This window comes from Vicia villosa, unplaced genomic scaffold, assembly GCF_029867415.1.
Source record: "Vicia villosa cultivar HV-30 ecotype Madison, WI unplaced genomic scaffold, Vvil1.0 ctg.003053F_1_1, whole genome shotgun sequence".
NCBI classification, from domain to species: Eukaryota; Viridiplantae; Streptophyta; class Magnoliopsida; order Fabales; family Fabaceae; genus Vicia; species Vicia villosa.
In genome coordinates this window covers 26,338-98,426 of record NW_026706100.1, presented here as the reverse complement: position 1 = coordinate 98,426, position 72,089 = coordinate 26,338, and the positions used below count along the sequence as shown (strand labels likewise).

The window sequence follows — 72,089 nt, the reverse complement described above, 5'->3', positions numbered from 1 at the left end:
ATGATAGTAATTTGGGAAATATGATTATCGGTGAAGGCAGTGTAAATTTTTTTGTAGTGGTTTAGTTTCAAATGAATATACTCTTTATGATGGAGTATGATAGCTCTTTTAGAACTATGATTGTCGATGAAGACAATGTAAAATCTTTAAGAGTGGTGGAGTTTCAAATGAATATGCTTTTATGGTAGAGTATTGAAATTCGGGTATACAGATCTCAGATGTCCTAAGAGATGTTTAGACATTAATCTATGAGTAACATACAGTGGCAAGTAATTGAACACACAAAACTGTTAATCCAGTTTGGTGTACAACAACACCTACTCTGGGGGCTACCGAGCTATGAAGGAAATCCACTATTAGTAGTATCAATTAGAAGCTAAACAACCTCCAGTTTACAACTTCTCACTTAATCTCTACCCAGTGCAACTTCTACCCAAGAACTTCCTAGATAAGAGAAACCCCTCTCACTTCCAATCACCGCAGTTATGTCTCACAATAAAAATCCCAGTTACTAATATTGACGGCCCTTTACCAAAATCTTCAATTACTAGTGATACTAGATTAAAAACCTCTTAATCAACAAGAGTACTTGATCTTACTTAAAAGCTTCGATCAAGAACAATAACTTGAGACATAAGCAACACACACTTAGATTCCTATATCAATGATACCTAAGTGAAAAACATACATTCAATACTTAGAAGCTTATGAATGCATGAAAAAACTTACAACTCAAAAACAATCCTACTCTTCCATCACAAATGATATTAGAGAGGCTCACATTAAGCACACAAACCCTAACCTATTCTCCGTAAGTTCTACTCTTCAAATAGGGTTGTAGTCTTCTATTTAAAGCACACATCTAGTTTGGATTTGGGCTTCAAAACGAAACAAGGAGACTGCTAAAAATCTGCATAAGATTCTCCATAAAAATAGGTCTCCAATCATTAGTTTCCTAAATATTCTCCATATTTAGAAACTATGAGTACATCTTTAAAACAAATAAAATATTTTATCCTTAAATTAAGTGCCACATTGAATTGCATAATATTCTTCAAAATATTCTACATTTGTAACAACTTAAATAGATTCCAAAAGCCCAGTTTTGCACATAGCCACTATGTCGGATGATCTTTGCACACGACATCTTTCCCAACCTATTTAACATGTTGTTGTCTAATTTGTTTTACTAAAATAAATGACAATCATACAATCTGAGAAATAACAATATCCCCCTTTGACAAATTTTGGCTAAAACAAATTTACATATTATAATCAGATTTCAGCAACAACAATTAACGAAACTTAGATGTCTAGCAAGGGGTGTAATAGCAATTGGACATGAACTAGTCATAAGAAGAGAGCATTAATGGGCTCTAAATGTGGGGTGTCCATAGCGTTTTCAGTCAGGCCCAGGTACCATTTAAATCCATCAACATAATTTGGTTTCTATTTTTCTGAATAAAAAACAAAATGCACAAAAAATATGTAACACAACATCAATTGGTCATGCCCCATTTTAAGTGACTAAAAGACAAAATAAAAGCCAACCAACCATGCGCTGCCAACTCATCATCTTCTTCATGCAAACTAAAAAAATACAGCAACACATGCATGGAATCGTGAGGAAAAAAAACTTAGCCTCAAACAATTTCATCAAACTTCCAACATTAATAACTTTCTCATTTCTTCATGAAATCGAACAAAATTAAAACCAAAATTGAAGATCTAAATGAGAGGAACAACATAGAGCCAATTATTTTCACAAATGAAGCATGCATTATAGATAAATACGAACAGTAAGTCATGGGTTCAACCTTATTTGCAAAATTTCAGAAATCGTGAAACACAAATCAAACATCAAATGCAACCAAAATCCATCTTATTCATGTTATACGGCTCAGATAAAGATGCATGAACATATTTCTAAAATTCAAAAACTCATATGAGAATGGTTGAAAATTAATGAAACTTACTTGAAGTGGAAAATAAATCCACAGGTTCTTCAAGTTCCAGTGCCAAGTAAACCCAGAGATCCTCCTTGTGCGGGATGGGGCGATCCACGGTGAGGCTTTAATGGTGGTAGCGCGGTTGTGACTCGCATGCGTGTTGAAGGTGTGGGTTGCTCGTCGGATCTTCACGGCGGAGGTCGGTTGAGTGGGATCGGAAGGAAGAGATACCGAGTAACAGTTTCACAACAGCAGCCACATGTGAAACCGAACCAACGTCGTATGCTTTGGAACCTACAAAATTAAAACAACAACACCAACCAAACAAAGAAAAATTGCAATTTACATAATGAAAAATAATGGTGGATGCATATTAGTGAGGAAACATTGAAGGAGAAAATAAATTTGCGTGATGGTTGAAGTAAATTGTTGTAACACTGTGAAGTTGTAATGAGGTGCAGAGGATTGATTTGTTGTTTTTTTTTGTGTGTGTAGATTTGCTGTATAAAACTTGGTAAGAAACTTGGAATAGAGTGATAAGACTTGTGGCAGAAAAATGTTATGTGTAAGGTATTTTGATGAGAGAAAAAAAACTGTACAAGGGTTAGTTGTGAAAATATGTACGTGAGGTATGAGAGGTTGAAAACAAAGGTTAGAAAATTTGTACGAGAAAGAGATGTTTGTGAGTTATTAGTGTTGGAGACTTTTTCTGTACGTTGAAGAAGGTTTTTTTTTTGTAAAAAGTCTGTGTACGTACAAGGTTAAAACAAAGAGGTGTGCTATTCCTACACTGCATTTGCCATACACCGTATCTACACCGTACCTCATAATAAAGCAATGTGATGATGGCTCAAATACCAAAGTTAAATAAATTAATAAAAAAATAAAATTAGTATAAATTAACTATACTTATACGGTGTATATGTAACAAAAAGTGTAACCATAGCTTTTCTCTAAAACAAATATAGGGTTTGACTAAAAAAGAAGGCTTTTTTGTGGAAAGTTAATTGTTTGTACGTGAATGAAATTGTTGTTGTTGTACGCGTGAGGTGAAGAGAATGGATGTTAGAAAAATAAGGGTTTCTGGTTGAATGGTTGAGTATTGTTGATTTAGAAAATTAGGATTAGAAAAGTGTTGATGAAAAAGAGAGAGTGTGGAGTGCTCTATTTATAGAGTGAAATTAGGTCAAGACCAATTCTAGATACGTCCATGTGCAAAAAAAAGACAAAAAATAGTTAAAAAACATGAAAATGCAAAAGTGTTGATGAAAAAGAGAGAGTGTGGAGTGCTCTATTTATAGAGTGAAATTAGGTCAAGACCAATTCTAGATACGTCCATGTGCAAAAAAAAGACAAAAAATAGTTAAAAAACATGAAAATGCACCAAGTAGGACTTGAACCCGTGACCTTCTATTTGCAAGCCTTACTTCCTAACCAACTAAACTATGTTATTTATTTGAATTAAAAAGATAATTGAAAGTCTATGAAGCATCGACCGACATTTTCTATTTATTAAAATATAAGCAATTTAAGAGTAAACTACTATATTTTTAAATAGACTTTAAATCGAATATTTATAAAATTCAGGATGTCAATGTAAATGAACCCAAGATTTTATAAAAATCCAATTTTGAAAATAATTTCGAAAATTTTTGTCACTAAAAAGTGTGGGCAAATTTTGGGGTATGACAGCTGCCCCTGTTCAATCTTCTTAAACCTGAGGATGTAGATTGGCTTGTGTGCCTGTCGGAATTTGAAGGTGGAAGAGGATTGAACACTAGAATACCCAGAAATTTGCGCTTGCTGATGCAGAGAATAATGTTGGAGATGAGCTTAAAGACGCCATCCAGTTGTTTGTCTGAGATGGGCTTAAAGATGCCATCCAGATGTTTCAACAAGATGTTTGTCTAAAGCAGATGCTCTTCAGACTGGATCGTATGTATTGATTGTATCTGAAGGAGAGATTCATCAAAATGAAGTAATGTCTTACAGAAAACTACCTGGAGAGGTTCCTGAATAGGTAGATCATTGACTGATGTAAAGAGGATAAGGCTTTAAACAAAGCTCGGGAAGAAATGTCTTAGAGAAGACTGACTAAAAGCTCCTTGAAAGTGTAAGAGATGTCTTGGAAAAGATTGGACATGTTAAAGAAGATTACCTAAAAAGGTGGAGATATGTCTTAGAGAAGACTACCTAGAAAGGCTATGATACGTCTTAAACAAGACTAACCTAGAAAGGTATGATATGTCTTAAACAAGATTGACCTAGAAAGGCTCCTAGAAAGGATATGATACGTCTTAAACAAGACTGACCTAGAAAGGCTCCTAGAAAGGATATGATATGTCTTAAATAAGACTGCCTAGAAAGGCTCCTAGAAAGGATATGATATGTCTTAAACAAGACTACCTAGAAAGGCTACTAGAAAGGATATGATACGTCTTAAACAAGACTGACCTAGAAAGGCTCCTAGAAAGGATATGGTATGTCTTAAACAAGACTGCCTAGAAAGGCTCCTAGAAAGGATATGGTATGTCTTAAACAAGACTGCCTAGAAAGGCTCCTAGAAAGGATATGATATGTCTTAAACAAGACTACCTAGAAAGGCTCCTATAAAGGATAAGAAACGTCTTAGAAAAGACTACCTAGAAAGGATAAGAAACGTATTAGAAAAGACTTCCTAGAAAGGCTCCTAGAAAGGATATGAAACGTCTTTGATTGTTTCTGAATTATCTTTGAAAAAAGACCCAAAATGAAGTATCAGAATTGTATTTGTATCTTGAATGAGTGCCAATATTAAATCGTTGATACAATCGTTTTTGCACCAAAAGTTCCTTTGATTGAGAAATGACCTGAAAAGGTAAGAATTAGTTTTATGCAATGTCATGATGCATGTAATGTAATGAGGTTCTCGAAATAAACGAGAATGCTGAATGTTATGTATGGATTATGAATAATGCAGGGATAGACTATATAGTCGAAGCATATTGGTAACTCTGTATATCAATTGCTGGTTGAGAAAATAAATCTCGGTATGCTGCTGGTGATAATGACAAGGTGATTGTGTTGAGAATTCCTGTCTTCCGTTCGAGGATATCCAGCTGGGGATTTTTATTACCGCTTGGGGATGAAAGTAGCGTGAGTGATTTGATCCTGATGTGCCCTGATTGGGGATAAGAGGGATGGATAACTGACCAAGTTTCCACTGTGAGTGCCAACTTTACCGGGAACAGTGAGTTTGAATAAACCCTGTTGGAGAAGAAGATTGTATCGGAGAGCTTGTAGTATTGGGGAGCCAAGTCCCTGTTGGGAAGAGATTACTTGAAGATAACTCCTCTAGGATTACTCTGTGGGAATATTGTTGTGAAAACAACTTTGTGGGCAAGATCCCTTGAGATTTCAATTTTCATTGCCCCCATGTCACTTGTTGTTGGAAAACATTTTCTTAACCATATTTGGCCCTTTGCATGGGGGAGTCTACCTGCCCCTGGATTCAGTAACCTGGTACGCTTGATGCTTGAGATTACTGGAATTCGAACTTTGAAGGAGATACTGATCTTGCTGCTAGTAGCTAAATAGCTTTTGCTGAGATTTGTGACTAATGCAACATGCCCCAAGTGATAGGCTTGCCTCTCTGACTGTTTAGTGCCTTTGAGAGATTCTTTGAAGCTTGACTTGATTGCCCCTGGATATCTGAATGCTTACTCAACAGAGTATTTCGACTGCTTTTGTGCCCCTGAGGGTGATCAGAATTTGAGATATTCTTGCTCGAACTCAACGGAGTTCTGAAGACAACTGGTCCCTTGAGAGGATTAAACTTTTCATCAGCAGCTCATGATGGAAGCTTTCCTAGTGTCAAGTACTTGTTCATATGTAAAGAATGTTTAGTATGAGAAATATAATTATAATGCAAAGTTCATGTTTGTCTTGAAGTTTAAAGAAGAAGTTTTTTTTGAAAGGATGTCAAAACATCGATTTTTTGTGAAAGGTGGTGGGATACAAACTCAAGCATTTTAGAAAAACTCCTAGGAGTTAATTTACCGTTTTCTCATTACAGTATGCTTTCGAAGAATGAAGATGATCATGTTGAGCATTTGAGAATTTTGTTGTCAGTATTGAAAGAGAAGAGGTTGTTTGCTAAAATTTCAAAGTGTGAATTTTGGTTAAAGGAAGTGAGTTTTCTTGGCCATATGATCTCTAGTGGAGGTATTTTTGTTGACCTGTCAAAGATTGAAGCTATATCTCAATGGGAAGCTCCTAAGTCTGTTTCTGAGATTAGAAGTTTTCTTGGTTTGGTGGGTTATTATAGGAAGTTCATTAGGGATTTTCTAAGTTATCCTTGCCGTTGATGTTGTTGACTAGGAAAGGACAAGCTTTCATTTGGACTTCGCAATGTGAATCGAATTTTCAAGAGCTTAAGAGAAGATTGACTTCTGCTCCTATTTTGATTTTGCCAGATCCGTTTGAACCGTTTGTGGTGTATTTTGATGCTTCATTATTGGGTTTGAGAGGTGTTTTGATGCAAAAAGGGCAAGTGGTAGCTTATGCTTCAAGTCAAGTTAAAGTTCATGAGAGGAATTATCCGACACATGATTTAGAGTTGCCGCCGTTGTGTTTGTGTTGAAACTTTGGAGGCATTATTGTTTGGATCAAAATTGAGGCGCGTAGTGACTACAAGAGTCGAGAATAAGGTAAAGAAGATGGTTAGTTTCTTCAGAGATTAGGATTTTGGTTTAAATTACCATCTTGGAAAAGAGAACGTTGTAGCCGATGCATTGAGTAGGAAATCATTGCATATTTCTATGTTGAGGATTCAAGAGTTGAAAATTTTTGGAACAGTTTTCGAGATTTGAGTTTGGTTGGGAAGCGACGTCTTCTTGCGTTAAGCTTAGTATGTTGAAGCATGCGTCTGGTGTTCTTGACGAGATTAGAGAGAGTCAGAAATTGGATTGCAATTGGTTAACGAGATGACATTGATTAATCAAGGTAAAGGTAATCACTTTCGGATTGACGAGATTAGAATCATGAAAGGTCGTGATCGAGTTTGCATTTCTGATACTTCAAAGTTGGAAAAGAGAATTTTGAATGAAGGACATTGTAATGATTTGAGTATACATCATAATGCTACTAAAGTGTAACAATATTTGAGGAAAATGTGTAGTGGTAAAGTATGAAGAGGGATATGGCAGAATTGTGTACTTGAGTTGGACTTGTCAGAAACCGTTTAGTTGGTACAACAGTTATCTATTTCCGAGTGGAAGTGGGATCATATTTCTACGCATTTTGTTTTGGGTTTGCCGAGAACGTCAAGTAATTGTGAAGCGATTTGGATTATTATGGATAGACGGACAAATGTGTTCATTTTATTCCGGTAAGGATAGAATATTTGATGAAAAGACTTGCTAAGTTGTACACCGAGAGGATTGTGTGTTTGCATGGTATTCCGTCAAGTATTGTTTTGGATAAAACTCCGAAGTTTTTTTTTGGATTTTGAAGAAGTTTGCGGAATGATTTGAGATTAAAAGAGAAGGTACTTGAAGGTTGGATGAAGGATTTGTACTTGGGATTAGTTGCTTGAATAGAATTTTCGAGGACGAAAATCTTTTAAGTGGGGGAGAGTTGTAACATCCCGATTTTATTAGCTATTTATTTAATTAGTTTTATTTGTTGTTTTACTAATTATTCATGTTATTCAATTATTTAGTATGATATTATTTAATTTGAGATTTGTGCTAATTGGATTAATTTAATTATTAGTAATATTATGAGATATTAGTTAATGGGCCTAATTTAGTTAGAAAGAATAAATTGTGGGTTAAGCCCATTTATGTGAGAAAGATAGTAAGAGAGAAATTAGGTTAGTTCTCATAACATTCATTTTGGAGAAAGAGGCTAGAGAGAAGAGAAGAGAAAGAAAAGAAGAGGAAGAGAAGAGGATTGTGAGATTCTTGAAGATTGGAGGAGTTTGAATAGAGGTAAGGGTTTGAATCCAAGTTCTTATAGTTACATGATTGGGTAATGTGTGTTTGTGTAATCTTTCATCTCTTCATTTCATAGTTTTGGAAAAATTTTAGGGTTATGATAAAAAAAAATGAGATTTTATGATTTGTTCATGTTTAATGTGTTGTATGAATGACCCATGGTTAGAAACATGATTAGGAACATCATATGTGTGCCAATTTTGCTTTCAATTAATGCATGGATTGTGTTTGGGTTAATGGGTGTTGTATGAGGGGAATGGGGAAGAAAAATGGTGATTTTCTGAGTTTTACGCAGCATAGGTCGACCTACACAGAGGCATGAGTCGACCTGAGCATCTTAAAACAGCAGAAAATCCATTTTCCTTCAGCATTCGTCGACCTATAGGTTCTGTGAGTCGACCTATAGCATCCTTGCATTGACACACGAGTCGACGAGCGCATACCCGAGAGAGATGGAAAACAGCAATGCGTCGACCTATGCTTTTCCTTGCATCGACCTGCAGATTCCATTTTTGGCAGATTTTTGTAAAGGCCATAACTTTTGATCCGTAGCTCCGTTTTATGCGCCGTTCGAGGCGTTAGAAAGCTATCATGATATTCTATATGACAGTATAGGATTTAATTGCACTTGATTGATTAATTATGACGTTATTATATGGAATGACATGTAATTGTCTTATGTGTGTTATGTTTGTATGTGATGTATAACAATTGTTGGAACACTTTGTGTAGATGTATTCATGATGTATGTGATTGGATATATGATGTTTGTTATGCCTTGTTGCAATTTTTAATTGTGTTTGTGAATGTTGTGTACAATTGGCGGATAATTCATAGAGTTGGATTATGGTGATATGCGGTAAGTTAAGATTGATGAGATAATCTTAATTGCATAAATTGTTGGTATTTGTACATACATTCATAGCATGGTCGGCTTTATGGTGGAAGCGGTGTAACTTGGGTTCACATGGTAAGAGACGTTGATCCTTGAATGGAAACAGACGTAGCAGACGTGATCCTTAATTGGAAATAGACGTGTTGGCTTTGATCTTGTCCGGATCGGGAGCGTGGCTTGGATTCTAAACATTGAATCGGAAAGCGGTGAAACATTGGATTCACATTGGGTACCACATGCATTGAGTCGCATTTGTTGCATTTCGAGTCACATTGTGTGATATGTGATTGTCTTGTACACATGTGATTTGTTTTGAGTGATGATTGGTATATGATATGTGAATTGCTTGATTGAGAAGTGTGATGAATAGTAAAATGTATGCTTATTTATGTTTACATTTCCCATTATTATGTTTTCTATAAGAAGTTGAATTCTCACCCTTCTGTTTGAATGTTATCCTTCATTGATAACGTGCAGGTTCCGACGAGTAGTAGCTTGTCCGAGGATTTAGCCGAGGAGCTCCTGAGTTTGTTATTGGATTAGGTAGCAAGTCATATGCTCTGATCATGTAACACTTGGGGGGAATTTTCTTTAGACTTATGCTTATGTTTGGATATTGCTATTTCCTATGTTTTGTTGGATACTCGGATGTATTGGTTTGAGATCTCGGATATGTTGTTTAAGGCTATGTGGCCAAGATTGTGGACTTCAAATTAGTATGTGGATTTAAATGTTAATTTGAATTTGGTAGATGAATATAGTATGGGATATATTCATTGAATCTTTTAGTAGCAATTCAATTGTTTTTCCGCAAGCGTTTATGCATAGTGTATGAAAGCATGAGATTTACATAGCGTTGCAATATGATCTTTGCATATTAAGAATATTGGATGTTTTATTTTAGGTTTTCATTGTGATGAAAATAACATGTGACGCCCTTTTTCCTTTATGCATGCTTACTCTGCTTGATTGTATGATATATTTGGGGTTAGAAAAGGGGTGTTACAAAAATTCCCTGGAAAGGGTTAGCTTCCAACAATTCCTTCATAATCCAAAATTCCCTGGAAAGGGTTAGCTTCCAATTAATCTTTCATAAGTCAAATTCCCTGGAAAGGGTTAGCTTCCAAAACAACCTTCATTAAAACCTTCAAAACTCCCCAGTAGAGTCAATCCTGGGTCAGTCTCAATCACTCAAGCAAATTCCCCAATAGGGTCAACATTCAATATCTGCACAACAGAGAAACTCTCAACAAACTTAGCCTCAACCTTGGGCTTTGTACAAGGCAGATATTCCCCTTTGAGTCAAAAGATCCCAAACTGATAGATCTTCCCCCACTAAGTCAGCCACAACCTTGGGCTTTGTACAAGGCATAAAATAGAGTCATCCATAGTCTTCAAACTCTGTTTCCTCAGCAGTCAGCCACAATCTTGGGCTTTGTACAAGGCAGAAAACAATGTCTCCCTAGGTAGAGTCAGCCACAATTCTGGGCTTTGTAGAGAACACTAAATAAACCTTTTAAAACAAACACTCTCCAGTTAGAGTCAGCCACAATTCTGAGCTTCATACAGAACACAAATTCCTTCAGTCAAAGTCAATTCCCAGTAGAGTCATCTCCTAGAGTCAATAAAAACTCTTTTAAGCCTCAAGCTTGGGCCTCAAACAAGCCAGTCAAAAATTCAAATCTTTCATATAGTAGATAGACATGATTTATCTCTATAGAGAGATATTTCTCCTATTTCACCACATTTAAAATACAAACATTTTCATTTCAATTTCAAACATTCTCCCATTTAGGATTCTGAAAGGCATGCTCTGAGGCACACACACCCAGACTTGTTTCCTTTCCCTAAACTGGTCGAGAATCTTTCTTTCATTCAAGAGACCGCGACTGACATACTTGCACACACACAAGTAAGGTCCCTCTCTTATGAAACGAACCCAGCTTTTCTATCACTTCAAATGTTTGTGGTGTAATAGTAGAAATACCTCTCATTAAAGATGACTTCATGTCTCTTTCCTGTAAATAGAGATTTCATTCAAGCTTCAACCTTGAGCTTCAAACAAGGTACCCAAAATCAATTAATTTCCCTAATTAGTTTCCTGAACTACAAAAAGCTCTGGCTTCCATTAGGGATATGTAGGCATGAGATTCACAAGGAATCTCAGCGAGCTAATCAAAAACCAAAAACAGACAGTTCATCTGTCTTTTAATTCAATTCAATTCTTTCTCCTAACACAAAGGAGAAACTTTCCCAATCAATTAGCAAACACAAACACATAGACATAGAGAAGGTTCTCGTAGAGTACTACAGAATTGTAGGGTGCTTAAAACCTTCCCTATGTATAACCGACCTCCCGGACTCCAAAACATCTGATTAGGTGAAATCCCCACACCTAGAAAACTCTTAGGGTTTATTTGAGATCTTTTTCTCCTTCCTCCTCGTAGGATAATTAAAAAGTTCGTGTGCTATCGTAGGAAGAACTGAAATAAAATTCATCCCACAAGGGCGCCTTTCTCCTTCCAAATTTCGCATGGCGTGCCATCCTCCCAAGTGAAACGGTGAGGTAAAAAAACGACACCAAAGTAGCATCGCGATTGACGGTTGGGCTCACACAGGTGGTACGGATGCACTACAGCCTAGACATTTGCGGTGGACGGCGCTGGCTTGAGGGTGTCGATCTTCTGGCGGAGGGAGCTTGTGTTGTTACCGTTATTGTTGGCTGAAGGATAGATATATGTATGCTTGTGGGTTTGGTTTTTATGAGGTTTATATGTGGGAAGAGTTTTGTATTTTAAGGTTTACATGCTGATGATGATAATGCTAGAGTGATAATTGTTTTGGCTTTTGAATTTGTGTGGTTTTAAATTCTAATAGTGATGATGATGATGAGAACTAGTAGAAGACCCGTGCGTCCGCACGGGTAAGTCAAATCTTAAGATGAATAATGTATTACAAACGCAAAAAAAGAAGTTTAAAAATTCGAATGAGGAATGTTAATTTAAGATTAACAAAACATAATATTGATGAAATAAATCTATATTTAGTAGCTATGCAAAAAAAGAACATGGAAATGCAATAGTCATTCGTATTTTAGTTAATTCGATAAGGCTAGGTTGTTGGTGATATACAATTGTTATTATAAAATCACTAATAACTAAAAATATTTAAAAATAAATATTTATTAAATCGCCAACATGATAAATTTAATATGTCTAATAAATATAAATATTTATAAATATGATTAATAACTATAATTATTTACAAATATCATTGATGATTATAAATATTTTTAATATTTTATTGTTTAAGGAAAAAAAAGTATGTGAAGGGAATTTGATTACATCATCAAGGGACTTTTAGAGCCATTTATTGTAGACAAATAATCTCCAACTTCACTAAGAGAACTTGTTATTGAATAGAATGTATCTAAACTTCTATCTTTGGCTGTCACCATATTAACTTGTTAGTTAAATAAAAAAAAACAAAACCATGATGTATGTGAATGAGAAAGCAATATAGATGCAAATATATATCTTCAGCATAGAAAGGTAATTAATATAAGTAAATCACTAAATATGGTTGCAGTAAAAATGTTATTAATTAATAAAGGACAATGGTTTTAGTGTAGTGAATAACTATTTTTAATAACTATATCCAGTACCATAATATATATGTTATTACGAAATTTAAATATTTTTTACAAAATAGTTCTTCAGTTAAGTCTTAAAAAGAAAACTAAAATTTAAAAAGGCTATGTTAACATTCTAAGTATGTTAGACCAAACTATGATGTAAATTAGTTGTAGTTATGGATGCTTAATTAGCTATCATAACTTGATTTAGTTTGTATACAAAGTAAGCACGGGTATTATCCTAAGGTTTCAAATATTAAGGGTTAAATTAAGCTTATTTTTATTAGTTACCATTAAAATGTCTTAGTCTAAATGCCACTTACCTATTAAGGTCTCCTGCTAAAAAGTCATCATTATAATAGGAGTGTACAGAAGCTACCCATTAAATTTACTTTTAATGAATATATATGTATGTCATTTTGAATTGACATTTCAATAAAACAATTAATAATGACACTGGCAGAATATATAATCTAAGTTAGCATTATATAGTATTTTATTTAGAAGATAATTGATACATCATTTAATTTAATTTAATATTTTAATTCTTTAATAAAATAATTATTTTAAAAGGATTTGATGTTAGTCAATATAAAATTCTAAACTTTGTTATACCTCAAAGTTACGTATATAAAATGATGACATAACTAAAATGATGACATAACTATTGTCAAGTGGTGATTGTGTCTTGTGTGAAAGTTTATATTATTATTTTTTTTTAATTTGTATTTCTTTTACAATAAAATATTAAATTAAATATGGTCTCTTCAATAAAATAGGTATTGTGGTAACAGTGTCCCGTGTGAAAGTTTATATGATATTTCTGTTAACTTTTTTCAATTTATACTTTTTTTATTTATTTTATCGTAAGACAATAAAATATTAAATTAAACATGATCATTCAATAAAATAGGTATTATTGTGATAGTGTCCCGTGTAAAATTATATGAGTTATGGAGTGGTAAAAAAAACACTTATGATTCTGATTCAACTCTAACTCCTAAAATCTCTCCAAACCCTCACTATTTATATAAAAGACTCTAGTCCATTTGTCAGACACGGGAAAATTTATTTATATATTAAATCATTTGTTGACGACATTAAAGAAAATAAAATATTACAAATTTGTGTTATTAATACAAAAAGATAATCGGATACTTGTATGTTGTCTCAATACATCTCAACAAATATTATTGTAAATTATTTTAATTAAATTTTTCAATACAATATTTACAAATTAACATGATAACAACATGTATCAATAAATAACTCAATGTATAAATATAAATTTTGATACATGAAAAACCTGTGCGGATTTATACTACTTTTATATAAAATAATATATCTATAATGATTAATTTATTAATTAGTTTATAAAATATATTTAAATTTTTAAAATTCTTTATTTTTTTAATATTATAATTTATCAATTATGATAATATATAATATATTTTTAAATTGTTGACATATTATTATTAACATGAAAATTTTCATTAAAAAAATTTGTTGAAATAAAATTCATATTAACTATAAATATTTTTAGATATAACATGATTTTTCTCCGATGTGAAGTTATAGGTAGATAGATAGGTATGATTTTGCAGGTTAAAGGTATGCAGAAATCCAAAATTGGGGCAGGTTTTTTGGAGCAGTCTATTTCCTGCACTATTGACAGTACATCATGGTGCCTTGGTTTATATTTTTCACAGTACTTTTGGACATGATAAAAACAAACCTCTCAAAGCAAGCTGGATAGTCAATCAAAGTTTTGACTAAACTAAATAAAAAATTATATAAGTACATCTGTCTAATAATTTAAACCAAGACAAAGGAAATAAGTGGTGCTAGTTAGAATTCAACTTCATTACAATTCAGTCGTATTCATCCATTCCATAATTTCATCATTCATTTTTTTTAAAAAACAAACAAATTTGAATTTTGATTTTTTTTATCACACAATCAATTTAATGTGTAACTCAAAATTAAACAAAAAAGTAGTTGAATTAGTTTGACTTTCCACACCATAATCTCATCATTTTACCACTCCTTTTTTCCATTTCATAGTCCATAAATTTCACAATTTCAAACATAATTCAGTTGACAAAAAAAAGGAAGTGCATTCATTCACCATTCAAAGTAATTTCATTATTCCATAATCAAATGAACAACAAAGAACAAACATAAAACACAAATTGGCATAATAGTTAATTTTCATTTAATTGCAATGTCATTACAAACCTGAACGAAAATGCAAGCATTGCAAATGGTCACAAATTTACACTGCAATCAATTCACAATATTCCTCCACCATTCTATGCTCCACACAGCCCATGCTCCTCCACTCACACCATTGATTCCTAAGCAACCTAACAAAAAATATGCAGTGAAACAAAGAGGAGAAGAAATGACATACTTTGAACAGCTTATAAAATTGTAAAGCTGCAACCAAGATGACAATCCTCTTAATACACTGAAAACAGATTGGTCATAATTACAATATTAAAAATAATATATAGTTAAATAATCTTTCTACACAATTATTAATGGAACACAAATTGGAGTTTCTTGAAGTCTTCCTGCATGAAGAAGAAAATTATTATTAGTATCAGATCAAATCAAAAAGGAAAAATATGGCTTAAGGAAAATTCCAACATAGATTACAAAAAGACAACAATTAATAAGTCATATCATTAAAAAGTTCAGCAACATATATTACTAACAAATCCTATGCTAATATCTAGTTCACAATTATATCATGATAGTATTTATTGACCCATAATTCAAAACTTTCCTGCATCTTGCATCTGTATAAGAGAAATTTCGTGCGATAATAATTCTCCACAAATACACATAAAACCCATTAATATAATGGCTCAATTGACAAGATAAAAAAAACTACAAATCTTTTCTTTCACCAATAATCAAATGATAATTTTTATCACTAATAATTTTGGAATAAAGTAGAATGGGTTGAATGGGTTGAAGGTGAATGAAGATGAAGAAGATGTAAAGGAGACTGAGAGGGGCAAATATGAAGAAGGGGAGAGAAAGAGAAGTTAGGGAATGAGAGGATAAAAGTAAGTTTGGAAGAATATGGGGAAATATTTTGGAAGAAATGCTTTATCCGGCGGGTAATGCATAGCATCCAGGAATTTTGAAAAGTATGTGTGCCACTTGGAGGAATGAAGACATTTGATTGGTGGGAATATGTAACACCCCACACATAAATGACTAGTATATTATGCATGAAACGTTAAAAATTGATATTGAGTACATACAAAAGCTATAGTTATAGAGAGAGATCCCTATTGAGTACAACATGAAATTCTACTAGGAATAACAAAACATGTGTCTTCAATGGATCTGCACAGCGGAAAAAGAGATCTGACGGGGTCTTCGAGCCATCACCACTTCGAAGTCTTCAGTCCAAACCTGCTACTGACCAAACGCTACTAAACTGCACCTGAAAAAATATAAGTTGATTGGGGTGAGATTACTAAATCTCAGTGAGTCCTCCTATCCTATGGGTCCACTCGGATCTACAGGGTACATGCATCAAAACCGAATCCACCATTGATCCGGGGTTCATCCTCACATCCGGTACAAGTACGGAGAAAACAAGGAATCATCCACCATTGGACAATTAATGCAGATATACAATTATATAAGCAACCAAGTATGCAAAACCCGCATCCATATACGGGGAATCCAGAAGTACGTTAATACCACTACTAAGTTACTAACACACCCTCGGTGGGTTCACCCATGCCTATTTGTCAAGAGACTTGCACAAGCACCCTGCAAGAGTGGTTAAATGGGTTCGCACAAGCCTACATGGCTATGAGATGACTTTACCTAAGAGGCGACATCGTCCCATTAACCATCTATACGCACGTGGTGTTAACGGCAAGTGCAACACGCCGTCTCGACGCATGAGCCCATCCGGGTAGGAACCTAATGATGTAACCTACATGGCATCACTAGAGATGGTTTACCTGTTATGCGTAGGCTTACTTAGCCGCATAACGCCATCATACCGAGCACGTGAGTGTGTACACAACAAGTGAGTAAAAAGCCTCGTACGGAACTCACAAGCACACTGCAACGGTAGTTCAGGTATGTGCCTTTGGGATTCATGATCAGGGCAGTCCCACGGACAACTCCAGGACCCACGGTCCGAATCGTAACTTAGTACCTGGTATACTTCGATTCAGCATACACAGATATCAAGCGCCAAAACACGCAAGCACACAATCCCAATTGTTTAACCGAAACAACGGGCATTAATAGAATGTTCATATCTCATCACAATATAGCATTCACATTTCAGCATAATATAGCAATTAAGAATAATGAAGTTAATTCAGTCTAACTATACATAATTCACATGTAACAATATTAACACACCCATGGTCATATAAAACCTTAGTATGTACACATACTCGATAGACAAGTCTCACTAAGAAGGATTCTTATATTATTAAATCAAATATTTTGGTTTAGGGACCAATTTTATTAGAAAGCACACATCGCTAGCTTTCCAACAATATAAAGTTTGCGCGAAACGGACTTACGACGCAAAAGTTACGAATTTCTAAAGTTGCTGATTTTTGCACTTTTGCCCAGGGTAACCGGTTACCCAGAATCCAGTAACCGGTTACTGGCATGCAAAATGCCCTGTAACGCAATTTTCTATAGAGTAATCGGTTACCCAGAAGCCAGTAACCGATTACCCTGAAGCAGAATCAATTTTCTGCATTTTAAGGGCTCTAAACCAACCCCAATTGCTCTATAATTGATCCCCTGCATCATATATATAATTCCAACGAATTTCTAACATATTTATATAATCAGAACCACCAGCATGCAAGGATTAAAACGAAAATTAGCATACTTAGCATCATATGTTTATCAATTATCTCACAATCCCTAAGCCCCAATCATAACCCTCACATGCAACCCCAAAGCATCTAACTAAGGACTATTAGGCTTCCTCCTTGATCAACTCTTCACCTCTAACATGATCAAACCCGTAACCACTCTTTAACACACAATCAGCATGCATGTCCCAACTTCAAGCTTGCTTTTCTCCTTCAAAACAGAAGCTATGAACGCGAACCATATGTGCAAATCGAAGAGAATTTTGTTAGCTTTCCAACAAGACCAGAATCGTTATGATCGGAGTTACGAGCAGAGAGTTATACCTGATTTAGTGGAGTTGTATCAAGAGTTACGAAAATGGAGAAGATGGTGATGAATGTGAGTTTCTCTCCCTTGCTTATGTCTCTCTCACCTTCCTCTCTTACCAAGAATTCTGGTTTGGAAAAGATATCTCTACTAACCATGCCTTAAGTCCATGCAAATATTATTTAAAATCCATAATGCCCTCAAACTAAGTGGTAATTACCAAAAGGCCACTTAGTTGGATTCTAACTAATCCACTTACTTTCTTAGGGTCACACTTAGTATATATGTATACTACTACTTATCCAATTGGAACAAGACTAGTGTATCCTTTAATTATCATTTTACCAATTAATGACAATTACCGGTATCGGAGAGTCGGGGTATTACAGAATAACTTTTTGATTTAGCAAATTACAAAAAATGGTTTTTGTTAAGGTAATTAATTTTTACATGAAGGGTAATTTAGGGAGTTTGGTAGTATGTTTTATTATTAGGTAGGTAGTTGATTGTTAGGATGTGAAAATATCTTCCCCTCACTGTATGTGAGATGTGTTCTTTTTATATTAACAATTTAGGTCTAACAAAAAAAGAATTAAACAATTTGTCATTAAACCTCATTTAACAAGATTATTATAAAGAATGATTTGTTTTAATCTTTTACTAAGTAAGTTATAATAACTTACTCCACATCTTGACCATTAATTCTTTTCAATCTAATGGTTAAAAATAATAAGTCATTAAATGTGGAAAGAGAAAACTATTCCTTATTATTTTTAACCATTAGATTGAAAAGAATTAATGGTCAAGATGTGGAGTAAGTTAATATAACTTACTCTTGGAGTCAATATAAAAATATGAAAAAAGTGAAAATAATAATAAAAGAATACGAAAAAATAAAAATACGAAAATTAATATTAAATTATTAAAAAAATTCATTTTTGTAATATTGTAAACAATCTAAAATGGAAAACACTCAATAAAAATGACGTCAACAATGAGGTTCAAACTTGAGACCTTGGACATTAGTAAGTCTTTAAATATGCTCTCTTGTCAATTGTGCTATTCAATTTATCCAACATAAAGTTGCACTATAAAACAAGTGAAGTGCCAAGCAAAGTTTGTTTATTTAGAAAATACAATTAATTAAAAGTAACCGTTACATATTTTAAATAATAAATTACTGTTAAAATGTTAGTAAAATTGAATAAAAACTTATAAAACCAAAGTTAAAAATAATTTAAATGTTAGAATTAAGGCGGACAAATTTTGGGGTATGACACCATTAAGAAAGTAGATGTGTCATGATGTTGCCTTAGGATTAGGACCAAGAGCTAATGCCTTCACGTATGGGATAGATGTTCCATTTCTCATATCATTCACCTAAAAAAAATATACATCTAACCTTAGTGAGATTACATTGGCAAACTACATCAATGTGAGAAGTACACTTACATATTCCTTTAGCCATGAAGGAAATTGCTCATGTATAAGACCAGAAGCATCTTCCTCATTGATACGATGATATTGCATGAACAATCTAACACCGAATATAAAATTTATGAAGTATTTATACACAATGGTTGAGAACAACGTAGTTGTTTTACAAAATGTACTTACTCGAGGTATGGTTTAACCTCATCACAATTGATTAGGACGTGCATGTGAGCAGATTCCCATTCCATATTAAGCACTCAATAGTCTCGAGGCTTTCCACTAGGACGACCACATTTGTTAAAAATAGAAAGTGTGGGTTGGACATTCTCATGATATGATCCAGGACCGTTTCTCAAACTTGTACATGGCAACAAACTAACAGTCTTAAAATAGTGAGAGCAGAAATAATTAGTTTCACGATGCAAGTAGGCAGTGCATATTGAACCTTCAACCCTTGCTTTATTTTTCACTGAACGTTTGTAGTCTCCCATCAATCTAAGACTGAAAAGGTTAAAAGATGTTATTTAATTAAGGTAATATATAAAAATTACACCTCGTTTAAATTTTAAATGGATACATCCAACAATAGTACACGTGACCACCAAGGATTGCTTCATTAGGTAGGTGAATCGGGAGAAGTTCGATCGAGTCAAAGAAACCAGGTGGAAAAATTATTTCTAGCTTGCATATGATGATGATGATTCTTCGTATATCCTTAAAATATCTTAATGTATCACTCTATAGGATACATCCATCTTAAATAAACTGGACCACAAAATCTAATTCCTCTGACTAAATAAACAAGTGAACCATAATGTTAAAAAATAATGGAGGAAAATACATCTCTAACTAACACAAGATTATTGCAGCCTCATCTTCTAATTCATTTAATTTTTTGAAATCAAGCACTTTATTACATATAGAATTGAAGAATAAGCACAATCTGGTTATAATTACTCTTACTTTTTTTTGAAGGATGCCACAAATAGCCACTGGTAAAAGTTGTTGCATCAAAACATGACAATCATGAGATTTTAAGCCAATAAACTTGAGAATTTTCATTGATACAAGTTTCTTGATGTTTGAAGAGTAACCTTGGGAAACTTTGATACTATGCAAACACTCGCAAAAACTTTTCTTTTCCTTTTTAGATAGAATGTGATATGTCGGAGGCAAATAAGATATTTTTCCTGTATCTTCTGGAGCCAATTATTGTCGTATACCCATCTCCATCATATCTAAATGGAAATTCTTATTATCTTTTGTCTTGCATAAAATATTAAGAAGTGTTCTTATCAAACTATCACGCATATTTTTCTCCACATGCATCACATCAAGACAATGTCTTACATTGAGGCTAGTCCAATATGGAAGATCAAAGAACACCGATCTCTTTTTCCAAATATTTCTCTCAACGGTACCGTCTTTATTCTTTCCAAAGACAACACTAAGGTGTTCTTCTCTTTGATAAACTTCATCACCAGTTAAAGGTTTAAGAGCAATTTCAAACTCATGTTCTCTATTAAAAGCCTTATGCAATCTACGATAATGATGATTGGGTTTTAGAAATTTCTGATGCCCAAGGTAAATGGTATTTTTTCCAAACTTAAGCTGGTGAAAATAGGTATTAGATTCACATATATGACACATTTTATGTTCTTTGACACTGTATCCAGCCAAATTACCATATGCAGGAAAGTCGTTGATTGTGGAAAATAACATTGCACGCATCTTAAACCTTTCACCAAAATATGCATCATCAACGTCAACACCTTTATCCCACAAAAGTTTTAAATCCTCAATTAATGGACTTAGATAAACATCTTTGTCGTTTATAGATTGTCTTGGTCTAGAAATCATCATACTTAACATCATACACCGGACCTAATCTATCAGCTTTCATCCAACTACGATCCATAATAAATTGTGAAATTTATATCAAAATACTAATGTAAATGGTGTAACAACCCATTTTTTTTATATAGTACTTATATTATTATATTATTTTATATTAATTGGTGTGTGAATTAATTATTTAATCGTTATGTGATATAATTATTAGTTTAATTAATTAAACTCGAGTGCATTTGTGTTTAATAGAGTTAATTAAGTTATTAGAGAGTTAGATTAATTGGGCCTATTTATTGGAGTTATAAGCAATTAGGAGGTGTTATTCATTTTAAGCCCAATATAATAAATAAAGATAGTAAGAAAGGAAATGAGGAGTAGGAGCATCATTTTCATTTTTCTGGTTTAAAGAATAGAAGTGGAGGAGAGGAACAAGAAGAGGAACTAGGGTTTTGGAGGAGAATCAAGAGGTAAGGGGGAGAATCCCTAATCATTGTGGGCTAGTGTAATGGGGTAATTGGTAGATTAACATATTTATATTTATTCATAGTTGAATCTTATAAAATATGTGTTTTAATTTCTGTTTAGTAAATTGGAATCTGTTGAGAAATTGAAATGGGAAAACCAAAGCTTAAATGCCTAAATGAATATTGTTGTGTCATAAAATTTTGAAAATGGGAATGGAACACCGAATGATGTCACGCATGGTATTGTTGACAGACGGAAGTGTATGCTTGACGGATGATACTGCTTATTGTATTAACTAGCACATGCCTGTTTTGTTTCCTTTCATTACTTGCTACTGTTGCTAGCTAATGGCCAAATGAAAACGTGAATCACCAACACACTTTATGGATAGAAAACGCTACTGTTGCTAGCTAATGGCTAAATGAAAACGTGAATCACCAACACACTTTATGGATAGAACACGCTACTGTTGCTGGCTATTGGTCTAAGGAAAAACGTGAATCACCAACACCTTTTATTGAATGAAAATGCTACTGTTAACTTACTATTGGCCAAGTGGTAACGTGAAACAACCACACACTTTAGTGAATGGAAGGCTACTGTTGGTAGCTATGGATCCAAATAAAAGATGGGAGCTACCATCACACGGCTACTGTTGGTAGCTACTGATCCAAATAAAAATGTGAACTACCATCACACTTATTTAATGGGAATATATGATAAATATATATATATATATATAGACTAATTGGTAAATGGGTATGTTTGATGAAATTGACTTCTATGTAAAATAATATGTTCCTAATAAAGATAGTAAATGGATTGTATTTTTATTATGGTTCTAAAATTGAAATTTATGAATAGCTAGATGACAAAAATCCTAATGTCTTGTTGGTTTAATATGAAAGTGAGTAAACCATATAAAATTGACAAATTTTGAGTTAGCATGTGATAGTATTAATTACTAGTGTTAAATGGAATGGTGGATTGAAATTGTGTGTTGGCTATTATATGTGAATAATGCTTATGTGATGAGAATGTTGTGTACAATATTGTGGATAATTCATAGAGTGAATTATTGTGATATGCTAAATATTAAGATGGAAGAGATGATCTTAATTGCATATGTTTGATTAACATTGTACATACATTTATATCATGGTGTGCCTTGAAACAAAGGTGGTTTGCTTTGAAACAAAAGCGAGGCTTAGATTCTAGAGTGAATCGGAAGCGGAAAACTATATGTTTACATTTTGGTGGGCTTTGGTCTTGCCCGGATCGGAAGCGTGGCCTAGATTCTAGATATTGAATCAGGAGGCGGTGAAACTTTGGGTTCACAATTCGGTACCGCATGCATAGTGTCACATACCTTGCATTGAGTCACATTAGAATTATGTGATAACTGATTATGTTCAATGATAGCGTTGTGATATGTGTAAGGGATTGATAATTGGAACGGGTGATGTCTGAATACATGTTTGGTTAAAGATGCGACTATGTGATAATTGTAGTTGTATGCATAATTGAGAATATAATATTGGTATTGCATTGTTATTATTCTTGTGCTTGTTGATTACTTGTTAACATGTGAAATATATATTGTTTAATTACTATTTACATGGTTATGTATGGTGTGATCAACTTATGAAATTATTAATTTAACCATTGTTTTCCGTTATACTTTCTTCATAATGGTTCGTATTCTCACCCTTCTGTTTTAATGTTGCCCTCGATTGGCGACATGCAGGTTCTGGAGTTTAGTAGCCCGCGCGTGACTTAGCCGGAGGTTCTTCCTTGGTTATTGGATACTAGGTAGTGAGTCGATGCTCTGGTCATGTAACACTGGGTAGACTAGGTGTATTGAACTCGTGTTATATTTGCTCTTGTATTATGCTATGACTTGCGAACTTATTTGTTGGTTACTTGTCATTTTGAGAGGCTTATAAGCCAAACATTTTGATTATGTCTTATGTTGAATTGAGACCATTAGTCGATGTATGATCATGGTATGGGACATGAATCATTATGAATCACACGAGTATCATATTTTCCGCTGTGAATGCGTATCCAGGTTAAATTGTGATTTTATATTAAGTGTTATTAAAATGACCAGGTGTGTTGTGTTGTATAGATAAATGCTGATAGTTTTTTAAAGGCTTTTAGTTTTAAAGACATCGACGTGACGCCCTTTTGAATTATATGCATGTGTATTCTCTGATTATATGCTAAATATTTTGGGGTATTAAAAGGGGTGTTACAAATGGCACATTAATGCTACATAAACAACATCCTAATATGATTATATGCATTTGCATATCCAACACCAAAACCTAAAACATATTCATAACCACGAATACAATTCATGACATCAATCCCCAACACGATAATTTCATTTGTAACTACACAAAGCTATAGTCATAAAATTTAAATAAAAAATGAATAGGGCAACATGAGCAATACACGTGACTAACACCGTTCATGAAATGCCACAAAAGTCAGCATCATTTATGTGTTAAAAAAAGAAACTTGTAACCTCAGCGAAGAACATAAACATTCAGAAGCATGAGAGAGAGAGAGAGAGAGAGAATGGTAACATACCGTGATTCGAAGAGGATGGAGATTTTGTTTCGAAAAATGATATTCGTTTCCAAAAATGAATGAAGATGGTGCAGATTTCGCTATCACTGTCGTTTCGCTCGCTAGGGCACCCTTGTGTGTTATGAACAAAATAAAGTACCTGTTATGTTTAAATTTTGTGAGAAAGAATTTCACAACAGTTGCAAGCATCAACCATAGTTGTTATACTTTCAGTTTTTAAGTAACAATAAATATTAAGGGACACACGCTTATTTTTATTGAAAAAATGGAAAAATGTTGATGTTGGGATTCGAAGCTTGTCACCCAAATTTTATGACAACAGTTGCTTTTAGAAACTGTGATAAAAAAAATTAATAAAAAAACCATGCACATTAAAAATGACATATTACTTCAGTAACTAAATACCCGTGGTAATATGTATCACCGAACATATATTTTATACTAGTGATTGATCATGCCCATGAATGATAGTTGCAGCCATTAAGAGTAGGAGTAACCAGACAGCAGCAGAAGGTTCATCATTTGGATGAACGAAATAAGAACTTCTTTAATCCAATTGTTGATTAATAAGAGCGATGGAATGAGGCATGAATGAAAGAAAGCTTAAAGAAGGCGATAATTGAAGGAGAAGAAATTAATTGGATTGAAAAGACTTATAATGTTGTTATAAGATGGAAATCATCACCATGAAATGAAAATAAAAGGGTTAAATATGTATGAGGTCCCTATAAATATGCCAACTTTCAATTTTAGTCCCTACAAAATTTTTCTTCGAACTTTGGTCCCTGTAATATTTTCCGTCCCCATTATGAGTCCCTCTAGTTAGATTCCACTAACGGAGGGTGACGTGTCATGCCAGAGGTGTGATTTTTGTTTACAGCTGTGTTTATTGGAGAGACACGTAGGATAACTGTGTTAAGTCAAAAGGGGATCGTGAAAAAATTTTAACCCTAATTTCACTTAGCCCCTTTTTTGTGTTTCTTCTGCAGCTTCCTTCGTCATCTCCACACTTTCAAATTTCACTCACTCCTTCTTTGCCTCTCCTTCTCTTGCTTCGTTTTAATTCGTCGCTCCATTGAATACGTCGCTCGCAAGCTCACGATGTCATCTTCCTCAAGGAGAACGAAGCCAATATCTTCATCAAGTGTGAGTACACGTCCAAGTAGAAGATGTGTGTGTGATGCTCGTATGACTTCGTATTACTGTAAGAATGGACCTAACAAAGGGCGCCTATTTTGGAGATGTCCATTTTGGCAAGGTAATGAAACTTGTAACTTATTTATATGGGATGATGATATTGCTCAACAAACCGGTGTTCACGAAATGGCAGATCATGAGAGCAAGATGAAGGAGGTATCAATTTCTCTTGAAACTATGAGAGAGTTGTATGAAATTTCACAGAAGAAGAACAAGAAATTGAAGATGAAGATAAAGTCAGATGTTGTGTGTCATACCCCAAAATTTGCCCTCATATATTTGCAAATGTCATTTTATTTTGAATAAGTGACGCAACATAGTTGGTAAGGACTTAAGGTTAAAAGGCGCAAGAGCGAGAGGTCCCGGGTTCGAATATCACTTCTAACATTTCTCTTTTTATTTTTTATTTTTTATTTTTTAATTTTAGTCCTAACTTTATTTCCATTTATTTAAATAATCACAAAAATCACAAAAAATAAGTTTTTCATTATTATTTTCGTTTTTTATTTAAAGAGTATTTTAAAAAAAAAGAAAAAAATATATTCATTTGAATCACAACTTTGTGCATTTTATAGTTCAAAAATCAAAAAAGGGAAAGTTTTAATTTTTATTGGTTATTTCATGTATTTTTGTCTTAGTAACAATAAATTAGGAAAAGATTAATATAATTTGATTAATATAGTAAAAATCTAAAATCAAATTAATTTTGATTTAAGATTTTAATTATGTTGATTGAAGTTAACTTTATTCTATTTTATTCTAACCTAATTTTTATTCTTATATAAACTAACATTCGCGTACAAAACAGGGGACCGATTCCTAATCCTTATTTTTTGTCTTGAACGTACCTTATTCATGTACATATCTACACAGTGACCCTTATTTTTTCTACAATTCCATACACACAATAGCTTTGTCGGTACAACAAACCATCTGCAGCCTTTACAATTCTCACACACAGTACCGAACCACTTCATCCTATACTAACATCCAAAATCATCATCTTCATTAATCGATTCCCTCTTCATGTTTTTTATTACACAAACCAAAACAAGCCTGTAGTGATGACAGCAATTCAACCGCAGTTCTCTACTGCCGAATCGACTCCGCCAAGCCTGTTTCTCCTGCAATCGTGAAGTCCACACAACCATAAAGCCATAAATACAATTACAACAACATTCACCAACGAACAACAACAATATGTTATGAACCCAGGCCACGATCAGAAGATAACATCCATTCATATCATCGCGGCACACGCTCCGGCTTCTGATCAAGCTCTTCACGAACAACACCGGCAGCAGAGCGCCCTCGACACCACCGACGGTGTAACACACAGCGGCTGAACCGCTTAATCTCTCTCCGCCTCCGAATAGTCACTCAACCGTCCACAGCAGGAAAATCACTCACATCCGCATAACATAGAAGAGGAAGAGGGAAATCAGAGAGAAACTAGAAAAATGGAAGAAGAATCAATTTCGAGCTTACCAATCATCTCTACGAAACGTAAGGCCTCGCCGGATTCATCGTCGGAGAGTCTTCTCCAATTTGGTATTTCTCTTGATCCCTTTTTATGATTTTTTTGTTACTACAGTATTCTCCATGATTCATCGATGCAAACCCCTCTACAAATTGCCAATAACCATCAATAACTGGTGTTTGATTTCGGTTTGAACGTTTAAGATTCATGAACATTTTTATGTATGGTGCTGAGTCTGAGGCTTTGAGAATTGATTGGGGTTTTAGAAAAAAAATTATTGATGTTAAACCTTGTTTTTTTTTAATTTTGGTGGAGTTTCAAAGTGGTTGAGTGTTTGCAGAAAGGTCTTCGAATTGCAGAAGAAAGAAAGAGACAAAGTCTCATTGAGTGTTTTGGTTCACTACTTAGAATGCTCATACGATGTATTACTGTTGCTATTCTTTTATTTTTATTTTTTCCCTTGCCACGTGTCAACGATTGAGTGGCCGGAAATTAGGCAAATGAGATCAAAGGGGGCCGCCTCTCACTAGTGACATATCAGGATATTTAAATTGACATATCAGGTTTGTTGTTTTAATTTCTTCTTCATCTTAAATAAATAAATAAACCAATATTTAATTGCATTTTTTTTAGGATATTTAAATTGGTTTATAAAATCCCAAAAACATTTTAATAATTGTTACTTAATATTTAACTTTATGTTTTTATTATTATTATTAACTGTAGTTAATAGTTGCGAGTATTTTTCGTCATTTTATTGTACATTATCTTACCTTTTATTACTAGCATTTTTCTTGTTCATTGTGAGGTACATTCGAGCTATTCATCTATTCTCGTGGATAGTTGCAAATTCATCCTCTATCTCCTCCACTGGATCTCGCTAATTCCATATCTAAAAGGCCCGAACGCGCTGCTCCATCATAGACCTTCGACCACGCGCCTTCAAAATCCGAAGGTTGACCCCGAGGCTTCCTCCGACCGCCAACCATGTCAATCAAATTCGAAGCTAAGTACTTATTTTATCTATTTATTTTAAATTTCGTTATATTTGTATTTTTAGGGTTAGCAAGGTTTGCCTCCGAACCGATAATGCACTCACCCTATTTTTGGTTTGTTTGCCTTTTCAGGGTTCGTTGATTGCCAAAGCTACGAGTTTGGTAACCCTAAACTCTAATCTTTTATTATTTCTGTTTAATTATTACTTATGTCAAGCCCTACTAAGGGATCCGCTGGTTTCATTGTCCCCTCCCCCATATTATTGTTGTTCTTGCCTTATATTATCTGCGTGGTTAGTAAAATAGGGAGTGACAACCATTAAATTGAATTAGCCTCACTAATTTACAAGATAATATAATTGAATATAATCACGTGATTGGTGCACACACGCACGCTTTTGGGTAACCCTCTCTGTTGCCTTGTTGCCTGTTGCCTTGTTGCCTGTTGCCTTGTTGCCTGTTGCCTTGTGTTTTTTGCAGAATAAGCCAAGTCCCTCGAATACGAGGATACCTCAGCCATGTTGCCTCGATAAAAAGGTCACGACCCTAAATGATGCTGCCTTCGATACACAAATGACCTCGACCCTCGGAAGTTGCCTACGGAAAAAGGCTGAGGTATCTTCTGGCTGCCTACGAATAAGGCTTATTCTGATCCTTACCTTAGACTACCTGCCCTCCTATGGCATGGGACAGTCTTATGGCAAAGGATGTTTCGATGACCCTTCAACCTCCAAACGAAAGGCTTCCTGCCCTCTTATGGCAAGGATAGACCCTTTCATTCTGAAAGGCAAAAAGAGACCTATCATCTGAGTTTAAGGTAATTGCCCCTAATTGCCTTGCAATGCTCAAACCTTTTTATTATATTCTTTCTCATAATTTTTCAAAAGGGCAACGCTTATTCACAAGCTAAAGTCCCTATCTCTTTCATCTACATTTTCTAAACAAACGAGCAAACAAAGCAATTAAGAGCCCATGGAAAACCATGGATGCAAAGGGTGCCTTACACCTTCCCTTTGCATAAATTACCCCCCGAACTTAGATTTCTTTAAAAAGGTTTTTTTCTGTTTCTTTTTGCCTTTCCGAATTTGTTTGGATAAAATAAAAGTCGGTGGCGACTCTTGCTTACCGCGACATTTCGATCGATAAAAAGTCAGTTCACCGTATTACAGAACTGGCGACTCTGCTGGGGATAAATTTCGATAAAAGAGGGGTTACCTTAAAAGTTTAGGATTCACCTTAAATGTTTTCTATTGTTTGCTTTGTTTGCTTTAATTTTGCAGGGCTGTTTTGGGTATTTTGCTGTGTGAAAGATCCTAACCCGGATCTGAGTACCTTAGGTAAATGGCATGAGATCAATGAGACTGCACAGCGTATACTGATGTGGTTGATCTGATGGCCATCGTTAGTGTGACACATTGGTTTGTCCTGGTGTTCCTTGGGATCCGACCTAAGGAAATGCTTGGCTGCCGCGTGGTGTCATTAAGCACTAATTTGCCCTTAGAACCTTAGTCGAACTTGACTTTAGCCTATTAGAAAGTAGCGAGATGGCTGGCTTTGGTTCCGACTGAAGTTGGTTGATACTCGAAGCTACACTCATATGGACTGGACTTTCAGGACCTTTTCGGTTGGCGATTCGATTGCCGAACTGAGATAAGCGCCTTCGAGAAAGGTCAATGATATGAGCTCCCTAGAACCCGATCTTTATATAGGACAGGTTTGAACCAACTAAACTTCAGGGGGAGGGTACATACCTCTGGACCACGTGCAAGCCTAACCATAAGGCAAAATTCTGTGACTTGTGTGACTTGCGTGACTTGTTGGTGTTTGCTACTAACCTTCGTTTCCTTGCAGGTTTTGTTAAAAGGACTTGTTTGTCCTTACTACCCCACACTATGCCTAATGAACTGCATTCGCATAACATCATGACATCATGACATCATAAGCATAACATGATTTAACTAACCCTTTCAAGGATCTTAGGAATTTAGGGCGCACAATTTCAGGTGCCCTTATCAAGGACTGAATTCCTAATCAAGGGGCAACAGGATTTATTTTCCTCAAGCCGCATGCCTTCCAATTCAAAGACTCAGTACCTATCAAGGGGCAAGAGGATTTATTTTCCTCTAGCCACGTGCTTTCAAATTCAGAAAGTATCCCGAATCAGAGGCGATGACCCACTCGATATGGTGAGCTTGATTCTCAAAGAAGGATGTTCAAAGACAAGAGTCAGAATTCTTCAAACAAATATGCGACCAAATCACTTTCCAACGTTGCTAACTAAATTCCTTAAAGATCCTTGAAAACATTTCATTTGCATCCATTGCATATTTCTAACTTTGTTTTCAGGTTCCGCCTCGACAATCATTCCTCTCAAATATAATCGAGCTGGAGATTCATTCTGACAAGCCCTTTTACATTCCAAATCTTCGTCAAATAACTCATCGACTCTAACAAGCAAGCATTCTCTATCAGATATGGTCTAATGTACGACCTGTTCCGGTATTCCCTATCAGATATGGTCCAATGTATGACCCGTTCCGGTATCTTCAGTCAGATATGGTCTAATGTATGACTCGTTCTGGCATTATTCATCAGATATGGTCTAATGTATGACTCGTTCTGACATTCCCCTTCAGATATGGTTTAATGAATAACTCGTTCTGATATCCTTCAACAGATATAGTCCAATGTATGACTCGTTCTAACATTCCAACAGATATGGTCTAACGTACGACTCGTTCTGCTATTCCTCAACAGATATAGTCTAATGTATGGCTCGTCCTGATATTCCTCCTCAGATATGGTCTAATGTATGACTCGTTCTGATACTCCTCTACAGATATGGTCTAAAGCATGACCCGTTCTGGTCTTCTCAATCAGATACACATTCCAGAAGCTCGAACCCCGGATACTCTGAATCTCTACACCAAGTCCCACAACAACGAAGAAAGCCAGACGTACCTAAGCGTCAATTCACCGAGATCAATATGTCATTGGCTCAAGCATTACAACATCCATTGAAGATCGAATTGATTACTCTAAGGGACCCTCCTAAGAATGCTAACACCTCCACTCCTGACTATAAACTCAATACGAGGTGCGCGTACCGTTTCAACAGTCTTGGACATTACACAAACAATTGCTGGACATTAAGGAATAAAGATTCAAGATCTGATCAATGACGGAGGAATCAAATCCAATTCTCCTGAAACTCCTGTGGTAATCACCGCTCCTACGCCTAGTCATGACAAGACTGATTGACGTCTAGACGGACGGACTTTGGATCATTAGATCTACTTGCATTTGCATGTTTCTTTTCTGTGTGTTTAAACAGTCGTCTTATGATAGACATTATCTGTTTTAATAATCATCATCAGTGCATTGCATATGTTTGTCTTGAATAAATTACTTCGCTATCACTCATCTAAACTGCATCTTTACTTTGCATATGTCTTATGATACTCAACTCCTGCTAAAGCTGTATGCCTTTTGAGGGAGGATGACGAAAACGATACCGCAATCCTATACAGTATGCTTTTGAACGGACTATGCTGACGCTGTACAGGCATTGTTTCAATTCCTAAACAGTGGAGATATAAGGATGATAATCCCTCGTCAACCCCCTTTGAGCCTAAGGAGTAGAAGTTTTTTCTTTCATTAAAACCCTTGATCATAACCTGGGGCAGGGTAGTTCTCAGTTAATCTGGCTGTGCATTCTATTTTAAGAGAATCATTCAGTACACATTTCGACAAAAGTTTCAATCACAAGCGTTCGTCCGCACACATCAAAGAAGTGTCGGAGATGTCAATCAAAAGACAATGACGGTTCATCAATCATCAAACAAGGCAGTCATTATCTTTCAAAAAGAGAAAAATGGAAAAAAAACATATATACAAAGAAAAGCCTGCTAAGTCAAAAATCAAAAAAGACTTAGGCAAAAATCAAGGCGTCCCGCTGACTGTAAGGTCAAAAGAGACAGTTCAGGCAAAAGTTAGGGATATCAAAAAGATGAAAAAAGAAGTCAATAATTTCTTGAACAACTCAAAGTTGTGGTTACCAAAAGGAAGAAGTGACTGCCATCTCAAAAGTTCTCTTTGCTTGTGAACTATCATTATTATCAAAGGTGCAAATCCAAAAGTCTCTTGGAACCTGAATGCATAAGTTGAATTAACTGAGCTTAGGATCGAAGAACATCACGAAGATGGGTGGGTACAAATAAACTTTGAGCCTTTATTCTTTGTTTCTTGAACCGTGAACCAAGCCACGTTACAACTCTTAAAAGTCCTAATTGAAGCATGGTTAGTTCGAAAGCATACTGTCACCGAAAGGTATCCCGACTCCTTAAGGTTTACCAAAAATGCTGAGTTGATATTTCGTTTTACAAACATCATGTTCTTACAAATGTCATGTTTTTACATCTCCTGCTTTAATGTTTTTTAAAAACTCAAGACAAACGTATGCATTGCATCTCATGAATACATTATTAGACATATTCTGCTACATAATTTCAAATGTTAGCAATTGAAAGAATTTGCACAGGGTACAACTAATGACTAAAAGTAATCCCGACAGACAATATTACTCCAAGAAGCCATGTCTCTTACGTATACAAGGGGCATGACATGTTTTGTCCAATCAATTTGGGGCAATCAAGTCAAGATTCCGAGAATCTCTCATGGATGCTCGAACAATCAGGGGCATACATCCAAGTATATCTAAAGCTACTCCCCAATCAACGTGAGACATTGTCATGAGCCTATGATTACTGGGGGCATATCGCCCATAGTAAACATCTCATAAAGTCCTCGCGAGGCAAATCTTTCCAAAGTTCCTGCTAACTGGGGCAAATCTACGCAAGTCCAGTTCAACATCTTGAATCAATATTCAGTGGCGTGTCCTGAATCAAGTAGTAAGTTACTATGATACTGGGGGCAACTTTCAAGACACCCACATCTCCCCACAGAGCCAGGTTCATAAGATCATATCCCCACAGAGTAATCATTAAGAAAATATCTTCAAAAAGTCTCGTCCCGACAAAGACATGGCTCCCCAACAGAGTTTACATCTTCAACACTTTCGTTTCTCCAACACTTTGCTCTTCGCCAACATGGTTTATTAATGTCTTTATCCCCAATCAGGGAACATCAAGTCACTAATCATCCCCAAGCGGAAACCATGAATCCCCAGCTGAGCATCCTCAAGACAAGATCGGCCAATAAAATCACAAAGACATAGAGATTTATTTTCTCAATCAAGACAACATAAATCATATTCACATATCACATGTCATAAACATATTAATACAATTGCATACACGTTCATACATAATACATAAAGCATCGCGACAAGTACATACATAACATGCGAGGTTATCATTTATTTTGAGAATCCCGTTACATAAACGCATTACATGCATCATGAAATGGCATAAAAAAACTAACTTTACCTTTTTCAGGTTACTGCTGCATTCAAATAAACATTATCTACCTTTAGATCTAAGTCGATACCTTGGACGGTTCCTTAATGATCTACCTTTGGAGTTAAGTCGATACCTTGGACGGTTCCTTAATGATCCACCTTTAGAGTTAAGTCGATACCTTGGACGGTTCCTTAACAATATACCTTTAGATCTAAGTCGATACCTTGGACGGTTCCTTAATGATCTACCTTTGGAGTTAAGTCGATACCTTGGACGGTTCCTTAATGATCCACCTTCAGAGTTAAGTCGATGCCTTGGACGGTTCCTTAACAATCCACCTTCAGATTTAAGTCGATATCTCAGACGATTCCTTAAACAATCAACTTTTCAAAATCTAAAAGCAGTTCCGTAACGATCAACACTCAAACAACAATCCAAACATAATCTAATGCATGATTTACTAGATGGCATCTTCAAGCCCATCTCCGACAAAGGTCTCTGCTTCAGCTAGGGCAAATTTCTTGGTATTCTAGTGTTCAATCATCTTCCACCTTCAGATACCGACTGGCATACAAACCACTCTACATCTTCAGGTTTAAGATAATTGAACAGGGGCAGCTGTCATACCCCAAAATTTGCCCTCATATATTTGCAAATGTCATTTTATTTTGAATAAGTGACGCAACATAGTTGGTAAGGACTTAAGGTTAAAAGGCGCAAGAGCGAGAGGTCCCGGGTTCGAATATCACTTCTAACATTTCTCTTTTTATTTTTTATTTTTTATTTTTTAATTTTAGTCCTAACTTTATTTCCATTTATTTAAATAATCACAAAAATCACAAAAAATAAGTTTTTCATTATTATTTTCGTTTTTTATTTAAAGAGTATTTTAAAAAAAAAAGAAAAAAATATATTCATTTGAATCACAACTTTGTGCATTTTATAGTTCAAAAATCAAAAAAGGGAAAGTTTTAATTTTTATTGGTTATTTCATGTATTTTTGTCTTAGTAACAATAAATTAGGAAAAGATTAATATAATTTGATTAATATAGTAAAAATCTAAAATCAAATTAATTTTGATTTAAGATTTTAATTATGTTGATTGAAGTTAACTTTATTCTATTTTATTCTAACCTAATTTTTATTCTTATATAAACTAACATTCGCGTACAAAACAGGGGACCGATTCCTAATCCTTATTTTTTGTCTTGAACGTACCCTATTCATGTACATATCTACACAGTGACCCTTATTTTTTCTACAATTCCATACACACAATAGCTTTGTCGGTACAACAAACCATCTGCAGCCTTTACAATTCTCACACACAGTACCGAACCACTTCATCCTATACTAACATCCAAAATCATCATCTTCATTAATCGATTCCCTCTTCATGTTTTTTATTACACAAACCAAAACAAGCCTGTAGTGATGACAGCAATTCAACCGCAGTTCTCTACTGCCGAATCGACTCCGCCAAGCCTGTTTCTCCTGCAATCGTGAAGTCCACACAACCATAAAGCCATAAATACAATTACAACAACATTCACCAACGAACAACAACAATATGTTATGAACCCAGGCCACGATCAGAAGATAACATCCATTCATATCATCGCGGCACACGCTCCGGCTTCTGATCAAGCTCTTCACGAACAACACCGGCAGCAGAGCGCCCTCGACACCACCGACGGTGTAACACACAGCGGCTGAACCGCTTAATCTCTCTCCGCCTCCGAATAGTCACTCAACCGTCCACAGCAGGAAAATCACTCACATCCGCATAACATAGAAGAGGAAGAGGGAAATTAGAGAGAAACTAGAAAAATGGAAGAAGAATCAATTTCGAGCTTACCAATCATCTCTACGAAACGTAAGGCCTCGCCGGATTCATCGTCGGAGAGTCTTCTCCAATTTGGTATTTCTCTTGATCCCTTTTTATGATTTTTTTGTTACTACAGTATTCTCCATGATTCATCGATGCAAACCCCTCTACAAATTGCCAATAACCATCAATAACTGGTGTTTGATTTCGGTTTGAACGTTTAAGATTCATGAACATTTTTATGTATGGTGCTGAGTCTGAGGCTTTGAGAATTGATTGGGGTTTTAGAAAAAAAATTATTGATGTTAAACCTTGTTTTTTTTTAATTTTGGTGGAGTTTCAAAGTGGTTGAGTGTTTGCAGAAAGGTCTTCGAATTGCAGAAGAAAGAAAGAGACAAAGTCTCATTGAGTGTTTTGGTTCACTACTTAGAATGCTCATACGATGTATTATTGTTGCTATTCTTTTATTTTTATTTTTTCCCTTGCCACGTGTCAACGATTGAGTGGCCGGAAATTAGGCAAATGAGATCAAAGGGGGCCGCCTCTCACTAGTGACATATCAGGATATTTAAATTGACATATCAGGTTTGTTGTTTTAATTTCTTCTTCATCTTAAATAAATAAATAAACCAATATTTAATTGCATTTTTTTTAGGATATTTAAATTGGTTTATAAAATCCCAAAAACATTTTAATAATTGTTACTTAATATTTAACTTTATGTTTTTATTATTATTATTAACTGTAGTTAATAGTTGCGAGTATTTTTCGTCATTTTATTGTACATTATCTTACCTTTTATTACTAGCATTTTTCTTGTTCATTGTGAGGTACATTCGAGCTACTCATCTATTCTCGTGGATAGTTGCAAATTCATCCTCTATCTCCTCCACTGGATCTCGCTAATTCCATATCTAAAAGGCCCGAACGCGCTGCTCCATCATAGACCTTCGACCACGCGCCTTCAAAATCCGAAGGTTGACCCCGAGGCTTCCTCCGACCGCCAACCATGTCAATCAAATTCGAAGCTAAGTACTTATTTTATCTATTTATTTTAAATTTCGTTATATTTGTATTTTTAGGGTTAGCAAGGTTTGCCTCCGAACCGATAATGCACTCACCCTATTTTTGGTTTGTTTGCCTTTTCAGGGTTCGTTGATTGCCAAAGCTACGAGTTTGGTAACCCTAAACTCTAATCTTTTATTCTTTCTGTTTAATGATTACTTATGTCAAGCCCTACTAAGGGATCCGCTGGTTTCATTGTCCCCTCCCCCATATTATTGTTGTTCTTGCCTTATATTATCTGCGTGGTTAGTAAAATAGGGAGTGACAACCATTAAATTGAATTAGCCTCACTAATTTACAAGATAATATAATTGAATATAATCACGTGATTGGTGCACACACGCACGCTTTTGGGTAACCCTCTCTGTTGCCTTGTTGCCTGTTGCCTTGTTGCCTGTTGCCTTGTGTTTTTTGCAGAATAAGCCAAGTCCCTCGAATACGAGGATACCTCAGCCATGTTGCCTCGATAAAAAGGTCACGACCCTAAATGATGCTGCCTTCGATACACAAATGACCTCGACCCTCGGAAGTTGCCTACGGAAAAAGGCTGAGGTATCTTCTGGCTGCCTACGAATAAGGCTTATTCTGATCCTTACCTTAGACTACCTGCCCTCCTATGGCATGGGACAGTCTTATGGCAAAGGATGTTTCGATGACCCTTCAACCTCCAAACGAAAGGCTTCCTGCCCTCTTATGGCAAGGATAGACCCTTTCATTCTGAAAGGCAAAAAGAGACCTATCATCTGAGTTTAAGGTAATTGCCCCTAATTGCCTTGCAATGCTCAAACCTTTTTATTATATTCTTTCTCATAATTTTTCAAAAGGGCAACGCTTATTCACAAGCTAAAGTCCCTATCTCTTTCATCTACATTTTCTAAACAAACGAGCAAGCAAAGCAATTAAGAGCCCATGGAAAACCATGGATGCAAAGGGTGCCTTACACCTTCCCTTTGCATAAATTACCCCCCGAACTTAGATTTCTTTAAAAAGGTTTTTTTCTGTTTCTTTTTGCCTTTCCGAATTTGTTTGGATAAAATAAAAGTCGGTGGCGACTCTTGCTTACCGCGATATTTCGATCGATAAAAAGTCAGTTCACCGTATTACATTGTGTATGGAAAGATGAAGACTTGGTGTATAGTTGTGTCTGTAATGGTCAATATGTATTTTCTATGGAAATGTAATTGCTGAATCAGTGTTTTGAATGTTCATTTTGGATGTAATGTTGTTGGTATGAAATCTGAGTTTGACAATTGTTGTATCAGTGTGGTATAATCTGAGTTGGATAATTGTTGAATCAGTTATATCTTTTGTTGTTTTGTGATTTTTTATGGCCAATATGTATTAATGTTGTATCAGTGTTGTTTACACCCATAATCTGCTGAATCAGTTGTATTAATGTTGAATCAGTTATTCTCATTCAATTGACCTATAATCTGTTTTTGTTTACACCAGTTGACATATATTTGTCTATATTTTGTCATTAAAGTGACATATAATTGATCTTGAAAGTGACATGTAATTTGTCATTTATCTGACCTATATTTGACTATAAAATTTGATTAGTACTTGTCATATAAAGTGACTTACTATGACTTATAATTTGTCTCCAAAATTTGCACAAAATACCATTGACATACCATTAGGTTTGTTACATATGTTCATAAAACACAAAATAGATTGCACTGAGTCATTCAAGTAAACAGCATAGCATCACAAAACAAAATAGTTACAAACATAACACATCCCACTGAGTCATTCAAACTAAACAGCATAGCATCCCTAAGTCATCCTATTGAGTCATCCTTTTGCAAATGGCCTCCCAATCTTCTGACTGCTTCCCACCCTTGGACTGGTCCGAGGTTGCTTCTTCTTCATCAATGACCAAAGGGTCATCAGGCTTCTTTCCAGGGCCACCAATATTCTTTGTTTTTATGGTTCTAAGTCTGTCACTCTGCCGTTTTTGAACACCCATATCAACACTTTTCCTGGCCTTAGGATTCTGGTTTGGTTTTTTGACCTAGGAATAATTAACAAATACAGTTAATCTATATGAAACAGTAATTTGAAGAAGTGTGTAATGTCAAAATAAAACTTACAGGTTCTGAACATGTTGGCCTGGATGAAGAAGAAGCAGTGGCTTTGGAAGCTTTCTTGACCACCTTTGGAGCTTTACCAACAAAAGTTCTGACTGTTCTTTTCACTGGAGTTGTGTCAACATTCAATGGCTGAACATCTAGAATTTCATCATCATCAAGCAGCTTAGCCAATGTTTCAGCATCTATACCACAATACTTTTTAAGAGAAGACTGTGAATCATTGATGTCATGATCATTATTTTCAGTTGGAATGGGAGCATCTTGAACAGAGACATCATCTGGCACAGGGACAGCATCTTGAACATTATCTTGCACAGGGACAGCATCTTGAACATCATCCTTTTCAGGAACAAAATCTTGAACACCATCTGGATCTATTTCAGGAACAGCATTTTCAGGAACTGGATCTTTTTCAGGAACAACATTTTCAGGAACACCATCTTTTTAAGGAACAGCAGTCTTAGTTGCCCTAGATTTTTTTGTCTTGGTTTCCACTTTATCTTTCTTTTTCTTGTTGATAGACCCTGTAGGCCTCCCCTGATAAAATTCATAAGACATAGGTCAGTCTTAATCTCTAAAAGTGCAGGAATAAGAAATAATTATGTTAGTTACAATACCCTTTTTTTTCTTGTTTGACTAGCCTGTGTTGGAGCATCTTGTGTTGGAGCATCTTGTGTTGGAGCCTGTTGTGATGTTGTTGCAGCAGATACAACAACTATCTGCTTGTTTTTCTTGCAGGTCCTCTTGTTGTGACCTAGTACAAAACAAATCTTGCATTTGTGATTTGTATTTGTTCTTTGCCACTTTGTTTGATTTGCCTCATCAGGTTCTCTCCTGCGTAGTTTTTTGGGCCTCCCTGAGCCACGTTTGAACAATGGTGGCATGATAATAGGTTGTGTTGTCTTAGGCCACTTGTTTTTCCCATTCAGAGGTGTTATGACCTCACTATAACAGTGTTCATAAGTGGTCCTAAGATAACACTTGTGTACATACTTAAGTGGGTCATCAACTTTCCTATGAATGGCTGCTACAGCATGCCTACATGGTATCCCAATCAACTCCCAATAGTTGCATGAACAAGTGTGTTTTTCTAGGTCCACTACAAAGCTATCAGTGAAAAGTACATGTGTTACCTGAAAATTTAACCTACCAGCATATGTTGCTGTCCAACTAGCACTTTTCTATATTTCTCTATCTAGTCTCCTTAATGGTTTGGTCATTACATAACCCTTATAAGCATTCACTTTTTCCCTAAGTGTTGCAAACCTACCCATCAAGTAGTTTCTGATCCACTCAAACATTGTTATAATGGGTTTGTCTCTTTGCAAAAGTATGGTAGCATTAAATGATTCACTAAGATTATTCATTAAAACATCACATTTTGAGTAGAAAGGAAATGCATGCTTACACCACTTGTGTTTGGGGATTGCCTGCAGCCACTCATAAGCATCCACACTTGCTTCCTTAATCATGGCATCTTTGCCTCATGTGCCTCATAATAAGTTGCCTTAGCAGCAGCCATCATAAGATCCCTAAACAATGTCCCTCCACCAAACTTCTTTTTGAAGTTAGCATAAAGATGCCTTAAACAGAATCTATGCTCAAAGGAAGGATACTCCTCATCAAACACATTGACCAGACCCTAAAACAAATACAAATACTTTTACTAGTCAGACCCTAATACAAATACTTTTACTAGTCAGACCCTAATACTAATACAAATACTTTTAAGTAAACAATAACAAAAGACTATAAAACAATTAAACAACATAAATAGTGTACCTTTTGCTGGTCAGAAATAAAACACCATCTTCCATCACCAATATCTTCCAACAACAACTTCATGAACCAGCTCCAAGTGTATTTTGATTCATTTTCTACAACTCCAAATGCAATTGGCAAGTACTGATCATTTGGATCTCTTCCTACAGTAATGAGCAGAATTCCACCATACTTGTGCTTCAAGTGACATCCATCCAATCCAATGAAAGGTCTGCGTGCTTTTTTTAATGCCATCTTAGTCCCATCAAAACACATATAACACTTCTCAAATCTTGGATTTAACCCTTCACCAGAACATGTTGTGTTGAGTTTGAATGTATTCCCTAGGGATGCCCTTCTTAACTCAGTACCATAAGACCAAAGGAGGTTGAATTGCTTACTAGAGTCACCTTCCACAATCTGTCTAGCAATCTGCCTTGCCTTGAATGCCCTACAACCTGGGATTTCTGTTGCATATCTAAGCCTAACATCTGCTACCACATCATTCAACTTCATCTTTGTGTTGTTCTTCAACCCATCCACAATTACCTTAGCCACCCAATCAGCTTTAGCACATCTATTAAAGAATTGTCTTCCACACTTGTGCTTAGAATACAAGGTTTTAATCCTAAAAATAGTGGATGTTAGGACTCTACTACATAGCACAGTGTAATCACACTTCTCCTTATCCTTACATACAACCCTACATCTATTGGCATCATTCTTTTCAAACTTAACTTCCCTCCCACTAAGAACATTGTGCTCTAGTATAGCATCTTTAAACTGCCTAAGTGAACGAAACTCCATTCCAACTTTAAAAACAAAATCTTTAGTGAAAGATTCTTCTGCATTGAACCTTATAACACATGGTCTATCATCACCACTTTCATCATCAGCTCCACTGTCCAATTCATCTGTCATGTATTCCTCCTCAATTACATGTGCCTTGCCCATCTCATCTGTAATATATTTGTTATTGTCTGTTTCATTAGGGACAACATTGTTTGTAACAGGTGGACTCCTAATTTCACTAGTTTTACCTACACCAACTACTTCCTCAAAGCCATCTTCAAACCCATTCATCCTTTCTTCCTCACTGTCATCAAAGTGTACATCCTTGATACTCTCATCACTTGAATCTCCACTGTAATCAGCTAATGGTTCCTTCTCTGATGCACAAGACTTACCCTTCCCTTTTTGCCTAACAGAGTCCATAAAAGTCAGCTCTCCTTCATCTGGTTTTGGCTCACAGTATATCTCAACTTCAGTTTCATGACCAATAGCATAAGCAGCCAACTCAGCAGAATCACCATCATCTCTAAATGGTTTTAAATCAGCTTCAAAAGATCCTTCTTCATGTTTCCACCACATCTTAACCATCTTAAAATCAAACTCAGGGTCAATACTCTTCACTAAATCACAAGCCTCAAAGAAAGACCAATAGTCAACATCTTGACCACTAAAAGCATACATTTCCCCACCATCATATTTCAGTTCAGGGTCTTTTACAAACTTTCCCCTTGTGTAGAAAATAACTTTAAACTTAGACATTTCCTGTTAGGGCAAAACAATACTTAATTCAATTTCTAATTAGGGCAACAAAAAACGACAACAAAAGTACATATGCTGTACTCAACAGATACGACATAATCATCAAAATCTTTGTCCTATAGTAGTTAATGTTTATTTAACAATCACTATCATTAGAAAATAGCAAGAAGTCGAAGAAAGATGAACCATTCACATACCTGGTCCACGCAACCTCGAACGAACGATGGAGCTCCACTAGGCTTCGTTTTGGGACCACAAGGTGCTTCGTTTTAGGACCACAAATATGCTTCTTGTCTGGGATGTTGGGACCACGATGTTGGAGGAAGATAATTTATCTAGGGTTTGCAGTTGAAAAGTGGAGAGCTTGAGTGAAAACGAAATGGTTAATATGTGGGTGAGTTTTTGTTTAAGTGAGTTTACCCTTATCATTTCCACGCTGGCGAATAAGAAAGAAATCAAATCCACGTTTGCATGACACGTCACCCTCCGTTAGTGGAATCTAACGGGAGGAACTCATAATGGGGATGGAAAAACTTACAGGAACCAAAGTTCGAAAAAAAAATTTGTAGGGACTAAAACTGAAAAGTGTCATATTTACAGGGACTAAAAACTTATTTAACCCAAAATAAAACTACAAATTCATTCATTCAAATCAATAGCAAAAAAGACACTTAGGTCATTGCTTTAAACCCAATTCATTTAACAAACTAAAGCTATCTACTTACTAAAAATAATGAATTCATAACCAAATGTTGTACCTAACTTTTAAACTTAGCTGCCAAAATAGGAAAGTTTGTTGTACTCTTACAAGTCTTGAGCCATTCAACTAGTAATCATATCTAAGCCTTCTAACATAATGAGACATGAGATTAAATAATATAAAAAAAAATCACTTTTCAACAAATTAATTTATCTAATCTTATTTGAATTTTAAATTAGTTTATCTAATCTTATTTGAATTTTAAATTAAGTATATCAACTTTTGAGATAGTATATTTTATTTTAGATGGAGTGTAGTTGGTAGTACATCTATCCCTATGCATTTAAGACCCATCTAGAAAAAGCGAAACGTTTCATCCAGCTTTCCACACACCACACATGGTCCCCATTTCTATTTCTTATCATCCGTCCGATTTCAAAACTAATCTAACGGTCCTAACTCATCCACGATCTCAGACATTAACCTTTGATTCAGCAGATTCCACATGGTTCACATTGTTCCACGATCACCTCTTTTAAACCGTCAGATGCTAAAAGATCCAACGGTCACAATCCTTCATAGAACCTCAACTTGGTAGCGGGAACAACAACTTGAAGAGAGAAAAAATGATGAGAAGAGTTTGATTGAGCTGGCTGAGATTTGGAACAAGATGGAAGGTTTAGCAACTGGGTCGAATGAAAGGAGTGAACTTGTTCGAGTTAGACATGGTTCTGATTCTGGGGTTGGTGTTTCTCATACAAAAAAACTTATTTTTAATATTTTAGTTCATAATCATAGTATGATGTTCAATGATGACTTGTTTTTCTTTTCTGGGTCATTAAATTTTGTCAAAAAGATTGAATTTTTATGCATGCAATGGAAATGGGTGATGGAATTTTTCAAGTTTTAGTCCTTTTGTAGATTATTCAGTATTCAAGAGTAGTTTTTTTTTTTAAAGGGTCTATGATTTAGTTGGTTGTTCATCTGTTTGATTGTTGATGCATATTCTGATGTTTTCCTATTCATTTTTGAACTTCTTTAAGTTGGGAATTTTGTACTTTCTTTAGTTTAAATTTGTGATTTGCAATTAGTATGTGGATTTGAATCTGTAAGTAGTAGATGAGTTTACAGTTAAATCGGTTTTGAGAGACAAAACATCATCTGATCCGAAGATTATAATATCATGTTGTTTGGTGAAGCCTATGTGTTAGGCCATTGACTTAGAACTTTGATTTAGTTTGAAGTTCGAAAGACGATTAATGACTGTAGTTTATTCTCAGATCCTGTTACATTTAAGTGCTAATTTTGGAATACATCTTGGTTATGGTTATGTCCATATCTAACTTGTTTGCCATTGTAATTTATGTGGTTGTGTTGCAACATGCCATTTTTGTTTTGGTTGTGAGAAATCGATGTGAATAAGCTTAAATTGTGTTTGTATAGTTGTGATACTAACGTGTAGTATAATTCGTGTATTCTGCAGTCTAAACCTGTAACGAATTTGAATGGTCAGTTTTGTCAAATATGTGGCGATACTGTTGGATTAGCAGCCACGGGCGGTGTTTTCGTTGCTTGCCATGAATGTGCCTTCCCACTTTGTCATCCTTGTTATGAATACGAAATTAAAAATGTGAGCCAATTATGTCCACATTGCAAGACTAGATACAAAACTCACAAAGGTTAGCTTGTGCTCACATGGTTTTTTAGTTTTCGTCTGTTCCTCATCGGAATTTGCCATGAACAAGATGAATGTGGATTTCAGACGGTCCTAGATTGAAAGGAGATGACGATGAAGAGGATGTCGATGGTCTACGGAATGAGGTCAAGTATGGTCCAGGAAATAATTCTAAGACGGGATGGCAATGGGATGAAGATGCTGACCTCTCTTCGTCTTCTGGACATGATTCTCAATTACAAAATCCCCATCTCACTAATGGACAACTGGTAATTTTTTATTATTTGTTCATAATTCACATTAATTAGTATTATATGTGAAATATGGAATGTATTTCATGTAATAATTTTTGGTGCTTCATTTTGCAATAATATTGTAATTTTCTTATTTTATTGTCAGATGTCTGGTGAGATTGCATGTGCCACATCTGATACTCAATCTGCTCAAACTACATCAGGTCCTTTAGGTCAATCCGGAAACGTTCATTCACGTCCCTATGCTGATCCAAAGCAGCCAGGTACAGAGTTAGCTTTGAAATGATTGTATTGTATCATATCATATTATTAGGTTTGTCGACGTGTCAGATGTCTGTGTCTGAGTCGATGTTTAATCGGTACTCACATAAATAAAATGGAAATCTTGATTGGCCTAGAAAATTTACTTGGGTTTGAACTGTTAACAACTTTGGCATAATTCAGGTCTCGAGAGTGACGAGGAGATCAGACGAGTGCCAGATATGGGAGGTGAATCTGCCGGAACTTCAGCCCCTCGTAAAGGCACTGGTTCAACTGCTGGTCCTGAACGCGCTCAAGGGACTGGAGAGGGTCAGAAGAAGAGAGGGAGAAGCCCAGCTGACAAAGAAAGCAAACGGCTGAAGAGGTATGTATGTAAACTTTGATTACATAAACCTTTAACTCGAACCTTTTTCCTTTGATTGATTATTGCATTTTTTGTAATAGGCTGCTGAGGAACAGAGTTTCAGCTCAGCAAGCAAGGGAGAGGAAAAAGGCGTACTTGAGTGACTTGGAAACAAGAGTCAATGACTTGGAGAAGAAGAATTCAGAGCTTAAAGAAAAACTTTCAACTTTGCAGAATGAGAATCAAATGCTGAGACAAGTATGTTAAATTTGCACATTCAATTACATCTCCAATGCATGGCGTCGTCTCGTCCTCATTGTACCTCTTGATGTTTTTGCAGATATTGAAGAACACCACAGCAAGCAGGAGAGGAGGCAATAGTGGTACCAACAATGCTGAATGAAATCAATGACAGCCAAATTTTAGAGAGTAGATTAAAAAAAAAGAAAGTGAATAAAAGAAAATGATATGTTAAACATTAGTTTTGATGATTCTTTCTAGGTGTGCATTTGGAATATCATGAAGGATGAAGGCAAGACATGCTTTATCCGAAAATAGTGTGTTTTGATATGTGAGGCACTGGGCGGGCGCCAACAAAAGATATGATATTGACTATGGCACGTAGACACTGGTAATAATAATGTTAGAAAAGATGTTATTTGAATATGATGAGGCCGTGCTACATAGCTTTTGATGTACACTTTCTCCATTAAAATTTAGGAATTGGTTTTTGGAATAATTTCATTATGAAAGTAAAGCATTTGGTGAGAAGATTTTGAGTAGTTGATGAAAACCATTTGTGTTGTTCTATGGGTTTTTATCGAGTGGTCTTAAGTCGGCTGTATAGAATTGATTATTTACATATAAATTGCTGATAAAGAAATGAAAGTGTTGCTTTCTTGTAAAAGAATTCCAAACATTATTTAAACATTTCGAGCTAACACCTAACCACATTATTTAAAGAATATCAGCTAATTTGACATTTAAAGAAAGGAAGTAAAATGACATTTATGAATTATGACACGATTGCTATCTCTCATGGCAGCACATTTTTGAATTCCTTCATAATGCATAACAGTTGCAGGTTGTGAACTATATTGGTCGAATAACGTTGATATTCTCTTTTACTTGTAGCTCTCCCACTCTTTTGGATGTGAAAGGGAGTACATATAAATGATACTTCAATTTTTAAGTTAGACGTTATGCTAGCAGGTAGCAAATGAGTTAATTGATTGTCATACATGTGGGGTGAAACCTCCATTTAGAGAGTCCATTTATAGAGTGGATAGACTTTGATACATTTAAGGTGGAAGCTATCCTTGTTTATACAATGTGAGTCGGTTTACGGAGTCAATTCTGATATAGTGATAATACCTATCAAATGTAATTACAATTTGTTTCGCTGTGGAACTAAAATTGGTGTTGATTGATGACGTATGACTCTGAAATTGGCGATGCTGATTTCTGGTATGATGGTGCGGGGTAGACTTGCAAGGCTAACACTCTAATGCTCAAGTCAGTTGATAGTCCAAGATAAATATAGTGAAAACTGGAGATCAAGAAAGTGTACCTTGAATCTCATGTGTGTTGACTTTATACGTTGAATAATTTTGATGGGCTTTGTGTATGATTGGACCTTTGTATTAGGTCTTTGACTGACCCAAAATAGTTGCCTTCCAGACTAGTTAGGCGTGAACTAGCCAAGTTTTCAAAGTCGTGGCCGGCCTCTAGTGATGATGTACGACCATGGAGAGAGGCAGAAAAGTCTTGAATCAATTACAAAAGTAGTGGGGGACAAGGACATTAAATGTTTTTTCATCACTGAAATATTTCGTGAGATTTTTTAGATGCGTGACTTTAGATTATCATTTTTGAGTATGGCGCTTCTCCCTAGGACATTCGAGTGCACTTGAGTTTGTTTACATTTCCTAGGTGAAATCTAGTTGTTGGTCCGTAACTTCTTGTTTCTATTGATCTAGTTCGTTGATTGTCGAACTTCAACTTTGCTTGTTTTGCTGACTCTAGAGATGGAGGTTACCATTTTGAGTAGGGATGGCACCAAAATTTTTGTTAAGACTTACCAAAAAGCCTATGGTCAAATCCGAGTGATGTCGACATCAAGGATCACTTGGCACGTGGAACTCGGTGGGATGGTGTAAGCTGGCTCAATCAGCTGGCTCAATCCCTTCGGGATCTTCAAGGCCGATGAGATATCATTGAAAGGAGTCGTGTTAGTGGAGTCGGCAAATGCGAACAAATGCACTTGGGTCGCCCTTTTGACTGGTCAGTTCTTCCTATGGAATCAGAGAAGAGGATATGCAACACTTTTGAGGGGTGGACCATTCCCTTTTATGTGTGTCTGTTCACCCAATAAACTTTCGAATTCCCCTGTCCGAGTTTGAGATGGGTATGTAGAAGTTTTTGAAGATTTCCCCTTCACAACTGAATCATGGTGTCTGAGCTTTTATGAAGGTGTTCCAATTTTGGGACGAGTATAGGTCTTGGGAACCTTCCTATCGACTATTTTTCCATCTCTTTGTTGTAATCTACATGTATAGTATCCGGGATCAGAGAACTATCATGTTCCTTTGTTCAACCCCTTTCTAAAAAATAGGGTGACTTCCGGGGGCACTTCATGATGGTGAGGTTCCGTACTCTGGAAGCTCACTCTGCACTCTACTCTAGCCCTATCAAATTTTCCCGCCCTTGTATGGATAGGTGTCAGAAATACTGGGCCTGGGTTCACTTCCACCGTGAACCTCATTTGTATGGTGTGAAATTGGTCTCTCTTACTTTCGAAGAAGTTATGATGAAGAGAGATTTAGAGACTCTTTACTAGGTCTCGACTATGAGAAGTGGTTTTTCCCTGGTGTGGTGAAGAATTCTCTGCAAAGCAAGTGGTCCATTGATACTCTCCCTATTGTGAATGTGGTCGGTCGTCTAAAGAGAAAAGATATTTTTAGTGAGGGTGGAGTCATACAATTTTATTTATTATTTTTTTTAATTTGGGTGTTTATATTTGCAGATAAAAGGGATTCTTTGCAAAAGGTTTATATTATAGCAGCAGAGCGAGCGACTCGTGGTGTTAAAATGGCTCTTCCAACCCGAACTGTGACTCTTCTTACCACTAATCTTTTCATGTCTACCACTACTGAGGCTTCTCCAATCGCTTCGGAACCAGGCCAACCTTCATCTTCAAGTACTGTTGTAAATATTGAGGATCAAACTCGGTCCCCTCCAGCTAATACAAAAGGGAAAGAGACCAAGATCAAAGTCCTCTCATGGATTAAGATTTGCCCAAACGGGCTCAACTATCCAGGGGTGGTAGTTTTGGGTCGACCACTTCTCTTATCAAGCTTCCAACCATCCTACTTGCCGAGATTCTGAGAGGATAGCACGAATGGGAAAAACCCCCGCTTGCAGAAACAATGTGGTTCGAGCATGGCAAGGGCATAAACCTATGCTAGTTCGGAGCCCAGTAACAACCCCTACTTGTCGCTTGTTGATGGCATTTGACGTGTTCGCAGAACTCTATGGTTTCCACCGGTGCGAATTAGAATGACAATTGAGTTTGGTCGTTACTAGCTCAAATTGGGAAAAGTTAATGTTATCTCCAACGTCATTAGGAATTGTTCTCAGCCAAAGGTGTGGTTCTTTTCCCTGCCCCCCAGGTTTGTCTAGGTTCAGGTGGATGTCTTCAGGGCTCCACCGCCTACGATATTGGAGTGGCTAGTTCTTAAGAGTGTGGTGTGCCAATTGCACTTTGAGCGTGTTATCCAAGTGAGGGGTCTGCGTCAGTAACGCGGTCTTCGCTATCTTGCTGAGAGTTACAATAACATTTGCACTCGCAATATTTCTCAAGGATAACTATGTTATTTTTCCCCCAAATTTATTTTGTTGGAAATTTCTAACTACTTGATCTCCATCCTGATTTCTATTAACTAACACTACCTCTGGGCCATCTCGACCTTAATCATCCTCGACTACCCTAGGTATGGGTTGTTCGACTTGTTAGGGCATAACCTGTCGCCCTCGACCATTAGGAATACATTCATTGTTTGACATCTTAGATTTTGAACTGGCCTAACATTTTAATTTGAGGGATTGGTCGAATAGGCGCTTGAGGAGCACTAAAGAAATGAGCAATTCGACCCATCTGTTGAGCCAATTGTTGGTAATTGTGATTATTTTTTGAATAAAAGGGTTGAACATAGGGCCAATTTTTTGTGTAAGCACATTAACCATGTTATAATTACTTTCTTCCCTTTGTTGTCTCACAGATAAGAGGGAACTAGTAATTAGTGATGAAATAACTTTAGGGATATATCCTAACCCTCTCGTTGTGGTTGTGACATTCGATTGTGATTGCTTATAGCAGATCCTGACGCTAAGTATGTATTAAGATGTGATACATTGCATTATCTATATATATCGATGTATTGGTTTGTAGGCCTACCATCATTGTAGTTGGCATGCCATAAGGATATTCCTTACTATCAGGGGTAGGGTAAAGCTTGGGAGAAAAAGGCCTATTGTCTCCTATGATTGCTCGTGTGACCCTGGGGGTAGTTGGAATACCTGGTAGGGAAACCACCATTTATGGTAATATAGTCGATACTGACGTTTGGCTTATGACATGAGCAATCACTCCAATGGTTGTTAAAGTCCCTTCCTGCATTACCAACTATCGATTCAACCTGTTCTTCTATGATTGGAGCATTATTTTAGGAAAAGGGAGGATTTTTTAAAGTTGGACAAGTCATTTCAGCAAGAGTTTCACCACTCATCAAATGCATAAACACTCAACAATTTAAGACATTTCATGCATGAAGAACAAAAATAAACAGTAAAAGACACAACACTTTTCTGCAGAAGTTAAAATTTCTTGCACAAAAGGGTCTCACTATGCGTGCCAATTTATTTACTGATATTTTTAGTACATCAAATCACAAGTTTTAGTTTGCTTAAGGGATTAAACTTGAAAAAACCCTAAGAGTGTGTTTGGATAAAGCATTTTAATGAGGTAATGTAATGTTTTGAGGGAATTTAAAATGATTTGGACAAAATTTATTGTTTGGATACAAAAAATGAAGAATTGTTAAAATGATGGAAATTTATGGAGTATTTTATCTAAGTTAAATTTAATCATTTTAAAATGACACCAAAAACCAAAGAATTTGAAATTCCTCTCATACTCTATAGAATGTATTTGTTACTATTATTTCTTTAAATTTTGCAAATTGGTCCTCATATTTTCCAAAATTCACCCCAAAAATTTTCAAAAAATTGCAAATTGGTCCCTAATAATTTTTGAAATTTACAATTTGGTCCTTCAAATTTTCAAAAATTACAAATTAGTCCCTACTTTTCAATTTTTTAATTTGGTCCAAAAAATTTAAATTTTATAAAAAATGACCTCAAAAATCTAACAATGAATTAACTTAATATTTCATCCAAACAAAATAATTTAAAAATGAATGGATTTCAATTGAATCATTTGAATTACTTTGAATTTTAAATTCCTTTAAAATTTCCAATTACCTCATCCAAACACACTCTTAGGACAATTTTGTGCAGAATGGTATCACAAAAAGTGTATGTGCTTGAAATTTAGATGTTTGGATATTAAGAGTTTGGATAGAAACTATGATCGAAACAATGCAAAATTATTTTGAAAGAAGAAAATAAACGAAAAAACATAATAAATGTCATTAAGTAAATGCTTGAATTTAAAAGACTTAAGGAAGGACGCAAATTCATACATCTTCTCACAAATTGTTTCTCTCTGTGACTTGGATACTTTATTCTATAGAGAATAAATGAAAGTTGGGACATTTATTACATAAACTGAACTCAACTTATATACTATCACAATGTTAACTGTTAATGACGATTATCTCTCTAGGACTCAATACGTATTCCCTTACATGGACTTCACTCTTTTAATTGCTTCCACGTGTCTTCAACGTTTGAATTGTTGCAAACCATTACTCACGCTATGCAATGCACAAGCCGAGACGTCTACACATATATTTTTTATTGCCCCTTTCAGGAAGAATTTGGAAGAAGCCGAGACGTCTGCACACATATTTTTGATTGCCCCTTTCAGTTAGAATTTAGAAGAAAGTCGCTAGAAAGCTACCAATTTCAACCTTGCCATAATCGCCTCAAGATCTTATTCATCTCCGCAACTTAGGGTGGGACCCTAAGGCCAGAGATATGATTACTACAGATCTTATCTTAATATCAGCAGGAAAACTCAATACAACCCACAATGTAATAAAAAAATATATGTAAGTGAATTTCGATGACAAGAAATTGGATTAGAATATAAAAACCCGAAAATAAAGAAACCCAGTTCATCGCAAACCCTTCATATCAAAATCCAATAATACTACAGGATTCAAATTCTTATTGTAATGTAATAAAGGCATGTGAATTATTCAGACAACACAATTTGACAAGACTGTGACATGAAAAGTCAAGAAATACAACCCAAATACAAAATCTAACTGTAACAAGTCTGCATAGGTAGCTAATGTTACTGAGCAATGAATCACTCGGATAATAAATAACTAACAAAATTCAATTCAAATATTTTAAAAAACCCACCATGGAGCATCTCAATTACCATTTGATCTACAGTTTCCACAGCTTAAAGGTTCTAATCTGAAGGTTTTGATACAAAAATTCAAAGCCAGAGTTTAAACTAAAAAGTATGATCTTAGGAAAAAAGCAATAAATCCACATTAGATAGGTAATCATCTCCAAGCAGAAAAACTATCCAGTAAACAAACTTCACATCCCTTTAAACCAGCAGAGCCCATTCTCCCTTCTAGAAAACATTTAAAAAGGCAAGTTCATTCACTGACATGAAAGATTGCGAAACCATGGATTCTCCAACCACGGGTTTGTTTATGCAAGGGGTTTTGACAATAGCATACAATGCTTTACTTTCTTCTACGTTTACTTCTTTTTCTATCACTTTCATCAGAACTTGCTGAGTCAGACTCTGACTCGGAACTGGATCCCGAATCTGATGAACCGGAGCTTGCAGATTCATTATCTGAATCTGAATCCGGAACTTGCTTCTGTTGTTGCATGATCAGACGTGGCATATTTTTCAAATATTCACGTAGATTCTCAGTAAGACCACCAAGTCCAATGGATGTGAAGAAGTTAATGCAGAATCGTGTGTTTTTAGGATTATCTTTAGGAAATATGGATTCAAAAGAGTCCTGCATTGTAGGATCATTTAACCGCTCATTTAACAGCCGGATGCCAAGATGCTCTGACAATTCCTGTAGCATTGAAAAATGAAATCAATATCTTCCATACAGAGAGACATGATTAAATCATAAGCACAGTACATTACATCAAACAGATTATATATAAGAACAAATAGAACAAATTTCCCACAAGTAACAACCTTGCATAAGATATATACATCTATAAAGCATGCTGCAAGAAGGGTTAAAAATAAGTACAGGCACAAGGCCAGATGAAGCTATCACACCATGCTACCATTTTTCACATCAATCATGGATCACTAACAATATTTCCATGCAACGTCCGCAAAAAACACCATCTTGGTGTAGAACAACTAATATCCAAACTACTATGGCAGTGTAACAAATTGCATTGTGGCTGCTATACCATGATAGAGGAAACAAATCAAATTTTTATTTTCTAATAAAACACATACTAAATATTAAAGACATTCACACGTCGGTTTTACCGGTGAACAAGAGGATGAAGCTGAGGTGCTATTCAGAGTTGGCTTGCACTGAGTAAGACGGTGACAAAAACAATGGCCTGCTAAAAAATCATGGACTTGCTTGAATAGGCATGCAAGATACATAACAGCAGGCAAACAAAGAAGCCTAGCCAAAAAAACCACTGGGGTACAAGAAGTTGGGGAAAATGTGGGAAGTGGGTTTTCATCGAATGGCTATGCGTCACCTGAATCTAAAATACTTTGGATGCAAAATGGACAGACAATCACAATACTTCCTAGAGAGAAGGATGAGAAATTTTAAAAAAGGATGGGCAAAACTCGATTTTTGAACTTGTGCATGCAGGGAAGAAGCCGCAGTGGCAACATTTCATACTATAAACAGCCTCAATAGCAGCCTCAGTATGCGAAACAGAAAAACATGTTGCCATGGAAAACCAGTGGCAGCCATTGCTTGGCTGCAACATATCGGCCCTAGAGCATCTAGTGCGCTCATCTTAAATAACATATGGTCATCTAGTTTGCTTATTCTATAATTATACTAATTGCAAGTGAATCACATAGCATACATAGAATTTGGTCTAGGGTGTTTTTGAATGGGAGTATTGATGCAAAAGTTGGAACTTCTGCTATGTGACTAGGATATCAGAAGTTCAGAAATCAGCCTCTGTAAAATGTATGGTGAGGCTGCCTATAACACAGATCCATGTTATTGTCATCAAAAATGGAAGTGCTATGGCAGTATGACAAGACAGCTTATTGACAAGCATCCGTACACATGTTACACTTAGGATATTACAATGGATGAATGGCCACACAAGACATGATACACTTAGGAAGCAGAATGTTAAAGAGAAGGTTGAGATGTTGTGGAAAAGATAGTAGACTAAAAAATGCCTTAGCTGTTTTGGGCATGAGTGCAGAAAGCCATAGAAAACCCATTAGCCTAATAGTTAGAGGTAATTGAGTCAAAATCACTATATCACATCTTAAGATTCTCTTCCAGGTACTAGAGGTAATTGAGTCAAAATTCCTATATCACATCAGATTTTCTATGTTATAAAAAAAAATGCATTACATTTACAGATTCAAAATCCCTATATCACATCTTAAGCAATCTAGAATATATATGTTTAACACTGGGAAAAATTGAAGTGATAATGCAATGGAAGCACACAAAAAATGAATATTTGAGTTTGATTCAAGTACCTGGAATAGAATCTTAATAAATATACGCGAAGAAGAAGTCGTGTCCTCTTCAGTCAAGCGAATGTATGATAAGACGTGCCAAGGCAGAGCAAATGTCCCAAGCAAATGAGCAAAAAATTTTGCCACATTTCGCAATTTGTTTGTTTCAAGTCGATGGATCATGGAATATTGTTTCACAAAGCATGTCTCAAAATTTTCTTGATGTACTTTGTTAATCATGCAGAACCGCTGGCCCAGAAGACCGTAATATCGGAGGTAAGTTCTTTCTTGGCTGCAACATTCCAAAAGCATAGTGCACAATTCCATCTACATCAATGACACAATTTATTTAAATAACATTTTGGCAAGTAGATAGTGTTAGCAACAGAACAATAAATTTCCAGCAAAGATTCAATTCAATGCTTACCTCTTGACCTGGCTCGAGGTGAATTTTGAGAAGCTTATGACCAGCTTCCTCAAAATCTACACTAGACATGATTGTTAGATAGATAGTTCTCCGCAAATTAACAAGATTGGTTTCTGTTTCATCTGTTATCTGCATGCTTTCCTCATTCTCTTCATCAGATTCATCATCTTCATCTGATTCGGCATCAGAGCCTTCATCATCTCCCTCTGATTCCTCTTCCTCACCTAGCAGGGATTTCTTCAACTCTTCATAACGTTTTTCATTCTCCATATAATTGGGGTCAGCTCTGAATATATCTGAGAGAATAGAACAGAAAACAAACAAGACACAATGAATTAAGAACACAAGTTAATATAAGTATATATAAATACAAACTTAAGAAAAGAATATGTACCGAGGGAAGTCTCGGGATCTATTTCCTCATCCAAGGAAACTTCATGAGTTAACTGATCTTCCTGCTCCACGAGGTCTAATTCAGGCCGAACAGCTGGATAACCCTGTAAATGCAATACAATAATCATCAAACATTTCAATTTCAAACTATGCCTATAAAATGCTTTAAAAAAGAGTTGATTTTCAGTGTCAGTGTTAATGTGTTGTTTATGTCCCAAACACTAGAATAGTGTACCTGAAACTTTGCCCTTCTTATTGCAAATAAGCCTTCAATTAGAAATTGAACACGTTTGTCAATTTCTCCTTCATGAAGAATTCCACGGAAACGCTCAAAGATGCCTACAAAATTATAAATTTAACTTTATAAGATATATGGGAGACTCAAATCAATCTTAAGAATCATGCTGATCATATCTACAAAAGCTAAGCCCACTATAAGCCTATAACCAAATACAACAACAACCAAGTATTATCCCACTAAATGGTGCCGGCTACATGAATCAAACGACACCATTATATTCTATCAAATCGTGAGTCTATAACCATATAGTTAAAGGAATACCCACCATGAAGTCCTCTAGGTGAGAGATCCTGCAGTATTGAACCACATTCTGTGACAAAACCAACAGCTACTTCAACACTATCATCGGTTGGCTTCTCGAGCAAAACCGTGAGTAGCTCTAACGCAATGATTTCATGAGCCACCTGCTGATTCACCAGATGTGCTACAAACTTAACAGCAGCAAGCAATTGAGGCTACATATGACAATAAAAAACCCAATTAGAAGCCAAAAATAAAAGTAAAATTGGAACGGTAACATTGATATCAGCATGGGAAACTATATATTGGTGCTTAATTACACACACACATACCTTGTCATTCCGCTTATACGCTCTTTTTAGCTGCAGAACAATCCTTCTGAGCAAAAGATCCCCCACTTCAGGAAATTTCGTGTTGACAACAGCAACCAATGCGGAAAATACATCGGTAAACCCAGGAGATGCCATCTGAGACTTCATACAGGACCTACAGAAAAGCCCTCTTCCGCGAATCAAGTTCTCAGCAAACAATTCCGGAATTATATTCTTAATGTTGGCAGCATTGACCTTGTTTACCAATCCATTTATACTCTTCCTCAGAGCATCCCAAGTCAGCCGTTGATACTCCGGACTACTTTTATCATCAACTTCTTTCATCATCCTTGCTAACTTAAAAGGTGGAATGTAAACACCGCCACTTTTCCCCAACTTAGATGAATCACCATTGAGTTCCGGTATCACCGCACGTTCTTCCTCTTTCTTCCTACTCTCTTCTCTCTCATTGTCACCATTCTTTTCAACTCGATGACTCCTCTCCCCGTTCCTCCTTCTATCATCGTCACCGCGCCGATCCCTCTCCTTTTCATTATCATTATCTCTATCAACCCTATGCCTCCTTTCCCTATCCGAATTCCGCTTCCTATCATGCTCCTCATCTGAATCTTCCTCATAACGACTCCGACGACCTCTCCCCCTCTCCTTTTCATTATCATTATCTCTATCAACTCTATGCCTCCTTTCCCTATCCCTAATTCTCTTCCCATCATCTGAATCCTCCTTGTGCCTACGACGGCTATCCTTCTCTTTCTCCTTGTCACCCTCTCTATGTCTCTTAACCCTATCCCTATCCCTAATCCTCTTCCTGTCATCTTCGTGCTCTAAATCTAAATCTTCACCACGATCTTTCTCTCTGCGGCGATGCCGATCTTCCTCGTCACTTCCACGGCGGCCACCACGTTTTCTGCCTTCTTCTTTCTCTTCCCGATATCTGACAAACTGCCCCTCTTCCTCTGACGACTCTTCTACCTTACGTTCACTCCTTCGTTCGTCGCTTTCACCCTTCATCTCTAGGGTTTTGCTAATTAGTGGGCAAACGCGAAAACACGAGGTAGAGGAAAATGGAAATTCTGTAACGGTGGAAACAGCAGCTTACCGAGACTTCTGTGCGGCTGCCTTGCCCTGTTGAAAAGAGATTCAGTGGGTTGGATGTGAGTAGGGAAGTGCAGAAAAGAGAGCGGAGAGAGATTTAGGGATTTTATTCAAAAAGGGTGAAAATAAATTAAACATTATTTAAATAAATTAAAATTAAATAAAATTTAAAGCTATTAAATTTATAAATTTTTTATTTGATTCGATTTGATAATCAATCATATTATCCAAATTAAAATGCATCACAACACAAGCCGTCAAAATGGGTGTCGGTCCGCACGGACCGGTCTACTAAACCAGAAAAAAAATAGATTTTAGCAATTTGTTGACAAATTAATAAATTAGTAATAGTTAAGATAAAAATTTAAAAACAAATAAAAAAAGTTTTCAATCTCACAATTATCTTAAAATTTTTAGTAACCCTAATCACTAAGGAGTTGTCACGCATGCACAAGTACAATTAAAATGAGTTATGTTTCTTATTCACCTCTTCCATATGAGAAAAGTCATAAAAGTAACTCAAGATGAAAAATGAATTCGAAATGTCTATGATGGGGAGCTTCAATACTTTCTTGATTTGCAAATTTATCAATCAAAGGAAGACACCTTCATCAATCAAGCTAAGCATTATAAAGAGTTTTTAAAAGAAAATTTCTTTACCCACCTCCCTATGGGGGTCCCCCAGCGAAAACCTCCACTTTACCCCTGCTTCGGAAATACATTTCCGAAGTATTTTTTTTTAAAATTTTCTCAGACTTCGGAAGTGCATCTCCGAAAACACCAAATGGGGGTACTTTCGGAGATGCACTTCCGAAAACACCTTTTTTCAGATTTTGGGGGGTTTCGGAAACGCACTTCCGAATTATGCAAAAACTGTGTTTTTTTTTTATGTTTTTCGAAACAGTCTCGTATTTTTAATTAAAGGAAAACGCCAAATAAAATAAGCGACATATAAACAGAAAATACTAATATGATAAATCAAATCCAAATAATATATACAAGCCGATCAAAATAGTAATAGTGTGCGAGAGATACAATCCGAAAACAAAAATAAATAAACCCGGACTCCTACTGAGTATGCCTAACCCTCTCTCCCTGTGACCTCCTCTGCCGCCTGTATGCTGCCGCACGGCCCGCATCAGTGACGATCATCTCCATCACGGCGATTGCCTCTGGACCGCCCCGATGAACGACACCTCGATCCAACGCGTCCCGCCCAAGCATCTCTATCCGCTGGCAGATCGGCAAGAGATCAATGGCGTGGTCATCATCGGCCTGTTGGTTCTCCAGGATCTCCTCGTGTGCTGGCCTAGGAGCACCGGGAGCGTCGGGTCTCAGCAGAGGATGTGACACCCGGTAGAACCATGTGACGTACCCCTCCACACTGTGCCAGTCCTGGGTGACCCGAATGCGACGATACTCCTCCGGTACCACATGACGCTCCCAATCCTCAAATATGCCAGTGAGCTGCACTCGGGTCACCGTGTCGGGAGCAGCCTCAAAAGGTGACCTGGGTATCATCTGCACATACCCAAACTGTCGCATGCACCGCTCAGGGAGATACCGTACCATGGTAGTGGTCCCGCATGCCAACCAGCCAGAATATAAAGATATGCCGTCAAAGGGGACAACATGAGTGTAGTCGCTGAATGGCCTCCAAGTGACGTCATCGTGCATCGTGCGGTCGAGGTACCCACGGTATGGTCTCACTGCATTGTTCCCCCTCTAGAGAACGTATCTGGCAGCCCTGGGCATGGCGTCATCGTACTCATGATCAATGTGGAAGCCGTGGATGCGGGAGAAGTAAGAGATGATCCAGCTCTGAAACACAAACACGATAATGTATTAAAAATAAATACGAAACATAAACAAATACGAAACAATTAAAATGAAACGTACCGTAAGTAGTGTGCAGGATCCGGTCAACTGCCTCATCCTCTAGTTGGAGGCATCATTCAGCTTCTGGTATAGGTATGCCAGAGTAGTTTCCCCCCAGTTCCACTGGTGAACGGTAGTCAAGTCCATGAAGTAGCGGAGGTAGGTCACGTCGACGTACCTTACACTCTTGTCCACAAAGATTGCAGCGCCTACCACAAACATGTACCAGCACCGGAGAGCGCAGCCACGGTGATAATGTGTAAATAGGTCGTCACCCGCATCCTCGGCTTCGGCCGCCGCCACCAGGTAGTGCTCGAAATAAGTGCTCAGTGTGGTGAACCGGATATGAGGCCCAAATGTCGTGATGCACTCATAGTCAGCAACTTCGGGCTCCATACCCAAATAGAGCGTCATCTGCTCACTGGCTTCGATCCTCTGGATCCGGGAGTGGTGCAACAGCGCCTCCCTGATCGGCAGGTGGAGAAGACACTGCACATCATGCAAGGTGATCGTCATCTCCCCAACCGGCAAGTGGAAAGAAGACGTCTCCCTGTGCCACCGCTCCACAAAGCCCCCCTGCATGCCGTGGCTGATGGTGGTGTACCCCGTCATGCAGAGCCCACTAAGCCCTGAAGCTCTCACCGCGTCGTTAAACCACTCAGCAGTTGGTTTAAACAGACTGAAAACCTTCCGGGAGTGGTTCACCATTTTCAAAGGTCCTCTCTCCTGTTACAAAAAAACAAATAAAAAATATGTTGAATAGACCGTTAAGAAAATTTTGAATAAACGGCTAAATTATAAACGGTTAAATAATATAGTCGGGCAAATAATAAAAAAAATACCTCTCCCTTCCAGATACGCCGAGCGACGTGCTCGTGGTAGGTAAGCAGCACGGAAGTGTCACTGGGCCCTCCCGGGTAGCCATCTTCCTGCTCCTCCTCCTCCCCGTGTGGAGGATCAACATCTGGTACCTCCTCCGCCTCCTCCTCCTCCTCTCGCTAGCGGGAAGAAGATACCCGAGCCAGACGACTCCTCGATCCAGATGTAGAGGTACCCTCGTCCATCTCCACGGGAACTCGCACACGTCGTCCCCGGCCCTGCCCCCGTCCCTGCGTCGATGCTAGCTGCGCCGCCGCCCGCTCGCGTCTAGTCGACGCAGTCTGGGTCTCTCTACCCTGTCTGATGCGTGCTTGGTTGCCTGACATGTTCCTGAAAACAATTGAAATCGATTAATATGCGAGACAACAGAATAAACTAAAAAAAATTGCATTTCTGATACACTTCGGAAGTTCATTTCCGAAACTGGGAATGGAGGTGTTTTCGGAAATGAACTTCCGAAACACCCCTGCGAAGAAGTTTTCTGCAACTTCCATGGCAGACCCAAAATCCTAAATCAAAACTACTTTTATTCATTCTAAACAACCTAAATATCAGTACCAACCTATCTTAATGTGATTTTTGCAATTTCTAAACACCCTAATAGAGATATGAAAAATGGATCTAAAAATTGAAAAAAATTGATAAACTTACCAATTAGTGTTTGAGATGATTTAGGTTGAGATTGGAAGAAGATTTTGGCAATCTCTGATACTTCACACTTGCTTTTTGTAGAAATTTTGAAGAGTGGCTGAGTTTGGAAGAAGATTAGGGTAAAATGAATGGGGGAGGGGGCTGTTTTGCTTAATCTGCAAAACAGGCAGTATTTCGGAAATGAACTTCCGAAATAGTGTTTTCGGAAATGTATTTCCGAAATAAGACAAATTTTGAAAAAAAATGCGCTTTCGGAGATGCATCTCCGAAAACACCTTTTTCTTGCATTTCGGAAATGCATTTCCGAAGTCATGGGTATATGTGGTTTTTCACCAGAGGTGCCCTAGAAGGTTGGGAGGTGGGCAAAGAATTTTCCTTTTAAAATGATTTGGAATAAAAAATCAAAACCTATATCAACTCCCGTGAGCACCTTGTGTAGTCTAGAAAACAATGAGGGGGAAAAATCGTTGAAGAAAGAAAATATCCATGTATGATCAGATCCCTTCTTTATTTTACTGCATCTTGTTCTAATTTATATTCTCTATTTGTATGTGTGCATGCTTTCAAGAAAACCGTAAAGAATCACTCCTCAATGAGGTTAAAAGCATGATGAGGTGTATCACTAGAACACCACTTATGAGTTTAAGGTACCTTAAAGGGACTGATTATACTTTAGTTGGATACTCTGATCGGAAAAATAGCAAGTGTACTATTTTCACCGATGTAGTAATAATGGGTTTTACCCCAAGTATCGATCACGAGGATTGCGTGGGAAATGTAAGTTATTGTCACTAGTCAATTAAACAAAAGAGCATATGGGTATTTGTCTTATATTGAAATAACTGAATATATAAGCTGAAAGTAAAGTTAAGCTTTTGTGTATAAATTTAGAGTAATGCCAAGGTAGGTGTATGATTTGCCTTATAACGACTCTGTAAAAAGATCTCTTCAACAAGTTCATGAGGTGCAACTATTTGTTCTTAAGAGTGTTTTCCTAAGTCCTTAGTGAAAACCTTTTGGTTTGCAATCCTATTGCCTAAGTCCTTAGAAACAAAGGTTTGTGAACCAAAGATATAAATGATCAAGAATATTCAAATAACCTTACGGTATCCCTAGTCCTAGGTGATATCTCAGATTCAATTGTCTAAAAACCTTAACAATCATAGTCCTACAAATTGTTAACCGGAGATCGATCTTTGTTTGTCCAACAGATAAAGCATAAAAACATTAGACAATTAAATTGCAAAACATGAATACTTGATTAAAGAAATACGTAGATCATAGTCATTACAATTAAAATCAGGGACACCCCCTGGCATTGGGGGGTTTAGCCACTCATAGTATTCAAGAAACCAAAATTAAAAAGTTTAGACATTTACAAAGATTAGGAGAACTCTGATCTTCAATGGTGTCCACCGTTGAATCTCTTCGTCTTCCAAAACCTTGATAAAGCTATCTTGCCCTCTTCTAGAATTCTATCTTACGATTAAAAGTCCCTTCTCCTTGTCTCTCAATTCTCTTTTAATCCCTCTAGGTTTTCAGATCTCAGCCAGAATACCAAAATTGCCCCTGGGTCTTTAAAATTGTAAAAAAACATCAAAATTCAGAAACTCTGCCCGCACCCGCTGACACGGCTGTGTCACTTGACACGGGCTGACCGTGTCAGCTTCTGCCACTTTTGGGGAGAATTCTTCAGCAGGTTGGACACGGCCGTGTCACTTGACACGGTCTGACCGTGTCAGCCTCTGCCTTCATAATTTGGCTTTGACTTCAACATCAAAGTTGTAGCCCTTTTCGTTAGCGAAATTTTGCCACCGGAACCGCGTCATTCCGAGTTACGAAGCTCCAGTTATGATCAAAATACTACACGCCTGTCACGATTTTCAGCTTCTTTTACACCAACACTTGTGCAATTTCCATCTGATCCAGAATTAACCTACAACCACCAAGTAGAGAGATCAAAAGCACCTAATAGACAAAGATAAACGGCATAAAAACAAAATGCACACAAAATAACTAGAACTAGATGAATCAAAGAAAAACACTTAAAAACAACCATAAAGTGTTACCAAGTATGGCGATCTTATGCCGAATTTATGACGAAATTAAGTAGAAATGGTGACCGATCACAACCCCAAACTTATCTCATTGCTTGTCCTCAAGTGATGCAAGAGATCAAACCGAGGTCGCCTTAAACTTTTCTTTTCCACAACATAGTCGATGTCTTTCGCAACTTACTTCTCTTTCTTGATTAAGTTTTTGGGTTTATCGAACCTTGTTGTCCATCACACTTCACAACAGAGTGTATTTCACCTGCAAACTTTTTACACTTCTCACATTGTCTCTCGGGGTTAGAGTGCTTTTCGCTCAACATCACGATATGCAATATCAACCCTTGACTTTGCATACATCCTACTTTCACTACACAAAAAGAATTCACACACTTTTGAGGACTTTTTAGGTTGTAACGGGGCTGAGGTGGAAGGAAGGATAAACAAGAGATTGATATGCAAATGGTTTATGAACTAGCACTTATGTTATTTTTCTTGTCTTTGTGTTCGGTTTTGTGTGAGGGGGTTTCTTCTTAGACTCTCCTTTTTACCTAATTACCGGGTAATCAACATCGTTCGAGTCTTTCAAATCTTTTTAGGCAAGTGTTTCAAACTATTTTTTCTCTTTTTTTCTTGTGCTTTACACATTTTTCTTATCTCTTTTTTTTTTTTTTCATATCACACTTGCCCTTTATTTTCTTAAGCACCACCCCAAACTTACAATTTCACACAAGTTCAAAAGAAACAATAATTACACAAGTGCCAAACAAAAATGATAAAATTATGGTTAAGGATGACATGTGTGGGTTTAAACAAACAAGGGGGAATGGCTCAACGGGTTTAACAAGGGATAAAACAAAAATAAATGAAGGACAGAAAGGCTCTAGGGAGAACAAACAAGTGCCTCAGTGTGTGATTTCATATTTGTACTGTGTCGGTAGGACAAACGCAAAATTAGAGAGATAAAGTCATACCTGATTTCACTCTCATGATGATCTTTACATGTGTTTGGCTTTTTATGTTCCTCACCATGTAGGCTAAGTTTGCAGCTTCAACACACCCTTTATGTCATGTGACTTTCCTTTCCGGCTCGATTTCACAACTTACCTTCTCAGTACAGTTCTTCAAGTTGCATCCAACACTTTCGGCTATGTCCACTTCCAAAGTACCTCGAGAGATTAAGTTCAGGTTGCACCTTTCATCCACTAACTACCAATCATCATTCATTCGGCATCCATCACTCAATCTATAACACAATGTCAACACAACACACCAACAAAAACAAAAATGGAAAACAACTAAAAGCAAATGAAAGGAACCCCTTCCACACTTGAACTAAACATTGGCCTCAATGTTTTAGAACAAGCCTTGAAGAGGTTACTTACAGAGGGTATTGCACTCCAATGACCACTTATGAGCTTTCACTAGAGATGCCCTATTTTATTTCCTGAAAATAAAACAAACAAACAGAGAAATTAATTATTAAAACTGTGGGTTGCCTCCCACAGAGCGCTTCGTTTAACGTCGCATGGCTCGACGGTCCATTACCCTTTATTATGGAGGGTATTTCCTTTTCCAAACCTTGTTGCTTGCTGTCATATCCCAATTTTTGACCCTAAGATCCTATATCATTCATATCCCAATCATTAATCAAGAGCTTCACTTGGAAGTTTTGTTGGTGGTGTTGCACTCACCTCATCAATAAGAGGGACCATCAAGCACCAATGATTGTTTATCTTGTATGAATATTATACTAACCCAAATACCAAAAATATTGCTTTGTTTCTTTGTAGGCTTTTGTTTTGTAGGTACCCAGCCAAGACATGCAATAAACAAGGCATTTTTCATATTTTGGACTGATGAAATCGATTTCCCTACTGGGTAAATCGATTTCCCTGCAGCAATCTTCAATAAAATCACATTCTGGACAGCATGAAATCGATTTCCCTCCTGGGTAAATCGATTTCCCTAGTGTATTTTGCGCCAAATTCTCTTCTGGAACAGTGTGAAATCGATTTCACTCTTGGGGAAATCGATTTCCTTAAGGCGAAATTCAAAAATATAAGGAGGGAAGCTTGACATCATTTTGGCACCTTTTTATTTGATCATTTTACCAATTTTCCACCTCATCAAAATTAACCCCTTCATTAAACCCACTTAAACCTCATTTTACCATTTAAATGCCACTTTAATTACCAATTAAACACAAATTAATTACCAAACACAAAAAGACCAAACTACCACTACTCTTGCCCCAATTCTATAAATAGAGACCACTACTCTCTCATTTCTCAAGCTTTGAGAGCCAAAAAACCCCTTGCAATTTCTCTCCTCATCCTTACCAAATTCACCAAAGCTCTTTTTCTTTCATAAAGTTTGTGAGTCACATCTTGAACCTCACAAACTTTGAGCTAAACCACCATCCATTTCACTCTTTTTTCTTCAATTGTTGAGAGATCAAGATTTGTGTTGGTGATTCTAGAAGTAGATCTAAGTTTTGTTCAAGATTTGGTAATTTTCTTCATCTTTATTCATCCATCACAATGTGATTCTTTTGTGCTTGTGTGTGATGCATCTTTGATGCTATATTGGTCCTATTTGATGGTGATTTGAGGGAAAATTCATGCTCCAATGGATATGTGATCATAAGGTGTTTGTATGTTTGCTTAAGTTGAGTTTTATGCCTTCTAATGCTGTTTTTTTGAAAACTGCACAGAGGAAATCGATTTCCTCCTTGCAGAAATCGATTTCCACTCTGTTTCTGCGCCTGATTTGAAAAGACTGCACTATGGAAATCGATTTCCCCTGCATGAAATCGATTTCCTGCTGGCAGAATGTGGTTTTTTGCCTTTTTTATGCTTGTTTTGGCTTCCTTCTTCCTCCAATTCATTAATATCATTGGATCTAGGATGTTGATAGGTTTGAAATGACCAAATCCATAATATTAGATGAATGATATTAATGATAGTGTGAGTTGATTATCTTTTATGCATTTATTCTTCTTCCTCCATTTCATTAATATCATTGGATCTAGGATGTTGATAGGTTTGAAATGACCAAATCCATAATATTAGATGAATGATATTAATGATAGTGTGAGTTGATTATCTTTTATGATTTTATTCTTCTTCTCCTTTTTTCTTTTGATCGATGAAAGTTTTAATACTTTGAGAATTCTTATGGATTCTTAGTAAAGACCAGATCGTTACCTATTTTCTTTTCGTGCGGTATTGCTTTCGGAGAATGATCTACATATCATTTCTCTCGCATGCATTAGCACATAAAGTTTTGACCGGCCTCGTTGTAGGGTGATTTCTACATAAATCACTTGGCGATCTGCTTAACATAGCGCAATATTTCGTGTCCCGAATAAAAAAGATCAAATATGGAAGAGAATTGTATGCGGTTGATTTAAGACTTATGGAGGTTTATCGTGTATTCGCTATGATTTTATCAAGCTTCTGATAAATGTCCATTGAATTTAAATCCGAGAACATCCTTCACTCACCATCGATCTTCCTTACTAACTTTGACAACATACTTGACAAGTTTCAAGATGGTTATCTTTAACATCTAACAACTAACTTTAATTTCCGCATTTTATTATATCGCTCTTTTATCTTTCGCTTTATTGCTTTATTTTATCATTTCATCATGTTTATGTTTCCGCCATTTTCTCTTTGTCCATTTGGACGTTTATATTCCGCTATTTTTTCTTTGTCCACTTGGACACTATGTTTATGCTTCCGCTATTTTTCTTTTGTCCACTTGGACCATACTTTACTTTTATGCTAAAACACTAATAATCAACCAAAATCTAAAAAATACATAAGGTTCTCTTTCGGACTATTGGTTACTATGCTGAGCATTTTGGAGATTCGGACTTATGGACTTAGGACCTCTGGACCCTCTTTCTGTTATTACTCTGTGATTGTTGTGTCTGTCTGGCATTGGATTGTTGTCTGTTTGTGTATGCAGGTATTTCCTTGAAAGTCCTTGATGGTTAATTCCAAGGCATTGAGATAAGGATTTTACCCGAAAACAGCCGTTACTCTGCCCGATTTTCGTCAGAAATTTTAATGTGCTTAATGCAAAGTGGTGCTAAGATAATATGTTCATCTGGATCCCCAAGTGTTAATGTGTTGGTATTGATAAGTCCAAAGGATGGGAAATCTACCTTGACTCATAATGTCAAGTGTTGGCTTCTTAATTTGGTTAGACCGTTTCTTTCCTTAGCTTTTATTTTACGCAATAGGATAGCCTCTTCATCTCCTCCCATTCTTAAATTTTCAAAATCTTCTCCCTTTTTCAAAAACCTTCTTATGTTTGCAATCTTTTCAAAACCTTTTCTCTTAAAATATCTTTTGCCCTTAGTGGCCTTTTCCTCTTTTCTTCAAAAGTTTAGACACTAATAATTGTCGAAACGAGTGGTTATACCCCATGATTTTGAAATTGATTGATATAATGGGATCTTTTCCTCGTGAGAGAGCTAGTGGCATACTCGTTGATTTTATCCGAGTTGGAGCCCTTCTTTCATTTGCGATGCAAAGAACTCATTTGTTCTCATGCTCAAGATCAATGGCTGAGTATTTCTCTCTGACGACGATAAAGTGTTTATTCGTTTTTAAAACGTTTTCCCTTTTAAGCGGAACTACATTAGCTCTGACTTCTCCATTGCACCGAGGAGGTATGTAGGCCCAAAGCTTAACGCTTTGCCGAGCTTATTTTAAAAATAAAACAAACCCTTTTTTTTAGCACACACGACACAGATTTTCAAAAAGGTTCCTGTGGAGTACCACAAATATGAGGGGTGCTTAAAACCTTCCCCTTGTATAAGCAACACTCGTACCTAAGATCTCTTCTTTTTGTTTTAAAAAACAAACTTTGGGTTTTATTCGTTCTTTTCCCTTTTCCTTTGGAAACAATAAAGCGCGGTGGCGACTTTCACTGAAATATTGAGTCGAGTCAATTTCATGGCTTCGATCTCAGATTTTCCCCGCTACAGAAAAATGGCGACTTCACTGGGGATCTAGTTTTAAGTGTGTTAAGCCTATTTTTGTTTATCTGTGTGTTTTTATCTGTATATATTGTTGTGTGCTTTGTTTGTTTATTTTCTGTTCTTTTTCTTTTTGGTGCTCGATGGTTCCTCTGTGATGAGATAAAGTTCTAACCCGGACTTTGGTGAGTAACTTGAGATAGGAGGTGGTATGACCAATAGTTGCATGTCAGGAGCGATCCTTAACATGAGAATTATATGGTGGAACCCCAATCAGTGGAGGCCTCGTGGAAGGTAGTAGATGTTGTTACGAACCATCGTAAGAACGCTATTACTTTCAATAGTGAGTGTCCGTAGAAGCTGAATGGCCTAGAACCTTTTAACCCATCTAAGCCTTTTTAGGATGTAGTGCAGAAACAAGATCAAGTACCAATTTGAGCTTGTTGTCATGCGATACTACGCTCAGACGAGGTCTTTTTAGGCATATTATTGGCGCCCATGAGCAATTGTGCGTGCCGGTAATATCTGATAGAAGATTGAAAACTCTGGGAACCTTTGTAGAACCCGATCGGCAGGTACAAAATTCCTTAGATCATACCTTTTGGGATGGTTGGACCCATGGCTCCATGCTCGTGACGTCGAACCTTTGAACTATGATCTTATGTGACCTTGCGTACTCTTGGTTGTGGTTGATGCATAAACCATGCATTCATGCATCCATGAAAACTCTTTTTCTTTTGATTTTCAAGGAACTTAGAGGTCTTTCCTTGTAAACATCATAAGTTTCATCAAACTCAATGGATCTTGGGTGTTGATGGGGTGAAAATTCTAATCCACCAAAATAGATGATTGATTTTGATGATAACTTAATCAAAGCTTTAGTCCAATGTTTGAGTGTTTAGAAGTTAATATCTTAAGTTCCTTGAAACTCAAAAATTAAAATAAAATAAAATAAAAACAAATTACTGCATTGCATGCATCATTCTACATTTGATCCTGCTTTCTAAAGAAATTCTCCAGAGCCTTATTTCCTTTCTCCTGGTATCATCAGTACAACACTCTTGCTAAGAAGAAATGGAAAGCATTAAGAAAGAGTTTCGTGAACTTCGCGAAGAGGTGATTACTCTGAAGGCTGGTATGGAGCATCTGACTGCTCTGGTTGAGACTCTAGTTACTTCCCAAGTCAATCCTCCTATGATGGAAGAAAGGATGGCAAAGGTCTTTCTTGAAACTCTGAACTCATCCTTTCCTAAGGGGATAGTAGTCCGTACACCTACTGACTTCCATGGAAAGGTGGATATGAAAGCACTTCTAGAAAAAGATGTCCGAAGGGAATGTTTGCTTGAAGAAGGTAACTCAACTGGTAGTGTGAAGAATTTGGTAATGACTTTTCAAAGAAGAGAATCAGGGGAGGAAACAATCATCATCAACATCAGCATGTTTCCTATGTCATTCCTGTATCCAATTCAGTTCATGCAGTTCCAGATTATCAGCAGAGTACTCGTCAACGAGCTCCTCCACTGAACGAGCAAAATCAATCTCAAAAGGGGAATTTTGATCCCATCCCCATGACTTACACAGAATTGTACCCTACTTTGATTCGTAAGAATTTGGTTCAGGTAAGATCACCGCCTCCTGTTCCCGAGAAACTCCCTTGGTGGTACAAAGTCGACGCTACTTGTGCTTTTCATCAAGAATGCTCCTGGACATGGCTTAGAGGATTGCTGGCCTCTCAAGATTGAAGTTCAAAGATTAATCCATGCTGGTATTTTGACTTTCCGAGATGTTGGTTCTGATGTTCAAGAAAATTTTATCCAAAGCGTGAATGAATCTCTATTGGTGGTAGCCCTGAAGTTTGAAAATTTTTCCTTCAACACAAACCCAGATGGAGAGAGTTTTCTCAGTTTTTGGTATTCTTATTGATTTCCATTTGTAATATTTCTTGTTTTTCAATGCATTGTTTGCATGTAGAAACTTGTTTATTTTTGAATGTTAATGCTAATACAATGATAATGTTTGTCTTGAAGTAATTCATTTGCTTCACTCATGTTTATTTGTTTTTATGCATTATGATACCAATTGCTTTTGCCAAACTCTTGCTTATGCAAAGATTAGAAGGAGGATGATGATCTGAAAACGCAAAATTTCTGGTTGTATGCTTTTGACTAAGACCCTGCTGATGATGTACAGGCATTGTTTCAAATTCCCAAACACCAGAGATATAAGGAAGATAATCCCTTGTTAACCCCTTTTGAGCCTTGAAGTAGGAGTTTCTTTTCTAAACGAAAAACCCTAATTTTTAACCTGGGGCAGGGTAGTGTTCAGTTGATTTGACCGAGTGTTCAGATTTCAAAAAGGATTGTGCATCCAAGGGTCGAATACGTCATATCCACATCAAAGGATGGATCATGGGAAACCACAATGGTTATTCCCCGCGCATCAAAAGGTTGGAAAATGTGAAACCACAATGGTTATTCTCCATCCGCTAAAGAATGAGGCAGTCACAACCCTCTCAACAAGTCAAGACAAAGTCAATGTCACACGATTTGTTCAAATCAAAAGAATAAAAGGGAAAGGAAAGAAAAAAGAAAGAAGAAAAAAGCTCGCTAAGTCAAAAACTTGAAAACAAGTGACTTAGGCAAAAGTTAGAGCATCCCGCTGGACGACCAATTCAAAAGAATCAGTCCAGGCAAAAGTTAGGGAAATTAAAAAAAAAAAAGAGAAAAGAGTGAAAAGTGAAAAGAAAGGACTACAAAGCAAAAGTCCTAAAAAATGAACAAATCTGTGTGAATACAAAAACGAATACAAAAAGAGGTGACTGCTACTCCCAAGAAAGCTTCATTAGGTCCTTAATGGCACAAAATCCTTTTGAGAGATGAATACTCATGTTGAGTTAACTGAACATAGGACTGGAGAACATCACGAAGTTGGGGTGGGCTAAATAAACTTTGAGCCTAAAAATCTTTTTTTCTAAAAACCGTGAACCAGGCCACATTACAACCCTCAAAAGTCCTAATTGAAGCAGGGTTTATTTCGAAAGCATACTTAAACAAGAAAGCGTTCCTGACTCCTATCGGTTATGCTGAAAACTTGTGTTGGTATCATATGCAAAAAAAAAAAAAATCAATGTCATCTCTTAACTAGTGATTCATTCACAAGGTTTTGCGACATCTTTTTGAAACTTCAAGACTTACATAATTGTTGCATTTTCATTATCATTCTCAGAATAAACACTTTTCTGCTTATAAACATTTGTTTGACATCCAGGAAGTTTACATCTGATCATCAGTAGAAAACTAAAACATTGCCAGGGGCATGTTGTTTTCCTAGTATAATGCTTTTGAAAGTTTGATTACCATCATGGGCAAAGCTCGAAGACTTTGTCGAGTAAAAGAATGTGCCAAGTTTAGTCAATCTGGGGCAGCTACGTCGAGATTTGACAAATCTCTCCAAGAATCTGTTGATCTGGGGCAGATTATTCCAAGTCTTCATGATGCCAAGGATCTCTATGAACCTTTTTGAGGTAGTTTCCTTTCATAGACTATGTAGTCTGGGGCAAGTTGTGAATCAGAAGTTACCTTGATCACCTCATTAGCTTGAAGTACAAAGGTTGTTTTAGAACAAGAATTGTTCTGATCAATAATCTTAGTTTTGATGATAACAATGTATATGAACTTTGCTCAAGATAATGTGGTACTCTAATCCTATGCAATTTCCTTTTCAGGAAATATATAAAGAGTATGCACAAATCAGCGCTAAGAAGCTTTGACTCAGAAGGTTCAGTATGCAACTTAAGCATATGGTCTGGCAAGACATCAGAAGATGGTCAAGCAGGATCAGAACATGGTCTATTAGAAGCATCAGAAGAACTTGAGTTCAGAAGCAGAAGCACTGAAGTCATGGAATCACGCTCAGAAGCATATCAAGATCAGGAGATCAGAAGATGCTCTGCACCAAGCTGTTTGTACTCTGATGATTTTCAACGTAGTATTTACAAAGAACAAATCAGAATCAAGTACTAGATGGCAGGCTACGCTGACTGACAAAAGGAACGTTAGAAGCTATTAAAGGCAATGTCAGTAGTCACATCAAAGTAAGGCTCGAGGTAGTTGACAAAACAGTGAAACATTAAATGCAATGCTGTACGGAATACGCAAAGCATTAAATGCTCCCAACGGTCATCTTCTCAAAACGCCTATAAATATGAAGTTCTGATGAGAAGCAAGGTTACGAATTTTGGACGCACTTTGAACGAATTCTGAACTATCTCTGATACTATCTTGTTCTTCACTTCAAAACCTATCAAACTTCATCTTCAACCTCACTACATTACTGTTGTAATACTTTAGTGAGTCTAAGCTTAAATCTGTAAGGGAAATATCACAGTTTGTGATTATCGCTTTTAAGAAGCAATTGTAATACTCTTAGAATTTGTTTACATTAATTTGTAAAGGACTAGAGTGATCGGGTTGTGATCAGTATACTCTAGAGAAGTCTTAGAAGGTCTCTAAGCAGTTGTTCCTAGAGTGATCAAGTTGTGATCAGAAGACTCTAGAAGACTTAGAAGTTGTCTAAGTGGAAAACCATTGTAATCTCGTGTGATTAGTGGATTAAAGCCTCAGTTGAGGTAAATCACCTTGTATAGGGTGGACTGGAGTAGTTTAGTTAACAACGAACCAGGATAAAAATACTTGTGCAAATTATTTTTATCGTACGAGTTTTGAAACTACACTTATTCAACCCCCCCCCCCCCCCTTTCTAAGTGTTTTACTATCCTTCAATTGGCATCAGAGCGCCAGTTCTAAGGTGCAAGCACTTAACCGTGTTTAGAAAAGATTCAGGAAGAGAAAAACGCTTCAGTAAAAGATGGCTGGTGAAATTCCAACAAATACATCTGCATCTACATCTGGCTCTGCTGAGCAATACAATGGTAACAATGGTTATACTAGACCACCAATATTCGATGGTGAAAACTTTGAATATTGGAAAGATAAATTGGAAAGTTACTTTCTTGGTCTGGATGCTGATCTATGGGATCTTCTGTTGGATGGTTACAAACATCCTGTTAAAACTACTGGTGTAAGGCTCACGAGAAGCGAAATGACTGATGATCAAAAGAAAGAATTCAAAAAGCATCACAAATGCAGGACTGTTTTGCTTAATGCTATCTCTCATGCTGAGTATGAGAAGATATCTAACAGGAAAACGGCTCATGACATATATGAGTCCTTGAAAATGACTCATGAAGGAAATGCTCAAGTCAAGGAGACCAAAGCTCTTGCACTAATCCAGAAGTACGAAGCCT

The 72,089-nt window shown here is 36.5% G+C and overlaps 3 protein-coding genes across 3 annotated transcripts; 1 reads left to right on the top strand and 2 right to left on the bottom strand.

The window, feature by feature from the left end:
• Positions 1-39,541: 39,541 nt before the first annotated feature.
• Positions 39,542-41,385, bottom strand: LOC131640310 (uncharacterized). Its single transcript, XM_058910723.1, has 2 exons — positions 39,856-41,385; positions 39,542-39,715 (listed from the first exon to the last, which is right to left on the bottom strand). Exons 1-2 carry the CDS (start codon positions 41,383-41,385, stop codon positions 39,542-39,544), a joined length of 1,704 nt encoding a protein of 567 aa, XP_058766706.1.
• A 1,282-nt stretch (positions 41,386-42,667) lies between these two features.
• Positions 42,668-45,389, top strand: LOC131640309 (cellulose synthase A catalytic subunit 1 [UDP-forming]-like). Its single transcript, XM_058910722.1, has 7 exons — positions 42,668-42,827; positions 43,569-43,764; positions 43,848-44,029; positions 44,160-44,277; positions 44,459-44,639; positions 44,720-44,876; positions 44,959-45,389. Exons 1-7 carry the CDS (start codon positions 42,756-42,758, stop codon positions 45,019-45,021), a joined length of 969 nt encoding a protein of 322 aa, XP_058766705.1. The 5' UTR covers positions 42,668-42,755; the 3' UTR covers positions 45,022-45,389.
• Positions 45,390-51,163: 5,774 nt separating this feature from the next.
• LOC131640314 (uncharacterized) lies at positions 51,164-56,418 on the bottom strand. Its single transcript, XM_058910727.1, has 7 exons — positions 55,235-56,418; positions 54,928-55,117; positions 54,597-54,700; positions 54,363-54,465; positions 53,969-54,264; positions 53,563-53,868; positions 51,164-51,919 (listed from the first exon to the last, which is right to left on the bottom strand). Exons 1-7 carry the CDS (start codon positions 56,243-56,245, stop codon positions 51,569-51,571), a joined length of 2,361 nt encoding a protein of 786 aa, XP_058766710.1. The 5' UTR covers positions 56,246-56,418; the 3' UTR covers positions 51,164-51,568.
• Between the last annotated feature and the right edge of the window lie 15,671 nt (positions 56,419-72,089).

Coding starts and splice junctions, on each gene's coding strand:
- LOC131640310 (XM_058910723.1), bottom strand. CDS start 41,385: ATGTCTAAGTTTAAAGTTATTTTCTACACAAGGGGAAAGTTTGTAAAA. Junction 39,716..39,855: donor TTATTTCTGACCAGCAAAAG/GTACACTATTTA, acceptor TATTTGTTTTAG/GGTCTGGTCAATGTGTTTGA.
- LOC131640309 (XM_058910722.1), top strand. CDS start 42,756: ATGGAAGGTTTAGCAACTGGGTCGAATGAAAGGAGTGAACTTGTTCGA. Junction 42,828..43,568: donor GACATGGTTCTGATTCTGGG/GTTGGTGTTTCT, acceptor TGTATTCTGCAG/TCTAAACCTGTAACGAATTT. Junction 44,278..44,458: donor TGCTGATCCAAAGCAGCCAG/GTACAGAGTTAG, acceptor GGCATAATTCAG/GTCTCGAGAGTGACGAGGAG.
- LOC131640314 (XM_058910727.1), bottom strand. CDS start 56,245: ATGAAGGGTGAAAGCGACGAACGAAGGAGTGAACGTAAGGTAGAAGAG. Junction 54,265..54,362: donor AGATCCCGAGACTTCCCTCG/GTACATATTCTT, acceptor CTATTCTCTCAG/ATATATTCAGAGCTGACCCC. Junction 51,920..53,562: donor TTATTAAGATTCTATTCCAG/GTACTTGAATCA, acceptor TCAATGCTACAG/GAATTGTCAGAGCATCTTGG.